The 62187-nt window shown below is 39.2% G+C and overlaps 1 protein-coding gene and 1 long non-coding RNA gene across 7 annotated transcripts in view; both read right to left on the reverse strand.

Moving 5' to 3' along the window:
• LOC138427819 (uncharacterized) overlaps window positions 1-2128 on the reverse strand; it is a 4054-nt gene extending 1926 nt beyond the window's left edge. The window contains exon 1 of the long non-coding RNA XR_011252188.1: window positions 1683-2128. This is a non-coding gene — a long non-coding RNA (uncharacterized lncRNA). The remainder of the gene's footprint in view (window positions 1-1682) is intronic.
• Window positions 2129-20810: 18682 nt separating this feature from the next.
• Window positions 20811-60690, reverse strand: UBE2D1 (ubiquitin conjugating enzyme E2 D1). Of its 6 annotated transcripts, XM_069567827.1 has the most exons (7): window positions 60400-60690; window positions 32890-32953; window positions 32764-32795; window positions 30619-30696; window positions 29100-29205; window positions 24450-24543; window positions 20811-23729 (listed from the first exon to the last, which is right to left on the reverse strand). In XM_069567827.1, exons 1-7 carry the CDS (start codon window positions 60421-60423, stop codon window positions 23684-23686), a joined length of 444 nt encoding a protein of 147 aa, XP_069423928.1. In that variant the 5' UTR covers window positions 60424-60690; the 3' UTR covers window positions 20811-23683. The 6 variants fall into 6 exon arrangements, with proteins under 6 accessions (XP_069423928.1, XP_069423933.1, XP_069423927.1 ...); XM_069567832.1 differs by lacking the exon at window positions 30619-30696 and having other exon boundaries at window positions 21735-23729; XM_069567826.1 differs by lacking the exon at window positions 32764-32795 and having other exon boundaries at window positions 21735-23729; window positions 32843-32953; window positions 60400-60684.
• Between the last annotated feature and the right edge of the window lie 1497 nt (window positions 60691-62187).

Below are 62187 nucleotides of genomic sequence, written 5' to 3' on the forward strand. Positions count from 1 at the left end.
CCTTCGAAAGCATCACTACGAACAAAGCTAGTGGAGGTGATGGAATTCCAGTTGAGCTGTTTTAAATCCCGAAAGATGATGCTGTGAAAGTGTTGCACTCAATATGTCAGCACATTTGGAAAACTCAGCAGTGGCCACAGGACTGGAAAAGGTCAGTTTTCATTTCAATTCCAAAGAAAGGCAATGCCAAAGAATGCTCAAACTATCGCACAATTGCTCTCATCTTACATGCTAGTAAAGTAATGCTCAAAATTCTCCAAGCCAGGTTTCAGCAATATGTGAACCGTGAACTTCCTGATGTTCAGGCTGGTTTTAGAAAAGGCAGAGGAACCAGAGATCAAATTGCCAACATCCGCTGGATCATGGAAAAAGCAAGAGAGTTCCAGAAAAACATCTATTTCTGCTTTCTTGACTATGCCAAAGCCTTTGACTGTGTGGATCACAATAAACTGTGGAAAATTCTGAAAGAGATGGGAATACCAGACCACCTGACCTGCCTCTTGAGAAACCTATATGCAGGTCAGGAAGCAACAGTTAGAACTGGACATGGAACAAAAGACTGCTTCCAAATAGGAAAAGGAGTACATCAAGGCTGTATATTGTTACCCTGCTTACTTAACTTATATGCAGAGTACATCATGAGAAACGCTGGACTGGAAGAAACACAAGCTGGAATCAAGATTGCCGGGAGAAATATCAATAACCTCAGATATGCAGATGACACTTTCTTATGGGAGAAAGTGAAGAGGAGCTAAAGAGCCTCTTGATGAAAGTGAAAGTGGAGAGTGAAAAAGTTGGCTTAAAGCTCAACATTCAGAAAATGAAGATCATGGCATCTTGTCCCATCACTTCATGGGAAATAGATGGGGAAACAGTGGAAACAGTGTCAGACTTTATTTTTGGGTGCTCCAAAATCACTGCAGATGGTGATTGCAGCCATGAAATTACAAGGCGCTTACTCCTTTAGAAAGTGCCAAACAGGACTGGCTCCATAATCTGTGGGGCACAATGCAAAATGGAAATGTGGGACCCCTTGTTAAAAAATATTGTTAAGATTCAAAATGGTGACCCCAGAGCATTTACACAAATGTGGGCATCTGGGGGGCATTTGCACAGATGACACCCCCACAGCAGCCACCCTGATATTGAGTTACAGGCCCTGAAAGTGCTTTATTCAGTTCAACTGTGTATCCACCCAGCGAGGGGTAGGTGGATATAAACTGCAAATGCTAAGGACTACCTACACATAATCTCTTTTTCTTCCTGGGGTAACAGATATTCTTTGAGACAACTGGGTCAGTGTCTAGACCTTACAAAACACAGAACGGTGGAGAGGTGGGGAGGGAGAGAGAGAGAGAAATTCTTTCAATTCTGTGTGCTGTGATGAGATTTGGCCTTCTCTCAGTTATAACATGGGAACCCCCTCCTCACTCAGTTACCCTCCCACAAAGACACTGAATGAATGGAGAATGACTTTCAAAAACTCACTGAAGAGAAGATACATGCGCTCCGACCCTTAGGCTAACCACACAAATCACAAGGATGTGGGTGGAGTGGGGGGTGGCTCAGCCTGCCTTTGCTGGAATTCCCAGCAGGTTGCTTCTTACGTGCTCCAGGAAGGAGACTGGAGGAACTGGGCTAGCCCTGGAGCCCAAGAACACACAGCCCTTCTGTACACTTACGGCTTGCATTCTCCAGCCGGACCAGGCAGTTGAGGAAGTCATCAAAGCCCAGTTGGAGTTCCTGGTCTGCATACCTGAGGATAATCAGCTGCAGAAGGTTCTTGCTGAGCTGGAAGCCTGTGGGAAGAGAGAGGAGGTATGGCCATCTGGCTGAGCCCTGCCAAGGGGCATCTTTGGGAGTGACAGTTCGCCCAAAGGTAGACTCATGAAGGGAGCCAGAGTTCACCTATTGTCCTTGGCTTGAAGGCAGTGTGACAGTGTGTTAAGGGAGTTAAATGGAAGTAGTATTAATCAGGCTTCAGAGACAAAGACAGAAGAGCAGGCCTCTGACCTTGCTTCTGACCTGCCTAGACACTGCCCTGACTATGTGCCCTGACTTACTGGAGAAGAACCACATTAAGTCAGTATTTCTCATGGGTATGTTAACCCAGAGGTATTGGGAGTCTCTAGAGACCAAGTTTCTCATAGTGGATGCTGCTGCCATCTGTGAGAAACCTCATGCTGGACTCATCAACATGCCCATGATGGAGTGCGAACCTGAGCCTGGACGCTTTGTTTCCCTTCTCTAGACTTTGTTCATTGGTCGAATGAGGGGTTTAGAGAAGGCAAAATTCCTCATAGATTCCACACATGATGCTTTCATTCTAACCAGCACTACCCTTTTTCATTTTAGCCTGCATGCTCACTTTCCTGGAAAAGTGAACATTTCTTGGAAATGTTCAAAATGTTGCTTAGAAGTGTGTGCAGAATCATCCTGCCTCCTCATTCCTGATTCCGGACTGAGAGGGGGTCAAGAAGAGGACAGGCATGGTTTGTGGAGCCTGCACAATGGTGACGGAGCTTGTGATGGCCAGAATCCTCTATGTGCTCTTAGGCAGCTGGAGGAGGGCAGGATGGGGATGGGGGAGGGAACGGTGTGAGTGTTCCTGTCCCCCTCCCCAAGTCAGGAGAAGAAAGATGTACCCACATCTTCCTTTGTCCCCAGCTCTGTCCTCCTGCCCTATAAACCAGGTCCCAGTGAAGGAGGAGATAGATGGGCTCCAGGTTAGACATTTACAACTAGCCTCCTGTTTGCATTTCCTGAGATAAGGGTTAGTTGGGCTCCAGTTGAGGCATTTACAATCATCCTCCTGTTTGCCCTTTGAATGGAGATAACAACAGAAAAAGGTTAAATAGCCGTTCTTTGTCTCTTATAAACATCTCAAGGAAATAATCATGGCAAGGACAAAGAGAGGCAAAATCTTTTACAAAGAGTAAAGTATTAAGGGATCTCCCTCCCTTTTGGGACAAGGGAGACACTACACATGCTTGGAGAGGACATGCTTGGAGAGGCTCCTTTTGGGTTAAAAGTCAAGGGATAATGCCAGACCATAATGAATCTTGCACCTTCCAGAAACTTTGGCTGAGGGGTGCATGTGCACCCCAGGGGAGGGCTCCAGGGTAGGTGAGGTGTGGGAAAAGAAACTAGATAATTGGCCTGAAGGAAGACAAAGACCTGGAAGAACTGACCTATACAAATGACTTAACTGCTTCTTTACGGAGTTCCTCCTCACTAAGGGGACACCCACACCCTTTCTCTCTGGGTGTGCATCTCTGCCTTGCTTCTGTCTCAGCTAAACAAACCGTTTCTCTATGTGCTCTCCCACTTGCTGTTGTGCTATGTCTCTAATAAGAAACTTTGTACCTGCATTTAAAGTTTCTGCCTCCTTGATATTGCATTTTTCATTGGGGAAAAAATCCAGGGAAAAACAGCCTCTAGCCCTTTCTCATTTGCTGGGTAGGATCACTGGTTTTCATCCAGGCTACCCAGGTTACCCAGGTTCAATTCTTAGGCAGAGAATTAAGATCTGATTTCATACCACTGCTCACTCCTGTCTCGCTGGGATCAGATGGTTACCAAACTGAGATTTAAGGTAAACTGCGGGTTTCACCCAATCTGCTGGCTGGAGACTTCTGACTTTTGCTGTCTGTCTCTCCTCCATGAGATCTTGGTTCCTCTCACTCTCCCTCTTTCCAAGACCCTCAAGGCTTAGTCCTAATCACCTCAGTGAAGGAGCCCAGGTGTTTTTCTCTTTTCTCTCTCCTTCTTTCTCTCACTTTGCCTAAACTACAACTCCCAGCATGCCCCATGCCCAAGGGCTGTATCTTCATCAACTTTGCGAGCAGTGCACTGGGAAATCACCTGCCACTGCTTGCCAATAAACTGCACCCTGCTACATGATACAGTTTGTTTCCTGGGGTAGAAAAATTATATCTCCCAGGCTCCTCTGCCTTCCAGCATCTTTTCCCCTGAGAGGCTCGCCTGCACATGCACTGTCCTTTACTTTTTCTCCTGCAATTTTCTTACCTACTCTACCCAGAAAGTAAGGTTTCTTTTTCACCTAACACTTACATCCCCTTCAATTTTATCTTAGACACTCACCATCAGGGTAATAGACTCGTGGTTCTTCTGCTGTATATTCTTCCATCTTGCTCTGTGACCAAAAATCCTCTATGGGAATATTCTCAGCCCTCAAATCCTGATCCCTGTGACATTTCCCACTGTGGCAAATTCCACTTCCTCCATGAGTTCCCCCCTTCACTCCAGGCCTTGGCAACGCATACACTGAAATGAATAGCCTATTGAGTTGGCCACTGTAGTACAGACCATGATGGTGCAACAGACCTCTCTCAAGGAGAGCTCTGGCAATGCACTGGAGAAGAAAAGCCCTTCTCCAGCCATGCTGGGCTGGGTTCTCTGCACAGGGTATCAAAGGGGGTCCAGAGATGTCTGGCTATTATTCGATAGGGAAGTAGAGGATGCCCAAAACTCCATCAGAGAAGGGAATTCAGGAGATGCTCTGAATCCCCTTCTGGTACCTCCCAAATGTATCTGGGACACTGGATTGCATTTCTAGGAGCACTCAGTTCTTGGTTGTAGGCTATTCAACATGGGAGGATGCCTTTCTAAGCTAGAAGAAAACCCCTGTAAGGGGTAAGAAAGGGGGAAAAAATTAAGTCTTACTGTGGCAGTGCCTGGTCTTTATTTCCCTGGTGGCTCAGACCATAAAGAATCCACCTGCAATGCGGAAGACCTGGATTTGATCCCTGAGTTGGGAAGATCTCCTGGAGAAGGTAATAGCTACCCACTCCATGGCCTGGAGAATTCCATGGACAGAGGAGCCTGACAGGCTACAGTCCATGGGGTCACAAAGAGACACAACTGAACGACTTTCACTTCACATGAAAAAAAAAAAAAAAAAGTGGGAGGAGGGGCCTGAAAGCGAGTCTCTGTCTTATTGCCACAGGATGGGAAAATGGACTGAGGTTCCCTTATGTCTAGGACTGTCTCTTATAATCAAAAGCCTGAGGATTCAGAAAAACACTCCTAACATTCTAAAGAATTCCCTTCTAATTTCTCTTCTCTCTTGGTGAGGAGGGGATGGGGGAGAGGAAAGAATCAAACTTCCCATACTCCTACAATTTCCCTTACTGTTCAGATTCTTCTGATGGGACTAAGACCTCACCTAGCCAGAGAAACAACCCCTCTGGGACAAGATTTTATCAGCCAATATGCCTTTGTTATCAGAGTCAATTGGAGCTCTCTCTGGTTTACATTTTAGCTAGAGACCATGACCACAGAAAGAAAAAAGACAGTGTGAACACAATATTCTTTAGACTCTGGAAAAAAAACGGCTAAGACAAAATTTCTTTTGAATTTGCAAAACTGTGGTTTTTTTTTTTTTTTTTGCACATGAGATTAAAAACAACTAGTTTATTATTATTTTTTTTTAATGCCTAGAGAAAACTTGAAGTTATCATGTCCATGAGATACACAGCCTACTTTCCTGAGACTTCAGCCTCAGGTTAATTATTAATAGTACAACTTCAAGCCAAGGGGAAAAAAAGGGAGGGGGGGGGGAGCGGGTGGCAAGAGACATTTTAAATATAAAGCAGAAACTATGAGATCTCTGTCTTCCTGGGTATATATGTGAGTCTCAGTATGTGTTTGTCTTTGGATAATATTGCTGAGGTTAATTTGTAAATGTTGCTGTTCAGTCACTCAGTCATGTTCGACTCTTTGCAAAGTCATGGAATACAGCATGCCAGGTTTCCCCATCCTTCACCATCTCCTGGACCTAGCTCAAACTCATGTCCATTGAGCTGGAGATGCCATCCAACCATCTCATTCTCTCTTGTCCTCTTCTCGTCCTGCCTTCAGTCTCTCTCAGCATCAAAGTCTTTTCTAATGAGCCAGCTCTTTGTATCAGGTGGCCAAAGTATTGGAACTTCAGCTTCAGCATCAGTCCTTCCAATGAATTTTCAGTACTGATTTCCTTTAGGATGGACTGGTTGGATCTCCTAACAATCCAAGGGACTCTCAAGAGTCTTCTCCAACACCACAGTACAAAAGTATCAATTCTTTGGTGTTCAGCCTTCTTTATGGTTCAACTCTCACATCCATACATGACCACTGGAAAAACCATAGCTTTGACTAGATGGACCTTTGTTGATAAAGTAATGTCGCTGCTTTTTAATATGCTGTCTAGGTTTGTCATAGCTTTTTTTCCAAGGAGTAAGTGTCTTCTAATTTTATGGCTGCAGTCTCCATCTACAGTGATTTTGGAGTCCAAGAAAATAAAGTCTGTCACTGTTTCCACTTTTTCCCCATTTATTTGCCATGAAGTGATGGTATGGGATGCCATGATCTTAGTTTATTGAGTGTTGAGTTTTAAGCCAGCTTTTTCACTCTCTTCTTTCACCTTCATCAAGAGGCTCTTTAGTTTCTCTTCACTTTCTGACATGAGGGTGGTGTCATCTCCATATCTAAGGTTATTGACATTACTCCCAGTAATCTTGATTCCAGCTTGTGCTTCAACCAGCCTAGTATTTCACATGATGCATTCTGCATATAAGTTAAGTAAGCAGGGTGACAATTATGCATCTTTGACATACTCTTTTCCCAATTTTGAACCAAAATTCATATCTTTGGATATTGCTAAAAGCCGATTTAAAGAGTAGAAGAAATTCAGCATGCTTATTAGTAAACAAGATAACCTACACTGTCTGCTCTGACGTTATTGTAAAACACTCTTATCAATACAAATGATAATTATAGTTTATTGCTTGACTGCGTGGCAAACATGTTAATATATTTTATCCCTAATCCTTTCATAAACCCTACAAATTGGGATTACTTGTGTTGTACAAGTATAAAAACTGGTATTCAGAGAGATATATGAGAAGGATTATCTTCCTTCTTGCATCTCGTTAAAACTTTCCACCTATGTATCCACAAATTGCAGCTTTGAAATTATATTTGATTCTATGTTAAGCATAACACAGGCAACTCAGTCATGAAGTTGCAGTAGTTTTTTTTTTTATTTTTTTGTTTTTGGTTTTTTGGCCACTCTTTGTGGCTTGCAGGATCTTAGTTCCCAGACAAGAGATGGAACCCGTGTCCCCTGCAGTGGAAGTGTGGAGTCCTAAACACTGGACCACCAGGGAATTCCCTGTTTTTTGGTTTTCGTTTCTTTCAATACTCCTTCACACTCTATTGTTTCTTTTCTAACCTCATAAAGATTCTTTCCTGACTTCAACTAATTAGTGGATTGTTATGAATAACATCTGGATTTCCTTTATTCACTCATTCAGTCATTCAAAAACAGGTTTGAATTTTTAAAAACTATACACCAACAAGTGTGTCAAATAGTACACACAAGATCTGATTTAATGGTGATTATATGTCAAAGCCTTTGACTGTGTGGATCACAATAAACTGTGGAAAATTCTGAAAGAGATGGGAATACCAGACCACCTGACCTGCCTCTTGAGAAACCTATATGCAGGTCAGGAAGCAACAGTTAGAACTGGACATGGAACAAAAGACTGCTTCCAAATAGGAAAAGGAGTATGTCAAGGCTGTATATTGTTACCCTGCTTACTTAACTTATATGCAGAGTACATCATGAGAAATGCTGGACTGGAAGAAACACAAGGTGGAATCAAGATTGCCGGGAGAAATATCAATAACCTCAGATATGCAGATGACACCACCCTTATGGCAGAAAGTGAAGAGGAACTCAAAAGCCTCTTGATGAAAGTGAAAGAGGAGAATGAAAAAGTTGGCTTAAAGCTCAACATTCAGAAAACGAAGATCATGGCATCTGGTCCCATCACTTCATGGCACATAGATGGGGAAACAGTGGAAACAGTGTCAGACTTTATTTTGGGGGGCTCCAAAATCACCACAGATGGTGATTGTAGCCATGAAATTAAAAGACACTTACTCCCTGGAAGGAAAGTTTTGACCAACCTAGATAGTATATTGAAAAGCAGAGACATTACTATGCCAACAAAGGTCTGTGTAGTCAAGGCTATGGTTTTTCCAGTGGTCATGTATGGATGTAAGAGTTGGACTGTGAGGAAAGCTGAGCACTGAAGAATTGATGCTTTTGAACTGTGGTGTTGGAGAAGATTCCTCAGAGTCCCTTGGACTGCAAGGAGATCCAACCAGTCCATTCTAAAGATCAGTCCTGGGTGTTCATTGGAAGGACTGATGCTGAAGCTGAAACTCCAATACTTTGGCCACCTCATGAGAAGAGTTGACACATTGGAAAAGGCCCTGATGCTTGGAGGGATTGGGAGCAGGAGAAGGGGACAACAGAGGATGAGATGGCTGGATGGCATCACCAACTCAGTGGACATGAGTTTGAGTGAACTCTGGGAGTTGGTGATGGACAGGAAGGCCTAGCATGCTGTGATTCATGGGGTTGCAAAGAGTCGGACAAAACTGAGTGACTGAACTGAACTGAACTGAATAGATAGCTCAGTATTGCAGGTGTGAGTAGATGGCTTTTACTTTACTCACTTTTTACCTTCTATAGATCTGTATTGTTTTTCATTTTTTCCAGAATACAGCAATAATATTTATCATTAAATATTTTAAAAAACTTTGTTTCTAGTAGAAGCCACTGCTATGCTAAATATTGCAATGAGTTCTAAAAATACAAAGGTGACTAAGGCATGACCTATCTGTTTAAATCTCCTGGGAGAGTAGGGAATGGCTACATAGAGTAGGTGACATTTGAATTATTTTTTTCAAGCAAGGAAGGGTAGAAGTGCTTTCCAGAAAAGGGAAACAGTATGTGCAAGTCACAGATGCACAAGGATATGGTGTCCTCAGAAAGATAAAATATATGTGAAAAGGAGTGGTCTGAGACAACCAAAGAGATTGGGTGGCATTAGTTTGTGAAAGGCTATGTGTGATATGTTAAGGAATTTGTTAGCAAAAGATGGACAAACAGCTTTTTAGGCAGCTTAAACTCATTTTTAGAAATATCTCTTCCAATGGCAACCCACACCAGTACTCTTGTCTGGAAAATCCCACGGACGGAAGAGCCTGGTAAGCTGCAGTCCATGGGGTTTGCTAAGAGTAGGATACAACTGAGCGACTTCACTTTCACTTTTCACTTTCATGCATTGGAGAAGGAAATGGCAACCTACTCCAGTGTTCTTGCCTGGAGAATCTGAGGGACAGGAGAGCCTCGTGGGCTGCCATCTATGGGGTCGCAAAGAGTCGGACACGACTGAAGTGACTTAGCAGCAGTAGCAGTAGCAGGCACATGGAAAGTGATGAAAATGAGACTGTAAAGAAGGGGATGAATTAGGAGGCTATTGCCATAACCTAGGAAAGGGGTTAAGATCCTGAGATAAGATTCTGCCATGGCTCACACTTCAAAGGCATTTCTAAGTAAAATCAGCAGGCTTTCATTAATACGCGGAAGCCAAGAATCATTCTGAGGATGCTAGTATGACAGACTAATCTAATTCCAGTTCTGTACTCTGCTAAGTAAGTAGCCCTAAACAAACACTTTTATTACATCATTTTGCTGGTTAAAAACTTACAATGATTTCTTGTGCATGTGTGCTAAGTAAGTCAGTCATGTCTGACTCTTTGTGACCCCACAGACTGTACCCCACCAGACTCCATTGTCTATGGGAGTTTCCAGGCAAGAATACTGGTGTGAGTTGCCATACCCTCCTCCAGGGGATCTTCCCAACCCAGGGATTGAGCCCAGGTCTCTTGTGTCTGTTTCCTGCATTGACAGGTCTGAGTTCTTTACCTGGGAAGCCCCATTGATTTCCTCAGTTCAGTTCAGTTCAGTCACTCAGTCATGTCTGACTCTGCAATCTCATGAATCGCAGCATGCCAGGCCTCCCTGTCCATCACCATCTCCCGGAGTTCACTCAAACTCACATCCATCGAGTCAGTGATGCCATCCAGCCATCTCATCCTCTGCCGTCCCCTTCTCCTTCTGCCCCCAATCCCTCCCAGCATCAGAGTCTTTTCCAATGAGTCAACTCTTCGCATGAGGTGGCCAAAGTTCTGGAGTTTCAGCTTTAGCATCATTCCTTCCAAGGAAATCCCAGGGCTGATCTCCTTCAGAATGGACTGGTTGGATCTCCTTGCAGTCCAAGGGACTCTCAAGAGTCTTCTCTAACACCACAGTTCAAAAGCATTAATTCTTCGGTGCCCAACCTTCTTCACAGTCCAATTCTCACATCCATACATGGCCACTGGAGAAACCATAGCCTTGACTAAATGGACTTTTGTTGGCAAACTAATATCTCTGCTTTTCAATATGCTATCTAGGTTACAGGCCATCAAGTCAAGGTTTCACTTTGAGGTAATCTGCCTTCTCCACCTAAGCTTTTCTCTCATTAATTGCACACAGATTTACCAAGGCCATTTTTACTTGTTTTTACTGTATTATCTCTGTTTGGTTTCTCTTATTTGAATGAATGTCTTCCCCACTAAAGTCAGTTCAGTCATTCAGTCTTGTCTGACTCTTTGCAACCACGTGAATCACAGCATGCCAGGGCTCCCTGCTGCTGCTGTTGCTAAGTCGCTTCAGTCATGTTCGACTCTGTGTGACCCCATAAACAGCAGCCCACCGGGCTCCCCAATCCCTGGGATTCTCCAGGCAAGAATACTGAAATGGGTTGCCATTTCCTTCTCCAATGCATGAAAGTGAAAAGTGAAAGTGAAGTCGCTCAGTCGTGTCCAACTCTTAGCGACCCCATGGACTGCAGCCCACCAGGCTCCTCCGTCCATTGGATTTTTCAGGCAAGAGTACTGGCCTCCCTGTCCATCACCAACTCCCGGAGTTCACTCAAACACATGTCCATTGAGTCGGTGATGCCATCCAGCCATCTCATCCTTTGTCATCCCCTTCTCCTTCTGCCTCCAATCCCTCCAAGCATCAGGGTCTTTTCCAATGAGTCAACTCTTCGCATGAGGTCGCCAAAGTATTGGAGTTTCAGCTTCAGCATCAGTCCTTCCAACGAACACCCAGGACTGATCTCCTTTAGAATGGACTGGTTGGATCTCCCTGCAGTCCAAGGAACTCTCAAGAGTCTTCTCCAACACCACAGTCCAAAAGCATCAATTCTTTGGTGCTCAGCTTTCTTCACAGTCCAACTCTCACAGCCATACATGACCACTGGAAAAACCATTGCCTTGACTAAACGGACCTTGGTTGGCAAAGTAATGTCTCTGCTTTTCAATATACTATCTAAGTTGGTCATAACTTTCCTTCCAAGGAGTAAGCGTCTTTTAATTTCATGGTGGCAGTCACCATCTGCAGTGATTTTGGAGCCCCCCAAAATAAAGTCTGACACTGTTTCCACTGGTTCCCCATCTATTTGTCATGAAGTAATGGGACCAGAAGCCATGATCTTAATTTTCTGAATATTGAGGTTTAAACCAACTTTTCCACTCTCCACTTTCACTTTCATCAAGAGGCTTTTTAGTTCCTCTTCACTTTCTGCCATAAACTGAAAGTGAAGTCACTCAGTCGTGTCCGACTCTTTGCGACCCTATGGACTGTAGCCTACCAGGCTCCTCCGTCCATGGAATTTTCAAGGCAAGAGTACTGGCGTGGGTTGCCATTTCCTTCTCCAGGGAATCTTCCCAACCCAGGGATTGAATCCAGGTCTCCCGCATTGCAGGCAGATACTTTACCATCTGAGCCACCTGGGAAGCCCTAAGGGTGATGTCATCTGCATATCTGAGGTTATTGATATTTCTCCCGGCAATCTTGATTCAAGCTTGTGCTTCTTCCAGTCCACTAAAATACACCATTTAAAATCCTAAGTATCATCTGAGACCCAATTCATTCATTTGTTTACTCAATAAATGTTTGAGCTCTTGTGTGCCAAATACTGTGCTAGGTCCCAAGGAATCAAAAATGAGAAACACTAAGGATCTCATGGTTAATGACACTGATAATACAGCATGGTGAGGGTACTGATAAAGATACACACTGGGGACAGAGTGATGTCAGCACTATAGCTGTATAAGTTGACCCATGTTTGTGCCCCACCCCTAAGAAAAATTTGGCATCTCTCCACAGACAAAAGTGCCTTTGTGGGAGCTATAAGTGTCTATGATGAGGGATCTGGGAGGAATCTTGCCCAAATGTGCACTGGGTAATAGACATACAAACCATGATCTTGGTCCTGGCTTTGGACCCTGTGGTGGCCCACGAACTGGCTCCAGCCCCTCATGTCCTCAGCTCAGGAACTTCTGTAAAACACTGTCTTAGACAATCACTTAAGGATGAAAGAGCCATTGTGGAACTTCAGGAACTCCAGGACAATATTGAAGCAAAAGAATTACAAGTTTGGACATATCGGAAAGGGTTAAAAAAAAAAAAAAAAAACACACACATGATTTTACCACATCAACCCTCCCCCAACACAACACAGCTTAGGGCCAAGAGCTATCTTCTGAGCCTGTGATACCTCCAACAAGGGAAAGTGAGAGTGTCTGAGTGACCACCTGGCCTCCCCAGCTGTGTGGAACATAGAAAGGAGCTCATTTCAGCCCATCCATGAACTGAATCACAAACTTCAGGACTGGGGAGTGGGAAGAGTCTGGGAGGACACCAGATAGAATTCTTGGAGAGTGTTGAAAGAACACGGTTCATACTGTGCTGTGGACTCCATCAAGAAACCATAAGCTGCTGGGGATGCATCACTCATGATCCCCATAACTGGTGCACAAGCACTCCAAGTTCTTGGCACACCCCAATATACACACATGCCCCCACCCTGTGTCCAGCTCCCCGTGTGCATTTCTGAAAACAATAGTGATGAAACTGAGTGGGGCCCCCGGGCACAGAGACCTCATTTTGATTCCTATTTCTTTAGGTAAGATTCCAGCCTTCATGACCTTCCCTGAATTCCGAAGGGCAGTTTCAAACACACCCATGTTAGTGCATGTAGATATCCCTCATTCTACTTAATGGTTACATAGCAGTATAGAATCCTCCTGCCAATGCAGGTGATGCAGGAGACAAAGGTTAGATAACTGGGTCAGGGAGATACCCTGGAGTAAGAAATAACAACCCACTCCAGGTTTCTTGCCTGGAAAATTCCATACACAGAGGAGCATAGCAGGTTACAATCCATGGGGTCACAAAGAGTCAGACACAACTGAGCATACACAGAAAACTAGCCAGAATCTGCAGACCAGAAAAAAAAAAAAACACCATAGCTTTAGTACCACCTTTGGGAAAACAAAAGGGAAATTATCAGCACTTGGCAAGGTAGTTGAAGGTTTGAAGATGGAATTTTAGGCACCATGAACAGATTGACCAAAGTGTGAGATTGAGAAGCATCACTCTACTGAAAGTGGAAGAGGTTGGTGGCTAATGGGAAATGCAGGAAATTTGGTGGGAGGCAGGGAGTGAAAACTGAGTCTGGAGATGCAAGCCACATCAGATCATGACAGTCCAGTTTTAAGGGCTTAGTACTTTAATTCTGCTGGTTGAAATTGGAAATGAATGTGTGAGCCATAGGATACATATAAATCTGATAAAAATGAGCTTCAAAGCAAAAGTGTAATTCACAGGCTAACCCATTAGTATCTCCATTCTCTCTTTCCCAGACTCCTCTCCAAAACCTCTGAGGCTGTGGGGAACTATTATTAAACTTCTTTTTTTTGGTTGCACTATGCAGCATGGAGGATAGTAGCTACTTCACTAGGGACTAAACCCTCAACCCGCAGTGAAAGCATAGAGTCTTACCATTAAACTCCCAGGGAAGTTTCTCAACATTTTTCAAAATGATAACCTACAAGATTAAATTTCAGTTATTAATAGATGGAATACTTTTGACTTTCTGAGGATGGTTAATCTGAGGATGGGGGAAAGATAGGAGGTTGTACCAGTAGTGCCTTTAAAGAGTGCAGAAATAGGGTGGTGGTCTCCAGATAGGTGGTCCTACTGAAAACCTGAATGAAATGAAATATATCAAAAGTAATATCTGAATTTGTGTAGTCATTCTTCTCCTGGAGTACAGGCTAGAGCTGAGAATTTGGCCTTAGCACAGGCAGCAGGCCACTGCTGGGGCAGAGAAGCTAACAGAGCTTTCTGTGGTGGCACAGTGCTAGAATGACAAAGCTAGAAAATTAAAGGACCTCAACATGCAACTTGTTTTCTCAGAATCTTGAGCTGTTAGTCCAGAGGCTAAAGAAATAAACTTTTGAAACCATAATATAAATTTTTGCAGTCTCATAGCATTGAGAAGACAAATACTTGCCAGAGGACAGGGGCCTCAACGAATGTTCAGTTCAGTCGCTCAGTTGTGTCCGACTCTTCACGACCCCATGAATCGCAGCACATCAGGCCTCCCTGTCCATCACGAACTCTCAGAGTTCACTCAAACTCAAATCCATTGAGTCGGTGATGCCATCCAGCCATCTCATCCTCTGTCATCCCCTTCTCCTTCTGCCCCCAATCCATGCCAGCATCAGAGTCTTTTCCAATAAGTCAACTCTTCGCATGACGTGACCAAAGTACTGGAGTTTCAGCTTTAGCATCAGTCTTTCAATGAACACCCAGGACTGATCTCCTTTAGAATGGACTGGTTGGATCTCCTTGCAGTCCAAGGGACTCTCAAGAGTCTTCTCCAACACCACAGTTCAAGAGCATCAATTCTTTGCTGCTTAGCTTTCTTCACAGTCCAACTCTTACATCCATACATGACCACTGGAAAAACCATAGCCTTGACTAGACAGCCCTTTGTGGGCAAAGTAATGTCTCTGTTTTTCAATATGCTATCTAGGTTGGTCATAACTTTCCTTCCAAACAGTAGGCATCTTTTAATTTCATGGCTACAGTCACCATCTGCAGTGATTTTGGAGCCCCCCAAAAATAAAATCTGACAGTTTCCACTGTTTCCCCATCTATTTCCCATGAAGTCATGGGACAAGATGCCATAATCTTAGTTTTCTGAATGTTGAGCTTTAAGCCAACTTTTTCACTCTCCTCTTTCACTTTCATCAAGAGGCTTTTGAGTTCCTCTTCACTTTCTGCCATAAGGGTGGTGTCATCTGCATATCTGAGGTTATTGATATTTCTCCCAGCAATCTTGATTCCACCTTGTGTTTCTTCCAGTCCAGCGTTTCTCATGATGTACTCTGCATATAAGTTAAATAAGCAGGGTGATAATATACAGCCTTGACATACTCCTTTTCCTATTTGGAAGCAGTCTTTTGTTCCATGTCCAGTTCTAACTGTTGCTTCCTGACCTGCATATAGTTTCTCAAGAGGCAGGTCAGGTGATCTGGTATTCCCATCTCTTTCAGAATTTTCCACAGTTTATTGTGATCCACACAGTCAAAGGCTTTGGCATAGGCAATAAAGCAGAAAAAGATGTTTTCCTGGAACTCTCTTGTTTTTCAATGATCCATCAGATGTTTGTAATTTGATCTCTGGTTCCTCTGCCTTTTCTAAAACCAGCTTGAACATCAGAAAGTTCGTGGTTCATGTATTGCTGAAGTCTGGCTTGGAGAATTTTGAGCATTACTTTACTAGCATGTGAGATGAGTGAAATTGTGCGGTAGTTTGAGAATTCTTTGGCATTGCCTTTCTTTGGAAGTGGAATGAAAACTGACCTTTTCCAGTCCTATGGCCACTGCTGAGTTTTCCAAATTTGCTGGCACATTGAGTGCAGCACTTTCACAGCATCATCTTTCAGGATTTGAAATAGCTCAACTGGAATTCCATCACCTCCACTAGCTTTGTTTGTAGTGATGCTTTCTAAGGCCCACTTGACTTCACATTCCAGCATGTCTGGCTCTAGGTGAGTGATCACACCATCATTATTATCTTGGTTGTGAAGCTCTTTTTTTGTACAGTTCTTCTGTGTATTCTTGCCACCTCTTCTTAATATCTTCTGCTTCTGTTAGATCCATACCATTTCTGTCCTTTATCAAGCCCATCTTTGCATGAAATGTTTCCTTGATATCTTTAATTTTCTTGAAGAGATCTCTAGTCTTTCCCATTCTATTGTTTATTTCTTTGCATTGATTGCTGAGGAAGGCTTTCTTATCTCTTCTTGCTATTCTTTGGAACTCTCCATTCAGATCGTTATATATTTCCTTTTCTCCTTTGCTTTTCGTTTCTCTTCTTTTCACAGCTATTTAAGGCCTCCCCAGACAGCCATTTTGCTTTTTTTGCATTTCTTTTCCATGGGGATGGTCTTGATCCCTGTCTCCTGTACAATGTCACAAACTTCTGTCCATAGTTCATCAGACAATCTATCTATCAGATCTAGTCCCTTAAATCTATTTCTCACTTCCACTGTATAATCATAAAGGATTTGATTTAGGACATACCTGAATGGCCTAGTGGTTTTCCCTACTTTCTTCAATTTATGTCCGAATTTGGCAATAAGGAGTTCATGATCTGAGCCAGTCAGCTCCTGGTCTTGTTTTTGCTGACTGTATAGAGCTTCTCCATCTTCGGCTGCAAAGAGTATAATCAATCTGATTTTGGTGTTGACCATCTGGTGATGTCCATGTGTAGAGTCTTCTCTTGTGTTGTTGGAAGAGTGTGTTTGCTATTACTGGTGTGTTCTCTTGACAAAACTCTATTTTTCTTTGCCCTGCTTCATTCCGTATTCCAAGGCCAAATTTGCCTGTTACTCCAGGTGTTTCTTGACTTCCTACTTTTGCATTCCAGTCCCCAAAGAATGTACTAGGAGTTAAAAGACTGATGTGGAGATCTAACACTAATGATCTACAGCCTCCCTTTTAACCTGGGGCACTTAATCTGGATGTGGCATAAGGCTGAGAATTCAGGCTTTATCTCTGAGAGCGGCTGTTCATAACAGAAAAGCTAGTAGTACTTTTGATGATTGTACTGAGCAGAAGTTAACAAAATGGTGGACTTGAAAGACTTCAAACGTATGGTTAGTCCTCCATCAAGATATTTGCCATATTGTGTAACTCTCTAAGAAGCAAGAGGCTAAACCTGTGAATCAAAAATACCATTGAAAAGCAGAATGAAATATCTTGTAATTTCTCTGGTCTGAGGAAATCAAGAGAATCCTAGAGGGTTGTGCACTATGCATAAGGGTAAACCAGTCATAAAACTGCAACCAGCTTCAACTAAGCACAGGCCCTGATTGCCTTAGAGTGATCATCTGCACATTATTTGTCTGGCAGAGGAGACGGTGAGCCCTCTCTTGTGGGAGAGAACAGTGTCTAGAGATTCTACAGTTTCTATACACAGTATATGGCTTTCAATAACAGCATGAAAGCACATTCACACAGGTGATTCATTTCTTTGAAGTTAACAAAGACTTAAAATAATGGTAATTAAGGACTTCAAAAATAGAAAGAAACATGGACAAAATAAACAATTTTGGAACAAAATAGAAAACTATGTTAAAAACTCAAATGATAGTTCTAGAACTGAGAAAGACAATCTGCAGTTAACTACAATATCTGAAATTGAGGGGATAGTTTTAAGAGCAGATTGATATGCAGGAGACAGGATTAGAGAACTGGAAAAGAAAAGATGAATACAAAATTTCCAAACAGAAACTCAAAGGAAAAAAAGAGAAAATATAGGGAAAAGGTTAGGAAACAGATCTAGTACATTTTATACTGGAGTCCTAAAGGGGAAAAATAGAATGAGACAGAGGCAATATTTGATGAAATAAGGGCCAAGATTTTCCAAAACTTATGAAAATGTATCAACCTATAGATAAAGAAGCTCTGTGAACCTCAAGCAGAATAAGATGAAGAAAATTATATGTTGTAACATCACAATAAAACACTTCAGTAAAAAAAATATATATATAACCTTAAAAGCAGAGAAACTAGATACTTTTTAAAGCAGCAACAATAAACCTAATAGCAGATTTCTCAACAGAATTGTGGGATCCAAAGACAATGGAATGATATCTTTAAAGTGCTGAAAGAAAATAGCAAGCTAAATCCTACTTCCAAAGAATATATACTATATAAATGATAGCAAAACAAAAAAAGAAAGAAAAAGAGTATTTGTCACCAGAAGACTTGCACTAAAAGCAATACTAAATGAAGTTCTTTAGTCAGAAGGCAAATGATCTCAGATAGAAACATGAAAATTCAAGATGCAATGAGGACCACTGGAAAAGTATATATGGAGATCAGTATACTGGCAATAACACACACAATAAGACTATCTTGTGGAATTTAACATATATGTAGAATCAACCTTCACAATGATAATGCAAAATGTGGGAAAGGAGTTAACAGGGCCCAAATAATTCTTACATTATGGGAAAATGGTATAAGTAATAATTTACATTAAACTGAGATATGACAAAGATGGATCTTTTAATTTAGGGTAATTACAAAAAAAAAAAAAAGGATGTCTAATAAGTTATTAGGGAAAACTGAGACTATTATAAAACCTAAAACGAAAGAGGACAAGAAAAGAAGAAAAAACAAAACATGATTTTAAACATATCAGGAACATGGGAATTCTCTGGCCATCCAGTGGCTGGGTGCTTTCACTGCTGTGGCCAGGGTTCAGTCCCTGGTGGGGAAGCTAAGATCCCACAAACTGAACAGCATGGCCAAAATATTAATTATTAATTTTAAAAAATCAGTAACATAATAGGTAGAAACCAAACTATATCAGTAATTCCATTAAATGCAAAGGACTAAATACTTCAATTAAAATACTAAAATTGTCATGTTGGATTAAAAATCAGAGAAAACCAAACTATAATTAGTACAGGAGATACACATTTTCTAAAAAGACACAGAAAGGCCCAAAATTAAACAACACAGAGATACAGTACAATACTAACCAAAAAGAAAGCTGTATTAATATTAGACTTTAAGCTAAAAGCATTATTAGAGATAAAGACATTTCTTAATGAGAAAGGGATCATTCTGCCAGTAAAATATCATGATTTCACCTGTGAGTGTAGTGTGTGTGTGTGTGTGTGTTTCCAACAACACGACTTCAAAATCTTTACAGCAAATATAAACTAAACTATAGACAATTTCACAGTCAAAGGGGAAACTTGGGACTTCCCTGGTTAAGATTCTGCCTTCAAACTCAGGAGATGTGGGTTCGATCCCTGGTAGATGAACTAAGATCCCACCTTGCACAGGACAACTAAGCCTTCACTCCACAACTAGAGAGAAGAAACCAAAACCTGATGCAGCCAAACAATTTTTTAAAAAGAGGGGGGAAACTTGTACACATCACCCATAATGGCTGTGAGAACAAATATCATAAGCACAATTAACAAACTTGAACTTTCAAGAAGAAAGAACAGTCTTGTCAATAAATTGTGCACCAAGTTGGCCCTCAGCTGGCATCTAGGAACATTGCTTTTGAAACTCTTCCTATACAATGTGAGGTTATCTGCTGTGCTGGCATCATTTCAGTGAACACCTGCTTACCTTCTGGGAGCCTACAATTTTGGTGGGCCACATATGCCTCCATGGTTTAGCCCCCAGTAAAGCCCCTGAACACTGTGCCCGTGTTCCTGCATCCACTGCTGGAGGAAGACTCCATTCTGTGTGGCCCCTTCAGAGGGAGCTTCATGGTTTCTTCTAGACTCTGATCTGTCTTTTCCCCTTACAGATGCAGCTGCATACCTCTTCTGTGTTGCTGAAACAAATCAAGAAATCTTAGCTGTGAGTATGAGCATATGCTTCATCTTGTGAATTCTTCTATTGGCACACTGAACATGTGGATGGTCATGGGACCAAGACGAGTGTATTGGAAGTGCTTACACAAATGGCATCACAACTGTTCCCCAAAATGTATATTGAGTTTACAATAAAATACTGTACACACAACTCATAGTGTTCTTTTGCACTAAAAAGACTTCAACAAAAGCAAGCAAAAGATATGAGGAAAGCATAGCTCAGAACTTGGGCACATGCCAGCATAATAAAAACCAACTTCCTCCTGGGGTGAGAAAGGCATGCCCCTCCCTCTGCAACCACAAAACCTAAGAGTGCTGAAAGTAAGTTTTTAAAGAAATGTATCCTATTATATGAAAATGCCTTCAACTGCTAGAACTTTTAGGTGACTATTCCCTCTTCCTATTAATACAAAACCACATTCTTACATATACAATGAGAGCAGAAATTTAAATGTAACATGATACAAGTAAGTGATAGAACACTATTTTAGGTTATCACCAAGACACTATTGCATCACAAAATATTTCTAGAACCAAAAATGTCAGCTGTCCACAAATTTTCTGCTAATTTCTACTGCAAAGTTATTACTATTAATGAAAAAACTTGTCAAACTGTATCAATATGCAGTTTAGGAGTTTGCAGATCTCAGTACAAAAAAAAATTTTAGAAATGACTAGTTATGGGCTTCCTTAGTGGCCCAGATGGTAAGGAACCTGCCTGCAATGCAGGAGAGCTGGGTTCAATCCCTAGGTCAGGAAGATCCCCTAGAGAAGGGAATGGCAATGCACTCCAGTATTCTTACCTAGAGAACCCATGGACAGAGGAGCCTGGTGGGCTACAGTCCATAAGGTCGCAGAGTCACACATGACTGAGAGACTAAGCAGCAGCAGCAGCAGCAGTTATCTATACATAGCAGTTTCTACTAGTGAAATCAGATGAATCTCTACCTGCTATCTTGTCTGTAAAACACAACCATCAGAGCAGTCAGAGAAGTACTATAAATGAGAACTGTCACAAATAATCGGCATCACATTTTAGGGCCATTAAACTGCAATTAAACTTCTGCTTTAAGAAAAATTTTTGGAAGTCATAGTTAACAGTTGATAGAGTGATGGAAATAAACTTTTAAAATCTGGATTTGTCATTTATTTTATTATATTAATAGTCACTTCAATAGCTTCACCAAGAATCTCTCTTAATCCAAGGGGAAAATAAATGTCCCTAACCTTTCCACATTAAAAATACAGAACTGTGACAGAGCAGGATTCTGTAAAACATCAATGAGTAAATCATGTACAAAGCAGGTCAATGTGATAAAACAATAAAGGAAATGAAAAACTACATATGGTCATGTTTTTATCATTTTTTAAAAAGTTACTGTTTTGAATACTAACTCAGCACAAGTTACCCTTGTGCTGTTTGTGTTTCTCACCTAACCCATTTTGATTCTTTTGAAATTGACAAAGTAACTTTAAAAATTCCCCTAAGAGAATTCATGGAGGAGTAGCAAAAACGAATAATCATATGTGGTTTACATAGGCATGTGTAAAGCTTGTTCAGGAATCATATGCTTTCGAGATAGCTGGGGAATAAGGGTTAGGTTATCCTGCATAGCCTGATAAATATACAATGAATCATGGATTTATTGTATATGGCAGTTGTCAGTGTCCAGAATCCAATTTCAATACGGTTTTTAACTGTCTCAAAGCACTGAGGACCTTAAAAGGTGGGATTCAAAAGACTACCTATTTTCCTCATTCCCAAGAGGTCCTTAAATTAATGGCTAATCTACGAAAGATGGTCCTTGTCTTCAGATTTAGTTAGGTACTGACGTACTCTTTTTTAGAATTAAACACATCAATAAACCCAAAATAGTGATCTGACTGATCATTATCCTGCTTCTGACTTTTAATTAATGATGAGAATTTGTGCTCACTCTTCAAGAGAGTGGCTGTACATTTCATATGTAAGCAAAGGCAAACAAGAGTTAGGCAAGCTTCAAAACTTTAATACAGAAAAACAGACACTTCCAAAAATAAATGTCACACACATAAAAGGTTTTTAAAAAGTGAAAGATATTCATGGAACAAAACCCTTTATTATCAAAATATACTAAACTTAAATCTAATGATGTTGAGTGTTCAAATTCTGGGCCAACGTAGCTTATTAATAACATAGTAAAGTAGTGTTTTTCATGATAAGGCTATTTTAAGACATCACTTAATATAGTTACTTTTTAAACCTATATTTTCTTAAACATCCATTTCACAATTCATTTATTTATTTTACATTCATTTGTAAAAAACACATTTTATAACACTGGGTTAGTTTGTGCTTTAATAATAATGAACGATGGTAAAATACTTCAGTGATTTAAAATCTTTGCTAATAACTATACCCATTACAGAATTTTTGGACACTTATACAGCTACTGCAATAATCAGAAGACCTACAACTCTTCTTAAAAATGACACTCAAGTTTGGTAAACATGCTAATAATTAGAGATGTATTTTTTTTCTAAGTTAGATCATCAGGATTTTCTAGTTTTTTGTTTTTTTTTTTTTAATCTGCAAAGATAATCTGCTCATTTAAGTCACTTTGACAAATTATAAAAAAGAGGAAAAGTGTCATTTTAGAATTTTCTTTATAATTTCTATGGTTAAAACATGGATGTCCTCTTTTAAACTGTGATAGCAGTAAAATTCTATTTTTGAAATTCTAGATTCTAAAATGTTAAGAAATACAATGCTAGTTACATCTAGAGGGGTATTTTAATGAATTAACCTAATTATTCTTTAGGTCTATAAAGATTTTTCTTCAATGTGGGTGACACTGCCACATTCATCCACATTCATCTCACTACTCTAGAAAATAATTCATTTTATATGTGATCCAAGATAAATCCCAACATATTCTAAATTCTCTTCTGTAACAAAGGACTAATCTATATCATCCTTTAGATTGACAATTTAGTAGACAGATACAAATCTAAAGCAAAATTTATATAATTAACGGTGCTTAAGTTGGACACAACCGAGAGACTAAGCACGCACTCAATGCCTAGTACAACACACTTCATCCTTACAATTTGGAATTAATTTTCATGCAAAATTTTATATAGAGCACTGATCCTTACTGGTAGTTAAGGCAGATTTTCATCTTTCAAAGTAACCAAGACAAATAGTAGAAAAAGCATTTTATTTAAATGGAAAAAGCTACATTAAGATCTGTAAAAGGTGTCAATATAATATTGCCTATACAGAAAAAATTCAGATGTGAATAGCAACAAATAAAATTATACATCTTTCTACTTAGCAGTGCAATTAATTCACATTGTAATAAAGTTAAGTCAAGTATAACAAAATCAAAACGTTTCTCCATAATCAGTATACTGAGAATTACAGTGTAAAGATGATTTCAGGTTTAAGAAACCTGCAATCAATCTACAGAATACCCCAAGACAAGGGGGACAGTTAATTCATTTCATTATCAGCTGTTGGGTTTTTTCAATACTGTTCACAGGAAAAAAGTAACAAGTTGACATACATGTAAATAGAATATATTTAGTCTATACAATAAAAAAATACAAATTATAAAGTGAGCTAACAAAGAATGAAATCTGAATACAGATTTATAAAACTGACAACATCTTAGATAACACATACAGTATTTTTCATGTAAAAACATCTAGTTTCAGCAAAAAATAATTTGGTTGCTTTTCGGATGCATTGTAGATCTTGTAAGCTGAAGATGCAGATGTCCAAGTATCTTAAAAACCATAATAAATGTCTTTCTCAATGCATACAAAATGATAAATGCTCTCATCACAGTCTCAAGAATATTTTTGGAAGTTTGTTTTGTCTTGCTTCAGAAATACATTTAAAATGGGTAAAAATAAGGATTTCATGGTACAGTGAAACAGTAAACAGTGCTCAATTTACTGCTAATTGTTGAAAAAAACCTAGATTTTACAGTACTCTGGTATATATGAAATTTTTTTTGATTTTACATTGCATATTTCTGAGTCCATTCTCTTGCGTGTCTGTTGTATCTGTAGATATACAAAAGGGATACAGTAAAAACATACAAATTAAATGTTTTAGAAGATCTGTCTATGCAAAACTGTCTAACTTTTTTCATTTAATCACAATAATCATACACATACCAATTATTGGGTCAATGTGACTTTGGTTCATACATAAATAAAACAGAAAACATAGGGATTTCTTAAACTCATAGATCTCTTTACAACCTATATGAAAATGTACCTAAGTTATAAATAACAAAATAAAGAAGTCAATTTCTAATACAAATCTATAAAAGCCAACCCTGAATGGTCATTATCTGTAAAAAACAAATGAATCAATGGTACCAGCAAGGTGTAGGTCAGTTTAGGGATAGTTAGGGATAACTTCTCTTCGGGGGAGAAAGTAAAGAATATGACATTCAGTACTTTCCAATTACCAACTTCTTAAATTTTAGATTTACTACTTAGAATTATATATAGCTTGACAGTTACTATCAAAAAACATGCATATTATGCAAAGGCAAAATAAATACTATTAAATAGTAAAGGATGAAACAATAAGTGGGAAGGGGTGAGATTTTTTGTAAGAAGAGTAACAGTTTAAAAAGAAAGATTTACTCCTTTGGAAAGATAAACTTAACAAAAATAATAAGCGCAACTAAATGTACTTAAATACACTGATAATACTTATGTTTTGGCAGACTACATAGAAATGCATAGAAACCAATATAAGCAAACACTTACTTTTCTTTGTCTGATTTATAGATTTGAGCAATATCTGGTACTAAGGGATCATCTGGATTAGGGTCACAAAGCAGAGAACATATGGACAATAAAACTAGATTTAAAAGAGAACACCATATTAGGTAGTGAGTTTTCTACTTTATACAAAAGTACATATGTAAAAACAATTTTAATGAATAGACAATAAACTTATAAAGAAAAAAAGCAAAAGGAACACATTAAATTACATTTGAGATTAAAACACACAGACTCCAAATACACAGTTGGAAAATATTAGAATAGCATCCTAACCTCAGATGTTTCTTAGAGATACTTTTTTACTTTAACAAGAAAACTGTCCACTTTTTATTCTATTTTAATGCAAAAAAATCTGTGTTCTAATCAATTCAAGGTAAAGTAATCAAATTATAGTTAATAGTCCAAACTATTTTGGGAGACTGAGCTCATGCACTTTTTATTTGGGCTTAGAGCTGAAGAGGGAAGATTTGTAAATTACTTTCAATGAAATTTTTTATTACATGTACAGTATTTGTATAAAATGCATTTGAAAACAATATGCACAGCTATCATTACATAACTTGCATATTTTACAACGTAAATTAAAATTGAAAAACTATAGTAGTTGTTTCTTGCCATGTTGAATCCAAATGTCAATGCAAATATCTATACTTTAAAAAGCAAAACAAACAAACAAGAAAACTAAGTATCTGAAAAAGAAGAGAACAAGGACTCTGGTTCCTCATTGTCTGCTTCCATGCCACCACTTCCAAGGGGATACATGGAGTCTTTGGAACAATCTTCCATCTTCACCTTCCTCTACTATGTTCATTTTTCCTACCGTTACACATCCAAAAGTGAATTTATAAGGCAGATGTGATCCTTAAATGACCTGGAAAGGGGGCGATAAGGGCTAAGAAAAACTAACATTTCATTCCTCTATTATCTTCCATCTACCCAATGAAATTTTAAGTCGGTATATTAAATGAACAGGGTAAATTATCTGGGCTCATGTCTCCAGAAAGTTTCTAAACTTAATTCATGATAAAAAGTGAAATAAAACATTTAAAATATTAAACAGTGAAAAATGAACACACATAAGGAAAATACAAGCTATTTTATAAACTAAGCAAGAGGGAGGTTCCTCATCTCCCCGCTCCTGCTACCAAGAGACCTGTACCCTGATTTCACTATTATGCACACAAAACAAATGTTTTGAGGGAAAAGGTAACAATAGTTAACGTTCATTTGAGGCCACAGTACTGGAAAAGGTCAGTTTTCATTCCGATCCCAAAGAAAGGCAATGCCAAAGAATGCTCAAACTACCACACAATTGCACTCATCTCACACACTAGTAAGGTAAAGCTCAAAATTCTCCAAGCCAGGCTTCAGCAATACATGAACCATGAACTTTCAGATGTTCAAGCTGGATTTTGAAAAGGCAGAGGAACCAGAGATCAAATTGAGAACATCTGATGAATCATCAAAAAAGCAAGAGAGTTCCAGAAAAACATTTATTTCTGCTTTATTAACTATGCCAAAGCCTTTGACTGTGTGGATCACAACAAACTGTGGAAAATTCTGAAAGAGATGGTAATACCAGACCACCTGACCTGCCTCTTGAGAAACCTATATGCAGGTCAGGAAGCAACAGTTAGACCTGGACATGGAACAACAGACTGGTTCCAAACAGGAAAAGGAGTACGTCAAGGCTGTATATTGTTACCCTGCTTATTTAACTTATATGCAGAGTACATCATGAGAAATGCTGGGCTGGATGAAATACAAGCTGGAATCAAGATTCCTGGAAGAAATATCAATAACCTCAGATATGGAGACGACACCACCCTTATGGCAGAAAGTGAAGAAGAACTAAAGAGCCTCTTGAGGAAAGTGAAAAAGTTGGCTTAAAACTCAACATTCAGAAAATGAAGATCATGGCATCTGGTCCCATCACTTCATGGCAAACAGATGGGGAAACAGTGGAAACAGTGGCTGACTTTATTTTGGGGGCTCTAAAATCACTGCAGATGGTGACTGCAGCCATGAAATTAAAAGACGCTTACTCCTTGGAAGGAAAGTTATGACCAACCTAGACAGCATATTAAAAAGCAGAGATATTACTTTACCAACAAAGGTCTGTCTAGTCAAGGTTATGGTTTTGCTAAGTCACTTCAGTCGTGTCCGACTCTGTGCAGCCCCATAGATGGCAGCCCACCAGGCTCCCCCATCCCTGGGATTCTCCAGGCAAGAACACAGGAGTGGGTTGCCATTTCCTTCTCCAATGCATGAAAGTGAAAAGTGAAAGTGAAGTCGCTCAGTTGTGTCCGACTCTTAGTGATCCCATGGACTGCAGCCCACCAGGCTCCTCCGTCCATGGGATTTTCCAGTATGGATGTGGCAGTTGGACTATAAAGAAAGCTGAGCGCAGAATTGATGCTTTTGAATTGTAGTGTTGGAGAAGACTCTTGAGAGTCCCATGGACTGCAAGGAGATCCAACCAGTCCATCCTAAAGGGGATCAGTCCTGAGTGTTCACTGGAAGGACTGGCGCTGAAGCTGAAACTCCAATACTTTGGCCACCTGATGCAAAGAGCTGACTCACTGGAAAAGACACTGATGCTGGGAAAGATTGAAGGCAAGAGGAGAAGGGGACAACAGAGGAAGAGATGGTTGGATGGCATCGCCGACTCAAAGGGCATGAGTTTGGGTAAACTCCGGGAGTTGGTGATGGACAGGGAGGCCTGGAGCGCTGCAGTCCATGGGGTTGCAAAGAGTCGGACATGACTGAGCGACTGAACTGAACTGAACTGAGTGCTTTGCTATGTGCTAGTTGTATAGTGACCATATGTGGCAATACTATTATAATTTCTTATTTGATATATGAGGAAACTAAGGTTATGTGAAACTGTTCTTAAAGGACCACTTCTAAGCTAACTAATGAGAATTGACTGTACAGCACAAGGGATTCTACTCAATGCTCTGTGGTGACCTAAATGAGAAGGCAATCCATAAAAGAGGGGATACATATATATGTAAAGCTGATTTACTTTGCTGTACAGCAGAAACTAACACAATATTGTAAAGCAAATATACTCCAACAATTTTTTTTTAAGTTTCTAGAAGTTGACAAAATGAATTGTTTTTTATAAAAAGCTACCAATATCAGAAGTATTTAACACCTGGCAGTCTGCATTTTCTCTTGTAATTATTTAGTTGCATAATTCAGTCAGTTCAGTCATTCAGTTGTGTCCAATCCTTTGCCGCTCCATGAACTGCAGCATACCAGGCTTCCCTCTCCTTTACCAACTCCTGGCGCTTGCTCAAACTCACGTCCATTGAGTTGGTGATGCCATCCAACCATCTCATCCTCTGTGGTCCCCTTCTCCTCCTGCATAAGCTAACTGAATTTCATTTTGTGATACCATTGCAGCAAACTTTATTAATTTGAATAACCTTATGACAGTTATCTTTCCTATATCTAGTATGTAACAGTTATGTAAAAGATTTTTTTAAAAACACTAGCATCTACACAAACATTTTATAGGGACATTTTAGGTCAGAAAAATTGCTATTCATAAATAACTAACTGATCTGAAGCACTGTTACTTATCTAATACTTGAAATAATCATGGCTGTGGATACTGCTTCCTATAGAGCTTATCAATTTTTACACAAGTTATATAATCAGGTAGCATTTACTTTAAAAAAATTTTTAATGATCATCAATTCTTCCTCTAAATTCTTCAAGAGAAACAGTATCCTTAAATTTTACAAACAGGGAAAACTACCAAGTTACTTTGAGGGGCAGATGTTTCTATATCAAAATAGTAACTCAGGCTCTCTTCTGTTAGAAACAAGACAAAATTAAGAGAGTGGCAAAGCAAACAGCATTAATGAATTAAACAAACAGTTTCAGATGCCCTATATACACATCTCATAATTTAGCAAAGAATAATGCTATATAACTGTGAAAGTTGAGAATCTGCATGGAGTATATATCAGTCCTTACAATGATTCTATTAATTGCCTGAAGTTTTGACTAACATGCTATATGTATTGCATTATTCTAAAGTGTAAATATTTCTTTTTTTTTTTTGGCCATACCATGAGGCTTGTTCCCAGATCAGAGATTGAACCTGGGGCCCTTGGCAGTGAAAGTCTAGAGTCCTACCCATTGGACCGCAAGCAAATTCCTGTCTTTTAAAATCATTTACTTTATCTGCCTAGTTTGCCATTACTTCTTAGATGAAGTAAAAGAGAGGTAAAGCTTTATTATGTTAATAAATAATTCCATTTAATGAACAGGACAACTGGTCCTAAAATCTTATTTTCACTTCTATGTGTGTATCTCTTTCTGTGTCCCTGTCTGTTTTTAAAGATAAAGCCCAAACTAAAGGAATGAACTGTCAACAGGTTTATCCCCAAATTTCTAGTTCTACCATTTTAAATTTCTCTCATTTCATCATTTAGATCAGCCCATCAACCCCCCAAGCATGAATAATATAAAAGCTATGAAAGGAAAGCAAAAGCAAAGCAGAAGAAAACACAATTGATTGGTGTTTTGTTTCAAACTTTAGTCTCTAAGACCTTTTCGCTGTATTTTTTCTGTCTCACTGTTATTAACTGTTTTAAATCTGATAAATGAAATTACCTTTTGACACAGTCAGAGCTGGTGACCACTGTGACCTCAGGATATCAAGACAAATACTTCCATTACTGTTTATGTTTGGATGGTAAATTTTTGTTGTGAAAGCAATCTAAACATAAAACAAAACAAAATTGTTGATAATCCATGAACTATGAAAGCAAACAGAACCAATTTGCTCTAGGGTAAAATGTCCTCAATTTCATATGACCTTAGAGGAGAAATGTATTCAACACAAACTGGATGAACATCTACTTTATCCGAATGTAGCTTTAGCTACTGATAATGTGAAAGCAAGTAAATTCAGTTTCCTGCTCTTCCTAATGCCAAGCAATTGAGAAGTATTTTAGAAATTGTAATAAATAAGTCTGTAATAGCTGGTATGACTAGTTGAGTAGTACCGAGATAATTAACCATGGCTTTCATTACCCCTCAAACCGATCCTTCCCTTAATTTAATGATCAATTGACACCTGGGTCTAGAAATAGAATGCTGACCCTATTTTGGAGGAAAGTTAAGGGGCCTCAGCTTATTACCTGTCCTAAGAAATCTACCAAGAATTCTTTCACAAAAATTGTTATATCATTTCATATATAACATTAATCAGATGTTTTTAAAAATCTAAAGTAATTATCTCGTGAGTGACAGAATTTGTTAACGATTCGCTCCCTAACTGACACCGCATCATTTGTTGGTTTCCTCTTTAGAGCTAAGCTAAATTTAATAAGAATGTGTTTTAATCTTTCCTATTTTTGTGCTTAGTTGCTCAGTTGTGTCCAACTCTTTGTGACCCGATGAACTGCAGTTCTCCAGGCTCCTCTGTCTCTGGGGATTCTCTAGGCAAAAATACTTGAGTGGGTTGCCATGCCCTCCTCTAGGGGATCTTCCCAACCCAGGGATCAAACCCAGGTCTCCAACAGTGCAGGTGGATTTTTTACCACAGAGCCACCAGGGAAGCCCAAGAATACTGGAGTGGGTAGTCCATCCCTTTTCCAGGGGAACTTCCCAGCCCAGGAATCAAACCGCGGTCTCTTGTATTGCAGGCAGATTCTTTACTAGCTTAGCTAGCTACCAGGGAAGCCCTTAATCTTTCCTATACTAAATATAATAAAAGGACTGTATCTTATTTATTATATTTTGTATTCCCCAGTGCAACAGAATATGGTAGGTGCTCAATAAATACTGGTTGAATACTTAAAAATTGATAAAGAAGGATCAGCCTTGGAAAGAAAATCCCCTGAATGGAAAAGTCTAATTCTTGACCATAAAAACTTCCAAACTACACATATGTAACGAGGAAGGTAAGACAGGTTCGGGAAGCTAATTTCTAACCTAACAGATACTGCTTTTTGTTTACAGACATAGTAAAATATTTGATGAGGAAACATATTTTAGATTCTGTGGCTTTATATAAAAGTTTGGACACACCAACCCACCCACAGTCTTTTGACATCACGAAAATATCTCTGGATAGAGAGTAAATTCCCTGACATAGGGGTGACATCAATGATAAAAATAAAAATACCTTTGGTGGTTTAAAAGGATAGTCTGTCGGAAAATGTACAGTGAGAAAGAAGACTCCACCTTGATATGCGCTATCAGGCTGAAATTACAAAATAATTACATCAGTGTCTGACTGCTGTATTCATTAGTAATCCAAGATGATTCCCTCCAAATATAACGGTTTGAAAAAGAAAATGCCATCCTTTTGTCTTAAGTTCAAATCATTTACCTTGAAAACAGGTTTCTCTTTGTAGGCATGAAGGAGGATTTTCCAGCAATCATGCCAAAATCATAGTTTAAAACAAAACAAAAATAGGACAGACACAGAGTGGTATGACTTGCCCAAATAAACCTGTTTGTGAGTATAGGTTGTTAAAGATAAGTATACACACAAGACTCTGTGAGAAAAGAATGATGATTTGCAGCAGTAATCAGTATCAAAGAAAAGGACTGAGGCTAGTATATTTCTTCTTAATTATAAAAACGAAGTTTCCGTGCTCCTTCCCTTAAAGGGGCAAGAATCAAATCTTCACTTAGTAACAGTTTACAAAATAATGTGGGAAATGGGAAAAAGCCACAAATGAAACCAGAGAAATTCAGTTTTATAGAATTATCAAATTAGGAATCAACTTTACAAGAGGAATTTAAATTTGGCCATATGCCTTTATAGCAATTAGGAAATACTTGTTACAAGGAAGAAGAAAAAAAAGGATGATTTTAAAACAGGGGAAAGGGAAAAAAAGGAGCAAAAATACTTTTAAATCTTATTTTAATTCATTTATTTTAATTAAATGTATAATGTTATACTCTGTCAATACGTTGGTAAGAACAGAAGGCTATCAATACTTCCTACTTAAGTTTCTACATAGATATTAGAGGACCATATTGAATAATTATTCTTACTATATACACTGTTTAATTCTAGTTTAGCAAAAATTATAAGGAATGTAGAAAATATAAGTTAATTACAATCAACAGATATGATCTTCTTAGATACTCATACAGTGGCATATTTACATTACTAAAATAAATGGGGGTATGAGTAACATAAATTGCTACATGTGATTCACCTGAGAAATATTTGTGGAGGCCTATAATTCATAAAGGTGAGAGGTGATATTTTGAAAGTTCTTGGTAAGCAATGAAAAAAGATTCCTATCAAAGTAGTTAAATAAATATGTTGCACTTCACCCTTTAAAAAACGAATTTAATGTAACAATTTAGTGATGTAAAACATTTGCCCAGGACTCCTGCTCTGAAAATTCAGTAACTGGTGTATCTTTTAAAAGTCAAGCATGAGGCAAGTATGATTAAAAACTCTATGGCTTCCTGGATAAAGCTCTTTCAAAGGAGGGAGGACAGAATGATGCTCATGGAAACATGTTACTGCTTTTGCTGCTAAGTCGCTTTAGTCATGTCCGACTCTGTGCGACCCCATGGATGGCAGCCCACCAGGCTCCCCTGTCCCTGGGATTCTCAAGGCCAGACATGTTACTAACACACTCTTATCCAGAAGCAGACCTGAGGTGTCAGTGCCCATTCTCACGCAATCAGATTTTTGCCCACAAAAAGAAAAGTCACAATTGCTTCTCAGGTGTAGAAAGAAATAATCTTAACAAAGGCAATAAGTATAAGAAGAAGCCAGTTACAGAACAGCAGGTGATTTTGAATTCAGGACAATGCAACAAAAGAGGCAAGCTCATGAGATGGCAACAGAGCCACTGCAAAATTGTATCTGATCTCTCACACAGTGATGAAACACTGCAGTGAAACTTACTGCTCGTTACTTGTAGGAATTCCATTATTGGGTTAATTAGACTTATATCTAACCTACTAAAACGTTGAGAGTAATTATGCTTAGTTCCAAACAACTTTCTGTATTTAAAGAAATATAAAGCAAACACGAAGCCTGGTTGCAAATTGTGTGTGTTCCATTACTACGGATAATGATCAGGGATTTGGCAAAGCGCTGTAAATGTGTTCCGATCAAGTATTTGCCACCAGGGCTCTAGAAAATCATCATAAATCCTTTACTTGTATTTTGCTTTCTGAGTGAGTCAGAGTACAAGAAAATTCAACCCTAGCCACAAACATCTGATCAAAGATGAAATGGTAAGAATGAAGGATGGCTGAAGGGATTAATTTCATACATATGAATCATACTTACAGGCCCCATAATAGTTGCTTGCCAGTGGAACACTGAAACAAACAAAGGGAGTTTTGGAGTCATTAATAAGAGTTCAAACCTGTACAATTAATGGTAGCAAAATCCTCGCAAGAGAGTAAAGCTTACAGTCATCTCCCACAGGTCCAGCCGAACAGTGGGCAGGTGGGTCACGCTGTAGATCACTTAACTCCTGAAGCAAAGCAAAAATACTTCAGATTAATTCTTTTCCAGTGAAACAAGTGCAATAATCCATGAAAACACAAACAATTCATTTAAATATAATTTTAGGCAGTTCTATTTAAAATATGGACACATAAAATGTACTATGTCATTGATGGATAGAAGAATATAGAATAAGACATTAAATTCCTTCATGAGACTGCTCCAAATTTTAAAAAATTAAATGAATTAAAATATTGTTTTTTCTTTAGGATCCCTAATACAAAATATTTTTGAGTATCTTTTGTATGCAGTGTAACTGAGGATTTTTTTTCCCTCATAGATCCCTTATAGATTAAAAAAAAAAAAAACAAACACAGATCCTACTTCAACCAGTTTATAATCTAATTTGGGAGAGTGAAGGCTCACGAACAGATGGATATTTAAGGAACAACATGAAGGTTAAATGGAAAGAAAGGAGAGTAGCGGGGCCATATCTTAAAGCCTAGCACACTGATTCATATGCTCTTTTCTGCTTTCAAGGAAGCAAAAGATCATGGAAAAGGCACAGCTGTAGTTGGTCAGTCCTAGGTTGGCATTCCAGTCCTACCATAACTAACGCTATGACTGTGGGGAAGTAATTTACCTTCAGTTGGGAAGGAAATGACCACCACCAACTATGAAAGGCGTAATTTCAATATAAAAGACTGTAAATTAGGACTGAAGAACCTAATTTAGTTAGGCAATCAGTTAGGGAATGTCTTTGAGGAAGTGACATTTCAGCTTAAATCTAAAAGGATGAGTAGAAGTTAGTTTTGGGAGAACTGATACTGTCAGGTACGGCAGCATAAGATGAGGTTGAAAGAACAGGCAGAGGCTAGGCAGAAAACTGAGAACAATATACACCATATTAAGGATTTGGGGGCTTTGTACCAAGTACATTGGGAGGGGTTTTAAGAAGTAGCATAATCTGATTTAAAAGATGGCTCTGACTATTTACTGAATGGATCAGAGATGGGAAAAAGGGGAAGCTACAAAATTAATTGCTACAGGCAATAATAGAGGCTTGGACTAGAGAAGAGGGAGATAAAAGAGGATGGATTTGGGATATTGTGAAAAAACTGCTTATGACAGGATTGATGTTGAATTACGCATATAGAGGAAAGAGAAAAGCCACAAATATATATGATGAAAACAAGCAGCAGCTAATATTTACTCAATGTTTTATCATCTTAATAATCCTGTCAGGTAGGTGTTATTATGCTTCCCATTTTATAAACAAAGAATAAAAGTGGCATGGTTCATTATGTGCTCACAGAACTAGTATAGTGTAGAACTGGGATTCAGACCCTGGCAGCAGGCCTTCTACAGGTGTAGATACCATTTACTGAGAAGTGGGAATATACTAGATGATGTTGACCTGGAAAGTAGATACACCAAACCTGTGATCCCTGTGATATCAAAGAAAAATGTATTCAGCATACAAGGCTAGACCTTAAAAGAGAATGATACTATAAATTAGAAAATCATTGTATATACTCTGTATTTGAAAACTGTGGGGATGATATGAATAATTTCATGGGAACGCATGTAAACAAATATTGCATTCATCAAATCTAAGATGCTGTCAATGGCAAATCACATCCTTATGTATCAATAATTGAGCACAAATGTTGCTGATTAATTTTAAGACACCATCAATTACAAGGCACATCCAGATTTTAGAAATGTTAAAATGAAAAAGATGGGCATCTTAGCATCATTGCAATGAGTTTAGTGCTCTAACAGAGACAAACAAGAAAGAGGATGTGGTAGGGAAAAGCTTTCCTAAGAATTTGATACATGAGCTAAGTAACCAAGCTAAGTGCAAACTGAGGTCTCCTTCCAAGTTTTCTAGTCCCTTCCAGAGTAACTTGGTACTTTCCTTTTTGTTTTTGTTGTTTCTTCCCCACAGCTTGTGCTGTGCTTCTCTTCCTAACAAGAATTAACTAACAGAGTTAGCAGCTTCTTTGGTCCCAGTATAGTTCAACGATAAAGTAGAAGATTTCAGTGATAGTGTTAAAAAAGCAAGGCTTTGAAGTTTAAGTCCAAGTACCATCAGTTATTTGCCACATGATCTTGGGCAAACTCTTTTTCCCTCTACAAGTGGCTTGAGGAATCAGTTCCCCAACCAGGGATTAAACTTGGGGCCCCAAAAGTAGAAGCACAGAGTCCTTACCACTGAACTGCCAGGGAATTCCCCATAGCCTCATTTTAGAATGACTGTTTTATTTAACCATTTTCTAATTTGGGCTTTTAGGAAATTGCTTTTAAAAACATTCATCACGTTAAGTTTTCTAAACATTAGTGTAAATGAATAAATGGAACTTCTTGGCCCTTATTTTAACTAGAAAACTAGTTTAAAAATGACAATGTCTTATGAAACTGAAACAGAATCAAACACATAGCTGGCGGAGGGGTGGCATGGGAGGTTGGGGTTAGCAGATGTAAGCTTTTAAATATAGAATGGATAAACAACAAGGCCCTACTGTATACCATAGAGAACTATATTCAATATTGCTATGATAAACCATAATGGAAAAGAAAATATACATAAGAATGTGTGTGAGTGTGTATGTATATATACATGTATAACTGAATCACTTTGCTATATAGCAGTAATTAACAACATTGTAAATCAACCATACTTTAATTTAAAAATAATTTTAAAAAGAAAAAAAGTCTCTAATTGAGATTTTAAAAACTGTTAATGATTTGCATGTATATATTTTACAGAGTGATGCATATGTGAGTAAATCATACATAAATACATACAAAATTAATTTTACTAACAAAAAACCCCGAATCACATTTTACTTGAAATAGCCTTGAAGAGCATTCAAATTTCAAATGTCAGACTGTTCTTTCAAATCCCTTCAAAATAGTATAGAAAAATACTCATTATCATGTTCTTAAATTTTTGTGCCCTGATTCTACCTCCTGTTGGAAGTTAGAGCTAAGAATGAGAAAGATAAAATCTAACAAGAGAACTCCTGCAAAGGCCAGGTTCTTAAGTTGTCTATTTAAAGCTGACATTTTAGGAAAGCTCACTTATTATAGAAAAGAGGCAGCTGATGGTACATCAAACATTCTTAACAGTCACATCAATCATTCAGTTCGTTCAGTCGCTCAGTTGTGTCCGACTCTTTTCAACCCCATGAATCACAGCACGCCAGGCCTCCCTGTCCATCACCATCTCCCGGAGTTCACTCAGACTCACGTCCATCGAGTCAGGGATGCCATCCAGACATCTCATCCTCTGTCATCCCCTTCTCCTCCTGTCCCCAATCCCTCCCAGCATCAGAGTCTTTTCCAATCAGTCAACTCTTCGCATGAGGTGGCCAAAGTACTGGAGTTTCAGCTTTAGCATCATTCCTTCCAAAGAAATCCCAGGGCTGATCTCTTTCAGAATGGACTGGTTGGATCTCCTTGCAGTCCAAGGGACTCTCAAGAGTCTTCTCCAACACCACAGTTCAAAAGCATCAATTCTTTGGCACTCAGCTTTCTTCACAGTCCAACTCTCACATCCATACATGACCACTGGAAAAACCATAGCCTTGACTAGACGGACCTTTTTTGGCAAACTAATATCTCTGCTTTTCAACATGCTATCTAGGGTGGTCACAACTTTCCTTCCAAGAAGCAAGCATCTTTTAATTTCACGGCTGCAGTCACAATTTTGGAGTGATTTTGGAGCCCCAAAAAATAAAGTCTGACACTGTTTTCACTGTTTCCCCATCTATTTCCCATGAAGTGATGGGACCAGATGCCATGATCTTCGTTTTCTGAATGTTGAATTTTAAGCCAACTTTTTCACTCTCTACATTCACATCAATCATTAGTTACTACTAAAAATGACACAAGTGCTTTGGTGAGAAGACTTACACATCCTAGAATTTTTAGGAGGGTCTTGAGAGTCCCTTAGACCACAAGGAGATCCAACCAGTCCATCCTAAAGGAGATTAGTCCTGGATGTTCATTGGAAGGACTGATATTGAAGCTGAAACTCCAATACTTTGGCCACCTGATGTGAAGAGCTGACTCATTTGAAAAGAGCCTGATGCTGGGAAAGATTGAGGAGAGGAGGAACAGAAGGGGATGACAGAGTATGAGATGGTTGGATGGCATCACTGACTCAATGGACATAAGTTTGGGTAGGCTCCAGGAGTTGTTGATGGACAGGGAGGTCTGGCGTGCTGCAGTTTATGGGGTTGCAAAGAGTCAGACATGACTGAGTGACTGAACTGAACTGAAATTTCCAATGTTCTATCCCTTTATCAAAATATATATCTGGTGGCTAACAAACACATGAAAAGATGCTCAACATCACTCATTATCAGAGAAATGCAAATCAAAACCACAATGAGGTACCACTTCATGCCAGTCAGAATGGCTGCTCTCTATAGCCATTCTGACTGTAGATACAAGCAATAAATGCTGGAGAGGATGTGGAGAAAAGGGAACTCTCTTACACTGCTGGTGGGAATGCAAACTAGTACAGCCACTATGGAGAACAATGTGGAGATTCCTTAAAAAACTGGAAATACAACTGCCTTATGACCCAGCAATCCCACTACTGGGCATACACACAGAGGAAACCAGAATTGAAAGAGACGCGTGTACCCCAGTGTTCATCGCAGCACTGTTTATAATAGCCAGGACATGGAAGCAACCTAGATGTCCATCAGATGAATGGATACAAAAGCTGTGGTACATATATACAATGGAGTATTACTCAGTCATTAAAAAGAATACATTTGAATCAGTTCTAATGAGGTGGATGAAACTGGAGCCTATTATACAGAGTGAAGTAAGCCAGAAAGAAAAACACCAATACAGTATACTAATGCATATATATGGAATTTTAAAAGATGGTAACAATAATCCTGTATGCGAGATAGCAAAAGAAACACAGATGTATCGAACAGTCTTTTGGACTCTATGGGAGAGGGAGAGGGTGGGATAATTTGGGAGAATGGCATTGAAACATGTATAATATCATATATGAAATGAATCGCCAGTCCAGGTTCAATGCAGGATACAGGATGCTTGGGGCTGGTGCACTGGGATGACCCAGAGGGATGGTACTGGGAGGGAGGTGGGAGTGGGGTTCAGGATGGGGAACACATGTACACCTGTGGCAGATTCATGTTGATGTATGGTAAAACCAATACAATATTGTAAAGTAACTAACCTCCAATTAAAATAAATAAATTTATATTTAAAAAATATGTATCTGGAAATATGCCTTATTACATTGTTTGGAAATATGTGACTGAAACTATGGTATATACGCACAGACAGAGTGACCAACAAAAAACACAATATATACCCTCCCCTGCCTGGAAAAAGACAGACCTCAAATTTGAAAAAGGAAAAATTCTGAGATATCCTAAGGAGGTGAAAATATAAAACAAAATACTATAACCAGACATATCAAAACTGTACCTTTTTGCTCTAAGTCTATTCAAAGGCCAGTGTACTTTTAAACACAAAAAATCAAAGACTACTTATACTTCTCCCTTTTGATTTAATTTACTCAAAGTTTTCCAGAAACTGCCCTGTTATCTGATTTATGCTTTCTCTACCATTACTGGAATTCTTATGTATCTACTTCAAGCATCATAGCCACATATGGAGTATTAAAAATAATTTAATGATTCTTATTTTAAAAAGAAATGCCAGGGTCAGTAATCTCTTCCTTTGCTCTTCTCTCCATTCTTTAAGAATTAATGCTGAACTACTGTCTTGTGAATTATACAAGTTGCTCAAGTCCATAAGATCCTCATAAGAGCCAATGTATTCCATGCTGATCAAAAGCAAAAGATCTCAAAGACAAAGCATTTAGAATCATTCATTGTAATTACTGTGTGTGTATACAAAAGCAAAACAAAGCAAAATAGTGGTTTGTAGGGAAAAATAAGATAAAGCAATGCATAAACTGTAGGATACCCATAAGGTTATTACCCAAATCAAACCACTATCACCCTATTAGAATACCTCCATTATGACTTTGGCAGGAAAGCATGTTACTTGCTGTTGGAGGGAGTATAAGTTGAGATAGTACTTTCTGGAGGGAAATTTAGCAATAATTATCAAAGTGCAAAATGCATAGTTTGATCCAGGAGCTTCACCTCATAGTAATAATCATCCAAACAGACAAAGATACACATATAAAGATGTTTAGTCAGGCATTTTGCATAATTATGAAAAACAGAGATAACCTAAAGGCCCATCACAAAAGGAATGGTTCCTTGGAATGATACAGCCATGTTATCAGATACTACAGCTGTTAAAAAGAATGAGAGAGGGATTTCCCTGGGGGTCCAGTGGTGAAGAATATGCCTTGCCATTCAGGGAACATGAGTTTAATACCTGGTTGGAGAACTAAGATCCCATGTGTGGAGCAACTAAGCCCACATGCCTCAAGGAAAGATCTCAAATGACTTGAGTGTCACAACTAAGACCTGATGCACCCAAATGAATAAATGGGTTTTTTTCTTTTCAAAAAAAAAAAAAAAAAGAATGAAAGGACTTCCCTGGTGGTCCAGTGGTTAAGGCTCTGTGCTTTCACTGCAAAGAGTATAGGTTCAAATCCTGCCCAGGGAGCTAAGATCCCACATACCATAAGGCTAAAAAAAAAAAAGAAAAAAAAAGAATGACATATGCATGACGTATGCTGACATCAAACAATGTTGTGTGAAAATAATACAGTTTTTGAGTGAAAAATATATGTGGCAGAAGTATGCCCAAGAGATCCCATAATACTATATATGCATAGAAAATAAACTAAAAGAATACACACCAAGCTCTTAATAGTAGTTATCTCTAGGGGTGGGTTGTCACCTTTTTTTTTTAAATTGTTCTAAATTTTTACAATAATTTTTCAACTTTTTTTAATTTTAAAGATAACTGCTTTATAATGTTGTGTTGGTTTTTGCCATACAACATGAATCAGTCATAATTTTATATATATATATATATATAAATTTACATATATATCACCTCCCTCTTGAGCCTCCCCTCCCACTCTCCCTAATTTTTCAACTTTTTAGAGGAAAAAAAATGCTGTTTTACTCAGCTTCTTATGCATTTTAAGAGAGATTAAATGACACTTTTCTCCTCCACTACATATAAGCATCTTCTTTTTTTAAAGGTCATTTTAACTTATTTATTTTTGGTTGCCCTGGGTCTTCAGTGCTGTGTACCAGCTTTCTCTAATTGTGGTGAGGCAGGGCTACTCTTTGTTGAGATGCATGGGCTTCTCATTGCACTGGTTTTTCCTGTCATGGAGCACAGGTTCTAGGCACACAGGGTTCAGTAGTTGCAACATGTGGGCTCAGTAGTTGTGGTGCATGGGTTTAGATGTCCTCTTCCTGGATCAGGGACCAAACCTGTGTCCCCTGCATTGTCAAGCAGATTCTTATTCACTGCACCACAAGGGAAGTTCTTCTGTTTTGTGTTTTTTAATTAAAAACTTTTACAAGACAAGGAAAGGCTGAGGAACTGTCACAGATTGAAGTACACACACACACACACACACACACACACACACACACACACACACACACACACAGGGGGTACAACAACTAAATCTGGGATCCCAGATTGGATCCTTGGACAGGAAGGGATCCCAGACTGGACCCTAGGGCAGGAAAACAACAGTGAAAAACTGAATGGTAAAATCTAAATTAGGTCAGTAGCTTAGTTTACAATATTGTATCAATGTTCCTTTCCTTATTTTGATAACTGTAAAGAGTCAGACACGACTGAGCGACTGAACTGAACTGAACTGTACTATAATTAAAGTGAAAGTCGCTTAGTGGTGTCCAACTCTTTGCGACCCCATGGACTATACAGTCCATGGAATTCTCCAGGCCAGAATACTGGAGTGGGTAGCCTTTCCCTTCTCCAGGGGATCTTCCCAACCCAGGGATCAAACTGGGGCCTCCTGCATTGCAAGCAGATTCTTTACCAAATGAGCTATAACTATGGTTATGTAAATTGTAAATAATAAGGGAAATTAAGTGAAGGATTTATGAGAACTTTCTGTACTCATTTGGCAAATTCTATAAGACTAAATTATTTCAGAATAAAAAATAATGAAAAATATTTTTTACATATTTTAAAACTTAATTCACAATTTTCCTTCCCAAGCTTCCTTCTTTTTGTGTCCCCTTTATTTATTAATGGAATTATTAGTCTCCTAGTCACCAGGCTCATTCTGACCCCCCTTTTTCTTGTTCACCTCGTCAGACAACCAAAATAATATATTCTACCCCAGTACCTATTTGTTGTTGTTGTGTAGTCACTAAGTTGTGGCTGACTATTTTGTGACCCCCATGGACTATAGCCTGCAAGCCTTCTCTGTCCGTGGGACTTCCCAGGCAAGAATTCTGAAGTAGGTTGCCATTTCCTTCTCCAGGGGATCTTTCTGACCCAAGGATTGAACCCTGCTTGGCAGACAGATTCTTTACCACTGAGTCACCTAGGAAGCCCCCAGTAACTATTACCTCAGAAACCTATTACAGTTCAACTGTAATTGCTTCCTAATACTCTACAAATTACTTGCGTAACAGTCTTCTAAAAGCACAGTTTGATTTATTTCATTTTTCTGTTTAGAAAATGTCAGTGGCTCCTTATTACTTATTAAAGACCAAATTCAACCAATGAAGGTCTTTTCATTTTCTAGTCCTAACACTACTTTTTCAATAGGGCTCCCGTTCACAAACATGTCCAATAATTCTCCAAAGAATGCCCTTGGGTTTTCTAAAACACGTTCGGGAGATCTGTGAAGTCAAAAGTAATTTCATAATAAGACTAAAATATTTGTATTTTTCACTCTCAATTATCTCATGGGTATACAGTAGAATTTTCCAGGTTAAAGATAAGTAATACTGTGACAGACTGAATGCATGAGATGTGAGAATTCAACTATCATTTATAAGCCTGACTGTAATGAGATCTGAACATGTATAAAACAGTGGCACTTTATTTTTGTTGTTGCTGTTTTGGAATATATAGTTGTTTTAATAAAAATGTTATTTATGTTAATACAGAATCCTCAGTTAAGTCCAGTTGCTCAGTCATGTCCGACTCTTCATGACCCCATGAACTGCAGCACGCCAGGCCTCCCTGTCCATCACCAACTCCTGAAGTTTACCCAAACTCATGTCCACTGAGTCGGCGATGCCATCCAACCATCTCATCTTCTGTTGTCCCCTTCTCCTCCTGCCCTCAATCTTTCCCAGCATCAGAGTCTTTTCAAATGAGTCAGCTCTTCGCATCAGGTGGCCAAAGTACTGAAGTTTCAGCTTCAACATCAGTCCTTCCAGTGAACACTCAGGACTGATTTCCTTAGGATGGACTGGTTGGATCTCCTTGCCGTCCAAGGGACTCTCAAGAGTCCTCCAACACCACAGTTCAAAATCATCAATTCTTCGGCACTAAGCTTTCTTTATGGTCTAATTCTCACATCCATACATGACCACTGGAAAAACCATAGCCTTGACTACACAGACCTTTGTTGGCAAAGTAATGTCTCTGCTTTTGAATATGCTGTCTAGGTTGGTCATAACTTTGCTTTCCAAGGAGTAAGCATCTTTTAATTTCATGGCTGCAATCACCATCTGCAGTGATTTTTGAGCCAAAAAAAAAAATAAAGTCTGACACTGTTTCCCCATCTGTTTGCCATGAAGTGATGGGACCGGATGCCATGATCTTCGTTTTCTGAATGTTGAGCTTTAAGCCAACTTTTCACTCTCCTGTTTCACTTTCCTCAAGAGGCTCTTTAGTTCTTCTTCACTTTCTGCCATAAGGGTGGTGTCATCTGCATATCTGAGGTTATTGATATTTCTCCCGGCAATCTTGCTTCCAGCCTGTGCTTCCTCCAGCCCAGTGTTTCTCATGATGTACTCTGCATATAAGTTAAGTAAGCAGGGTAACAATATACAGCCTTGATGCACTCCTTTTCCTATTTGGAACCAGTCTGTTGTTCCATGTCCAGTTCTAACTGGATGACTTTATTGTTATTTTAAAATTGCTAAATATTTTTTTCTATTTCTGTTTTAATTTCTCACATGGTAAACAGTAATAGATACAGCTTATACAAACAAAAGCTCATTGAGGCACTCAATGCTTTTAATATAAGGGGGTCCTGAGACCAAAAATTTGAGAATCATGTAGTCAGGTCTGGCCTGAGTACCTGGATGTTTGCTGAACATGGCTAAGTTTTCTGGCCTTCAAAATTTTCCCTCTCCTAAAACAACCTTCCGTCCATCTCCCTATGCCCAAATTTGACCCCTTCTTCTTAACAGTAACAGTGCTGTCTTCTCAATGGGCACTTTAAAAACAAGAAATTTAGAATCAGATCTGGCCTTACTACTGACCCTTACTAGCTATGTGACCTTGGGCAACTCCCTTAACCCCTTGCTCAAAGGCCTCATATGAGGACATCACTGGAAGAACTACGCTGCTGCTGCTGCTAAGTCACTTCAGTCGTATCTGACTCTGTGCAACTCTATAGACGGCAGCCCACCAGGCTCCACCATCCCTGGGAGTCTCCAGGCAGGAACACTGGAGTGGGTTGCCATTTCCTTCTCCAATGCATGAAAGTGAAAAGTGAAAGTAAAGTCGCTCAGTCATGTCCAACTCTTTGCAACCCCATGGACTACAGCCTCCCAGGCTCCTCCGTCCATGGGATTTTCCAGGCAAGAGTACTGGAGTGGTTTGCCATATTGAGAATTAAATGAAAACATGTAAGTGAAGTACCTTAATGCCTAGCATGTATAATAGAACCTCAAGAAATACTAATTTTCTCCTTCCCTCTTCTCTTCTACCAGAATCTTATTTTAAAACTAGGAATTTTTTTGCATTTATTCATGATCTCCTCCACTATACATAGCACAATGCCTTTCACATAATGTGCTTGATATTGTTTGAGTTAATACAGTTGAAGAAACAGTGTGATCAGAGCATAGATCTCTCAAATTTCTACTTTTTTTTTTCAAAATGCAAATAATTAGATTTGACAACAGAGCCAGAATCAATACTCCCTTATGTAGATTGCATATAATAATAAAAAAAAAAATCTTAAAGACAGGTGTCAGAGAACAGTGCAGGTCACTTAAAAAGGCAGGGGCAGTCTTTTAAATAACATATAACAACATCTAGAAGTGCATCTCTAAACAATATTCATCATTAAGGTATCAAAAACATATGCCGCCATGACAACTATTTTCAATTTATAGAATGTATAAGATTCTAGCAAAGTGTCTAAAGGCACACAAACTTTTTGTTAGAAATTTTTTGTTGTGGTTCTTCTCATTTGGAAAACCTCAAAAGTTTAAATATTCCATCCTTATTATTTATTTAAGATGCTGCTGACCTACTTTCCGAACATAGCTTTGGGCTGCCTTTCCAAGATGAGTTAGGGTTTTGTGCTGAGCTGACTTAGTCTCAAAGTTAAGCTGTCTACCAGTCACCAGCGATACTTGGTGGTGGAGATACCCACAGACAGAGCTGCAGTCTGTGGCACTGACAGAGGTTTTGTTTTGTTTTTTTTTTTTCTTACGTGTACCAAGTTCAATTTAACCAGCTGAACTAAGCCTAGCAGGAATGAAACACTTCCATATCCTTCCTAATAGGAGTCATGATTCTGATTTTACATTCTTGTCCCAACTCCACTCCCAATGTTTTCAAGATTTTTTTTAATGGTATAAGATTATGATGTTAATTAAAAAAAATCCTCACAAGTCACTGGTCAGGCACATTTGCTGATGATTAAAACCAGGGCATGAAATTTGAGGAGAACTTATTTGTGAAGAAAAGTAACTTCATTAGATATAGCTTAAAAGATATATGAAAGAGGTCCTCTGGAACCTTACATGTCTCCAGGAAAATACATATGAGACTAGCTACAGGCCTCAAGGGTCACCTCCTCAATGTGTGAATTAAAGTTTAGATCACTCAAGGGAGTCCTGGAAAGTTTCTTCAGGACAGAAAGTGTGATCTAGAAAGGAACTGGTATAAAATAACTTGGCTGACACAAACTTCTTTCTAGATAAAAAATAAACTCAAATGTGAAACATTAAAAAAGTTATAAGAGCTAGGAAATTCTGAACAGCCACACGAATCACCTCCGAGTTTTGTTTTCTTTTCTCATTCCACTTCTTTAAAATTGTGGCACATCACAATATTTGAACACAAATAATGTTCATTTGTTAAAAATGTGGATTGCTGGCACACAGAAAAAAGGTAATGGTTTTTCTTTTTTAATTTGCCAGTTACTAAACACAGCACTCAGGGTTGCTGCATTTTGTCCCATAGGCCATGTGCACCAACTCTAAGTGGCACCATTCACATAGATTTCAGTTTGAATGGTGTTCCCCAGGGCTCTACAAAACTTCACTACAGAAAGCTGCATGTTTAAAAAATGGAAAGCATATCTTTTAAACCCAACTTAGGATATGATCTATTTTGAATAAACAAATAACACTTTTGATGTAGAAGCAAAAGGGATGGTGTTTGACATCTGAGTGGTACTACTAGCACTTACTTTAACTTCAACAATGTACTGAAAATGGAAAGAAAATAGCAAGCTTGGAATTCAAAAAATTAAAAGTGAAGACAGTGACGTTCTAGTGGAGGGAAAAGTTTTTTTTTTTTTGATAAGCGCTGCCAGGTCAACTGGGGGAAAAAAATGTAGGAGAAAAAAAACCAAAACAAAACAAAACAAAACTTGATCTCCTCCACTTCAAACTTATCAAAAAAAGTCAACCAATTCTACATAGATTATAGATTTAAATATGGAAGGTAAAGTAGTAGTGCTTTACAAAGAAAACATAAAATGTATTCATGACCTTGGGGGAGACAGACATTTCTTAAATAAGACACATAGAGCATTAACTATAAGAGAAAAAGAGAAAAACGTGAACTTGATTAAAATAAAGAACATCTATCTGTTCAGAGAAAAGACACATTAAAAGTGTGAAAAGGTAAACCATGAAATAAAAGATATCTGTAATACATATATCTGAAAAAAGGCTTGAATCTAGAACATGTTAAAAAATATACATATTCCTACAGATCAATTTTTCAAAGACAGACAAATAAGCACGTTGCAAAAGAGAGTACCAACTGGCCGACATGCACCAGCTTCACTTGTCATCGAGGAAATGCAAATTAAAGCCAAAATGCTATGTCACTATAACCCTCAAAGGATGGTGAAACTATAAGAAAAGTACAAGTGATGGTAAAGATGTGAAGCAACTGGAACTCTCACATGCCACTAGCAAAAAAGTCTGACAGTGACCATTAACGGTGAACACAGGCATACACCAATGATCCAGAATTCTACTGCTAGTTACACAGAGAGAAATCATATAATGTAAAAGATGGTATAAAAGATCAAATAATGAGACTATATATATAGCTGTAAGTCTATATATGAAAAGAACTCGTTATAGTTAACACATTGTATATACATATATTTTGTGTGTATATCTTTCAATTTCATTTCTGGTGGCTTTTTAAATTGAAAACTGATACATAGTTTCAACTTTTGTCTTCTTTGAGACAAAGAAAGCTTAAAACAAACTAATGTTACATTTAAACAGAGACTATGCAATAAATATCAAAGGGGTGAATGCATACCCCAAAATAGTCCATGTCAATGAAGCAGTTTTCTATTCCAATCTGACACTCAAATTAAAATAATAATAATAATAATTAGGGTATTTAAATTTCAAAAAAAAATACAAGATACAGTAATGAAAAGCAGATTACAAGATACTGTTCCTGTACTATGACTAGCACTATAAAAGCACTATGAATCCACAAAAAACATGTACTTAATCAATTTATATAGCTTTACATGGCTAAGCACCTCTACTTTAGTTCAGATTTGTACATCCAACCAGACACAAAGAAAAGTACTGAGAGGCCTGAAACTGAATTTTAAATTGGCACAGATGGCATGTTTATAACATCCCTACAATATGCTGACTGTTCTCCATAAAACCAACCTAGACACAGTCCCTGCCTCGAGGGGACTTAAAATCTAAAAGTAGATGAGGCAGCCTAATTCAAAGAGAGTAAACAAATAAAAGGAAACAAAGAAGGGAATGTAAGAGAAGAGAAGCCTCATTAATCTCTCAGCTCCCAGGAGGCTAAGAGCCCAATCTGAACAGGGGAGAAGGAAAGCTGACGAGTCAGAGTTTCCTTATTTACCATCATCCTTAATATGACAGGATGCAGTAAATATTCTCCAACAAATTGTGCTGACCAGACTGAAAATGCTTTGTTGTTCTCTAGTCTCAACATTCAGAAGGTCTCAATCTCCATAATAGATAAAATATATATCCCAATGGGTATGCATAAAAGACATTAGCAGCCCATGCACAGGAACTGATTTACAGTCCAAAATCTAAATTACTGAATCCAAAGCATATGAAACTGTTATTTAAAAAATCCTGGCTCAACAGGCAATTAATTAAGGTGACAACCATCTTTATCTCAAAACTCTTAAAACAAAACAGCAATTCTTACTGGATTGCATTTTTTATGTTGTCTCTAAAAGGATATATGAGCTATATTTGGTTTGTCTGTAAATAAACAATTCATGGGCTTACAGTTCAGACTCTGATCTCCTTATCCAGCTGACTAGAGCTATTTCAATAAGGAGATGTCAAACAATTCTCAGAAATGTCTCTGAATACAGAACCTCTCTAAGCCTTTGAATTTAAAAGAAAAGAAAAAAAAAGTATTTTAGACCATGAAGATTCCTTCTGGAAGACTTCAAAATGCTGATGACATCCAACTAATTAAGTTAGAGGAACGAAATTCACTTCAATAAAAAGGTCCTGGCTGCTTCACTGTCTTTTTGGATGAGGTATCTCTGGCAAAGACTGTCTATTAAAAATGATATCGCAGCCAAATCCCACACAAAAAGATGATGAAGAAAGAAATGACACTATTGACTTTGCTGCATCAAAGTAATATTTACTGAGTCTGAACTATAAAGAGCACAATTTAGAATAAATGTTGGAGGTCACTTAGGGACATTATCTAGCCAGTGTCTCAGATCTGTAACCACTTTCCCCCAGTGCTCTCTACAGTACCACAGTATGATGGCTTTCAATTTCCCAAAATGTTATTTTGCCTCTAGTTTAAAACATGACTTCCATTTAAAGAAAAGACTTAATGATCTCCTGTTATACATAATATTTCCCTGGTAGCTCAGCTGGTAAAGAATCTGCCTGCAATGAGGAGACCTCAGTTCAATTCCTGGGTCAGGAAGATCCACTGGAGTAGGGATAGGTTACCCACTCCAGTATTCTTGGGCTTCCCTGGTGGCTCAGCTAGTAAAGAATCCGCCTGCAATGTGGGAGACCTGGGTTGGGAAGATTCCCTGAAGGGAACAGCTACCCACTCCAGTATTCTGGCCTGAAGAATTCCACAGACAGCGGAGCCTTGCAGGCTCCAGTCCACGGGGCCGCAAGAGTGGGACATGACTGAGCAAATTTCACTTCATACATAATATTTCCTCAGGAAAATCTCCTGGAGAAGGGAATGGCAACCCACTCCAGCATTCTCAACTGGGAAATCCAATGGACAGAGGAACCTGGCAGGCTACAGTCCATGGGGTCCCAAGAATCAGACACAACTTAGTGACTAAACCACCACCATACATATTTCCACCATAGGACTTACATATATAAAAATATATCTTGACATATTCAAGGTATCCAGTAAAAACTGTGAGTCCACCTTATGAAGATTATGGTAAAAATGCACTTATTCCAGTAACTTGAACTCTAAACCTTGGGATCACCATGTTTCCTTCCTTCCTGCATGCCCCATCCCCCTCTACACTAACCAGTACCAGGTTGTTCAGATTCCCCTTTAGTCCAAATCCTCCCAATGAAAGGGTCCCAGGAGGAGACCCGTCATGTAGAAAAACTGAGTTCCAAAGGGCAGAAGAGTCTGAGAAAAGTCAGAGAGACATTTCAGAAAAACAAGCCAAAGGTCTGAACCAGGGAGACACTATTAAAGAATCTGGGATCAGACTGGGCAGTAGACCAAAGAGTCAGTAGAGACTCTAAGGCCCAGAGCCTGAGATGTGACTAGAAGGGCCAAGCACAGGGAGGTGTGGTGGGTCAGACCAACTCAAAAAGGCCGGGTGGTACAATCAGCCTACAACTTTTCACATATATCCCTCTTTCCAAATGTCCTCTGCCATCAGGCTAGCTCAGACCCTCCTGGACCTCACATGAACAAGTGCAACAATGTCTTAACTAACCTATTTCTCTATTAACACTCTGTGGTCAAAGTATCTTAAAGTACCTTGTCAAACCTTTTCAATGTTTTTCATTAGCCTTAATAGAAGATTTATAAATCCTTAAAATGACTTTGAGGATCTGTCCCCTCTCTAGCCCCACATGTGCAACCACTTTCCCCCAACCATTCTCTGTATCAGTCATAATGACTTTCACTTCCCCAAAATGTTGTCTTGTCTCTAGTTTCAAACATGATTTCCTTTTAGACAGAAGACTCTTAATCACGCCCCCCACCACACACACATGCAATCACTTTGTCGCATCTTAAATACCATTTCCTTAAGGGGGCTTTCCCTGAATCCTCCAAAGAGTCCCTGCTATATTTGCATGGCACTCTATACATCCCTTTTTGTGACAAATCTATAAACGGTAAAGAATCTTGTATTCTATGAGGGCAAGAATGTATATCTAGCAATAGGATTAAGAATGTTATTTCCTTACTTAAAAACCTTCAATGGTATCCCCCAACTTCTGCATTAAGAACACATTTGCCAGCATGGTGGCTCAGACAGTAAAGAATCCACCTGCAATGCAGGAGACCTGGGTTCGATCCCTGTGTCAGGAAGATCCCCTGGAGAAGGGAATGGCATCCATTCCAGTATTCTTGCCTGGAGAATCCCATGGGCAGAGGAGCCTAGTGGGCTACAGCCCATGGGATTGCAGAGTCAGACACAACTGAGCGACTAACACTTGTCAATACAGGTATTCAAGGCCGTCCACAGTATGAAGTGTTAAGTTTGTACTATTTTCTGACCCCACAAAACAGGATTATCTGTTCCTTTCCAAATAGTGCTTGCATTTCTGTAACTTCCTCTACGAACCTGGTTTCCATGTCTTTGCTACCCAACACCATCATCCCATTCTCTTTTTTTTTAATATTTACTTATTTTTATATTTACTTATTTATCTAGCTCTTCTCAGTCTTAGTTGCGGCATGTGGGATCTAGTTCCCTGACCAGGGAATGAACCTGGGCCCCATGCATTGGGAACATGGATTCTTAGCCACTGGACCACCAGGGAAATCCCATTCTACTCTTTTTTGGTCTGCAGTTTCTGAATTTTCTATAATAAACATGGATTTCTTTTATAATAGAAAAAAAAATGCTACCCAATCTTCCAAACCTATATCTAATTCCATCTTCTCCATAGACTTTTTCCTGATTTCCCCCAAATAAATTTGGCCTCTCCCACCTTTGACTCCCTTCATGCTCAAGTATGGTGTATTTTCCTTAGTATCCGAGTTGTTGTGATACATCTCATATCTTTATTAGTGTAAAAGTTCTCAGATAATGCTGCTTATACCGTGCTTTCCCATACATCTTCTTATCATATTTTGCATATGCCTTATATACATAAGTGAAAGTGAAGTCGCTCAGTCGTGTCCGACTCTTTGCGACCCGTGGACTGTAGCCCACCAAGCTCCTCCGTCCATGGGATTCTCCAGGCAAGAATACTGGAATAGGTTGCCATTTCCTTCTCCAATACATAAGGTGCTCCATAAATGCATTAATTTGAATCTAAAAAATCTACTATATGTAAAGCAGTTGTCTAAGGCAGTTGTCTAAATATATGGATAATCTTTTTTATTTTTTTTTGGTTGTACTGGGTCTTTGTTGCTGTTCACAGGCTTTCTCCAGTTGCGGTGAGCAGGGACTACTCTCTACTTGCAGTGCATGATGGGCTCCTCATTGCAGTGGCTTCTCTTCCTGTGGATCACACGCTGTACGTACAGGGGCTTCAGTGGTTGCAGCTTGTGGGCTCAGTAGCTGTGGCACACAGGCTTAGCTGCTCTGTGGCATGTGAAATCTTTCCAGACCAGGGATTGAATCCATGTCCCTTGCATTAGTAGGAGGATTCTTATCCACTGTACCACCAGGGAAGTCCTAAAATTATCTTTAAAGTACAAAAGATACCTGTGAAACAGATGGGTGCTAAATGGAATGAGAAAATCACATTATGTTACCAGTATAAAAAGAGAAATAAATCTTATTTACATCTCAAATAAATGCTCTTTAATCAAAAGGTAATATATCTTTAGAGACTCATTAATTTTATATTATACACAAAGCTAAACATTCAGAAAACTAAGATCATGGCATCTGGTCTCATCACTTCATGGGAAATAGATGGGGAAACAGTGGAAACAGTGCCAGACTTTATTTTGGGGGGCTCCAAAATCACTGCAGATGGTGACTGCAGCCATGAAATTAAGACACTTACTCCTTGGAAGGAAAGTTATGACCAACCTAGATAGCATATTCAAAAGCAGAGACATTAGTTTGCCAACAAAGGTCCGTCTAGTCAAGTCTATGGTTTTTGTGTGGTCATGTATGGATGTGAGGGTTGGACAGTGAAGAAAGCTGAGCGCCGAAGAATTGATACTTTTGAACTGTGGTGTTTGAGAAAACTCTTGAGAGTCCCTTGGACTGCAAGGAGATCCAACCAGTCCATCCTAAAGGAGATCAGTCCTGGGTGTTCATTGGAGGGACTGATGCTGAAGCTGAAACTCCAATACTTTGGCCACCTCATGTGAAGAGTTGACTCACTGGAAAAGACCCTGATGCTGGGAGGGATTGGGGGCAGGAGGAGAAGGGGACGACAAAGGATGAGATGGCTGGAAGGCATTACCGACTCGATGGACCTGAGTGTGAGTGAACTCCAAGAGTTGGTGATGGACAGGGAGGCCTGGTGTGCTGTGATTCATGGGGTTTCAAAGTCGGACACGACTGAGCAACTGAACTGAACTGAAGATACCCACATTTATTCCAATTCTGACAATTTAAAATAGAATTTTAATTCAAGTTTCATGTAGCAGCAAAACAGTACCACTGCTCCATATTTATTTTTATGACCATTTTTGCTGTTTACAGGACAAAAGGAAAACAGCACATGACATTAGTTAAATGTGCTGAAAATTATAAGTCAGAAAAGGCCACAGTAGTTACCTAGTTCAACCCATTAAATTTCTAGATAAAGAAAATAAGGACTATGAGTTTCTTGGCCAAGGTCACAAAGCCAAAGCCAGGACAAAGGCTCAGACCATCTGACTTCCACTTCAGCACTCTTCCTACTGCAAAACAATACTCATCTCAAGGTTGTAATAACTAGAGCACATTATTTTCATTTGACACTGAAGCCAACAATGCTCCAGTATTGAATTAAGGCCATTTGCACATCTTCAGTCATGCTTAAGAGAAATCTAAGTGTGACAAATGAAGGAATGAAAAGAAATTCTTATTATCTTTTCCCAGGAGGCTTCTCCCTTATAAACAGATAGAAATGAACACTACTTCACAAGCTTTGAGAGCATCTGTGTTCAGACACTCTGAAAAGCAAGAAAAACATGATAGGAAATTACATACATAATAGAATTTTGACACATGATGGAACATGCAACACAGAGCATTTTAAATGCTTCATTATCAAAAGTTATCATTTATTTCATAGTAACAAAGAAAGATATGCTTCAGGGAAAAAGAAAAAAAGGCAGCAGCCTATTTCTCAAAGCCTACTTAAAACACAAACCTATCTACCAATATTTACATTTTTAGTTTCATCCCTAATAACTGGCACATAGTAGGCATTAATAAGCATTTTCATAATAAGGTAAGTAATCTCTCTTAGTATCACCCAGTACTATTCTTGAATACAGCAGCTGTATGCATTGACAGTTTGTATCAAACAGAAATGTTCCAAGACTAGAACATTTTATGTGTCGTGTACATGTATGTCTGTATGTGTGCCTGTATGTATGTATATAGGTTCATTTGCTTTCTCTATATATATATGTACACATATAGGTATATGTATGAACATATGGTAGGCTTCCCAGGTGGTTCAGTGGTAAAGAATCAGCTTGCCAATGCAGGAGACAGGAGATATAGGTTCAATCCCTGGGTCAAAAAGATCCCCTGGAGAAGGAAATAACAGCAATCCATGCCACTATTCTCACCTGCGTAATGCCATGGACAGAGGAGTCTGACGGGCTAAAGTCCAAGGGGTCACAAAGACTGAGCAACTGAGCATGCATGCATGCATAAATATTTGGCATGTATTTCTGACAACAGTGATCTTACCTAAAGATCTTATGCTATGGGACAGTGATTTTGAAACTTTCATTACAGCAACTACTAATTTAAAAAAAAAAGTATTATACACCACAAGCTAGTACACATAACACACATACACAGGAACACATATAAATAACTAAAACTAAGGTCTCATGAAACACCATTACTATATCCAAAGCACTAATATTATCTATCCTATTTTTAAAACTGCTGTTTGTGATCCACTAAACTGATTTTGTCATCCCTGTTCTGAAAGCTCATAAAAGTGCAAGAAAACACTAAAACATCAGCAAGGTGCATGCAATCCTTAGACCATAGCCTAGAAGCCAGCCAGACACTGGCAAAATGAAGACTAGAAATCCCTGGTAGCTCAGACAGTAAAGAGCCCATCTGCAATGCAGGAGACAGGGGTTCAATCCCTGGGTCATCAGGAAGATTCCCTGGAGAAGGAAATAGCAACACCCCACTCCAGTATTCTTGCCTGGAGAATCCCATGGACAGAGGAGCCTAGTGGGCTATAGTCCATAGGGTCACAGAGTCAGACACAACTGAGCAACTAAACAAAAGATGCCAACCAGAGATGGGCAAAATTAAGACTAGAAATCACTAAACACTATTCATTCCAAAATCTACGTTGAATGCCAGAAGGATGCTATTACTGTGTAAGTAAAAAATAAAGACCATATTCTTGACCATAAAACAGGTCAAAAATTTTAAAGGCATCAAATTATAACACATATTATGATCACAATGGAATTAAGTTAGAAATCAGTAACAGAAAGCTCTGTAACATCCCAATTATTTGGAAAATAAATCGTGTTTTTTAAATAACTCAAGGACCAAAAAGGAAATCAAAAGGTAAATTAGAAAGTATTTTTAACTAAATGAAAATACAACATATTAAAACTTGGGGGAAGCAAAAAAACACCCTCAAGAGTTTTACGGGTGTAGAGAAGAACAACAGGCCCAGGTCACCACCTCAGCTGGGTTCCCTCTCAGTTCAGTTCAGTTGCTCAGTCGTGTCTGACTCTTTGTGACCCCATGGACTACAGCACGCCAGGCTTCCCTGTCCATCACCAGCTCCCGGAGCTTACTCAAACTCATGTCCATTGAGTCAGTGATGCCCTAGAGCAATCCAAACTGCTCACAGAAGGAGGGTGGCAACCTGGAGGGAAAACCATTGGGTTAATTTTACTGCTAATAAAGGAGAAGGAATCAACCCCCACCTCGCCCCAGATAGAAAGGCTTTCCTAAATCTGAAAAGAAAGTAGGAATCTAATAAGCTGTCAGTGAAGGAGAAGAACTATGCAAACAGGATAATATGAATACAGAAGAGTGGGGACAACATCCAGGAAAAGGCAAGACAGGAAGCTCCAGAGCATGGTGGTGATCCGACCCAGTGGTAGATGAAGTGTGTCATGGTGGTTTCCTCCCCATACCGAGGACAGCTCCTGGAACACAGGAGCCTATCTATCACTACTGTCTAATGTAAGTAACTGAACCTTCAGATTCTGCCCAGAACCAAGATAAATTTGGGGGAAAAAACCCTCAGCTTCTCAGAGGCCATATAGACCAACAAAAATAGAAACTGTCTTGCCTTCAATTGTTCTGAGGTGCCCTGAGGGTCCCTCAATACCCAAACCTACAAATCTGGATCATATTAAATATTCCAGTTTTTGGTTTTTTTTAAGATTTATTTATTTTGGCTGTGGTGAGTCTTTGTTGCTGTGAGTGGACTTTCTCCAGTGGCAGTGAGTAGGGGCTACTCTTCATTGTGGTGCATGGGCTTCTCATTATGGTGGTTTCTTCTGTTGCGGGCACTGGCTCTAGGTGCATGGGCTTCAGTAGTTGTGGCAAATGGGCTTAGTTGCTCCAAGGCATGTGGGATCTTCCTGGACTAGACAGATTCTTAATCACTGGGCCACCAGGGAAACCCTGTTTCAGTATTGTTTAAGCCAGCATACAGGGTTAACAGAAGACAGGATAAGTGTTTAAATACTTATTTTTAATTAAACATATTCTCAATTTATCCAGTGTTTAAAAAGGGGGAGGAGGAGCCAATTCATTATAGACAACCATTAGCTCAGTTTGATGGAAAGTATTACTAACTGATCATTCTGATTAGTGGGGTTCATTAAATATGTTTTCTACATGTATTTCGGGGAACTAAAATGAATAAGGATGCTACTTTGCTTTGCTGGAGGCAATCACACATCCGGCTAGGTTTAGTTTTTATATGGGCCTGGCTTCCTAAAATAGGCATAAACTGCCATATTTAGATCTATGCTATTTATTTCCACAGAGAAGGAACCTCAGAACTTTTAAAGTAGGATAGGTTATCTAATCTTTTTACACCTTTGTTGTGATAAAAGAAGAAAAATACATGATCCTGGAGGCAAAAGAAAGACTGAACTTAATTACAAAGATTTAAAAGCAGAAAAATTCATAGTGTCCTTTTAGAAAAAGAACATTTTCTTCCTTTCATCTCAAGGCAAAGCATTTATCTACCAACAAGCACAAATACTGTGTTCCTTCTTTTTAAAACCTTTTTAGTCATATCCTTTTTAGTGGAAAAAACCTGGAGTCTTAATCTTATAATCTGAAAATCTTTCTAACATATCTGAACTGTTGACTACTTTTAAAAGTCATTATAGGAACTAATAGCTAGATTAATTCATAAACCATTTTCTCAAAAAAAAAAACACTTCACAATGAAATTTTCTTTTGACAGAACATTTATGAATTACAACCATTTTTTCCTAAATCCTTTCAGAGGGGAAAAATTTAAAGTGATAGAACAAAGATAAACAAAGTTTTATTATTCTTTTACCATGTTAACTGATCTAGTGCACATCACTTTAAAGTAGAAATTTACAATGCATAGTCAACACACTGAATGATGTGTCTATGAAGATGATTAAATATGCCAAGGTATTAATTACAATACCACTTTACATTTGTATAGAATGTTTCAGTTTGCAAAACATGCCCATAAATTCATTTGACTCTATGTCCTTCAATTTAAGTACAACAGATAGAAGATGTGAGTCCATCTGGATATACCGAAATAGTTAAGAGCAGGGATTCTGGAGCCAACTGCCTGGTTTGGACTCCTAGCGCTGCCACTTACAATTACAGAATGTGATTTTGAGTACATTACTCAAAATCTTTGGGCCTTAGTTTCATCATCTGTAAAACAGGGATAATAATCATTTCTACCTCGTGGGTCCACTAATGATTAAATCAACTAATATATGTCAAGCACTTAATCCAGTGTTTAGCAAAGAGTAACCATTATATGTCATACATGCCAATTTTACTTATCAGCAGCATAATTGTATGGATAGGGAAACAAGCTAGTAAGTCACAGAGCCAGGAATAGAAACCACAGCTTCTTCTCCCATTTGATGTTTCATCCACAAAAGGCTGGGGTTTTGTTGTTGTTGGGGTTTTGTTGTTGTTGCAATTTTGAAGTATCAGAAGGTTTTCCAGACTGACAAAAAGTAGTGTAATGTGAAATTGTACAAATCAAAAAATTCAACAGCTCAAAACACTTATAAAGTTGTATTTTAATCTATATTATATATATACATTTTAAGTTAAACTGAAATTAAATTAAAAATATAAATATTCCATTTTGTCGACAGACGTATACACTGAGGAACAGTCATCTGTGTTGCTATATTTGCAAAGCAAAACTCAAATCTAGAAGGAAAATACTAAGATGATAACTGTGTTAGAATTTCCTTTTTTTTTTTTTCTGGTTTTCAAGACATTTAGGACTATGATATTTGAAATTTAAAAAATGATTTCCAAAATATGTTTACAGAAATCGGTATTCATAGAGAGAGTGAAGTCACTCAGTTGCGTCCAACTCTTTGTGACCCCATGGAATGTACCCTGCCAGGCTCCTCTGTCCATGGGTTTTCCAGGCAAGAGTACTGGAGTGGGTGGCCATTTCCTTCTCCAGGGGATCTTCCCAACCCAGGGACCGAACTCTGGTCTCTCGCATTGCAAGCAGCCGTTTTACCATCTGAGCCACCAGGGAAGCCCCACTGATAGAAGAAATACTTCAAAAAAAAAAAAGAAAAGAAAAGAAAAAAAAAGAAGAAACACTTCAGAATTAATTCTAGAAAATAATAAATGTCCACCTGAAAAACTATACTCTTTTTTCAGACATGTTTGAGGGTATCTTTCCTTAGACTTTGTTTGAGTTTTTCCCTTTAGTGATTTAAGTGACTGTGACATCTTCCACTGTATCTAAAAATAGGGAAAGAGTGTGTGAATTTATAAGCTGACATGCAAAACTGGCACTGGATGTCTAAATTAGAGTATTAAATAACTTAGCATACTCTTAGCATATAAATATATTTTAAGCACTCATATCTGCATGCTTTGTATATTCATACAAATAAACATTGAATTCAACCATCTTTCATCTTTTCCTATGAAGTGAAAAACTGTGAAGTCATGACCTTTTTAAAACACGCCAAATCACTTCTTAAGAGATTAACTTGGACAAAGCACTCCACTCTAAACCTCAAGCTCCTTCTCTGAACAACAGTGAGCAGACTAGAATGTCAGTCAGTGGTTCACGACCTTTCTTCCACAGCAGCCCATCTGAGGGACTCACCAGCATCTCTCCATTTACAGCAATGGTTCATTCAGTTCAGTGGCTCAATCGTGTCCAACTCTTTGCAACCCCATGGACTACAGCAGTGGGGATGGTCTGAAATGTACCATGGTTGATTCTGATGTACTACCCTAGAAGCTGTTCCCCTGCCTTTCACTCTTGAAAGTACTTTAAGGTTCTGCACAGTTCCAAAGCCTGCCACTGTAGGCCCAGGAAAATCGCAACCCAATGACCTTATCTGACAGTGTTACTTTAATACATTTTAAAAGAGAGGCCAAAAGTTAATAACATGGATTCTTTTGTTGAAGCACAGAAGATTCAAAAAGAATTTATATACTGATGATATCAAAGAGGGCTCTGTAACTTAACTGTTCATATGGCAAACAGCATACCTCCCCTGGAATTCACTTCTCATCAAGAAGGTAGTAAAGAAAGAGAAAATGTGGGGAATCAAACAAAATACTTCCTAAAGTTGAGAGTGGTCTGAACAAGTGATCAATGGAAAAGAGATCTGTACAAATCACTTTTTTTTGGTAACAGAGAAGGGGAGCCAAAGATTGACACACAGAGATGGGATGCTATGTCATATCCAATTTTTTTTTTTAACCAGACAACTCTGTTATAAACTAATAACTAATAATGACTAAAAATATGATTTGGGTATATGCCATATTATAAATACAAGCCAAAGACATTGGCTCAGCAAGGAGACTGATAAATTGCCCAGGACACTTAACAGTGTCCATTTTCTTTGAATGTTCACTTACTGTTGACAAATTTTACACTATTTGAAGCTACTATACATGTAGTCTTGCAAAAAACTCTTACAACTAGGGAAGAAGGAAATGGAATTTTAAGACTTCCTTGGAAAATGTGTGTTTACCTCAAATGTGAGCCAACATTACATCATCATTTAAAAGTACACAAGGCATGGCAAAGATGCTGAGTGGGGTTTCAAAATTAGAATCATGTATATGAAAAAAAGTGTGTAACTGCATTATCTTCAAATCAGAAAACATAGTAATCAACACATGCTGATTTTAGCTATGTGCTTTACCGTGAGAGTAACCTTAACAGGCACAAAAAATAACCGTATTTCTCAGATCTCAGATCATTTGACCCCTCCCCATCACCACCACCACCTATTGGCTGGGTCAGAAAGTTGCTGTCCTCTGTACCAGAAGATGACATCAATGGTAACTGAGAATACAATGTATACTTCCCTATCACTGCCTTATTGATTCGTGCCAGAAAAAGTTGATAAAAAATTTTTTCGGTAGTATTTCTTCTGAAATCCTTTAGAAAACATGCTGTCCATCTCTGGCTTAACTTGCTGAACGCATTTCTCATTAAAAAACAAATTCTCAATGTTCTCCACATGAACCATAACAGTAAAGCCTAAAGCTTGTGAAAGGGGACAGACTAAATAACCCAACAAGAAACAAAAGTGAACAGAAAGAAAACGCCCCAATCTCAGGTCTGTAACATGTTCACACTAGAGACGGTAGCAAAAAGCATTCATGAGAAAACAATTCCTTACACTGAGTTGGGACGGAAACATATTTGTTTAATGTATATAAACATGTCTTCCTCATTCTATACCCATGTGTCAAAGCATGGAACTATCTAATTTGTGACAGTTTCTGTTGTGTCTCAAACTTTACATATAAGTTTATCATGGCGAGAAAAAAAAAAAAAATTGCTTGGCTTGACTCACCATGAATCACAGCCAGGAGGTCATCTTGTTGTGTATCAGCAACTATGTTTTCACTACAGCTATGTGACCTCAAGTGGCAGCAGCAGAGGCACCAAAATAGAAGGGGCAGGAGGCTTCTCCTGGTTTCTCAGTCCCAAATGGGCTTTTCCAGCCCATTCGGGCATCTGAGCAAGAGCCAACCGCAGAGGAGAGAAAGAACAAACCCAACAGCTCCGCGGAGGAAGGTTGCAGGCCCACCACACCTTCCATGCCCTCCCGGGAGCAGGGGAAGGCAAAATCATAAAAGAGGACAGGTTTCAGAAGCAGCATGAAGAAAGCAGCATGACAAGGGCCAAAGCTAGCCGGGTGTAAGGCAAAATCCAGTGACCCAGCGGCACATAGGTCTGGAGGTCTGGAGACAGAAGCAGCTCTCCTGCCAGGGATCCCCAGGCGCAGCTCCGGCGTGAGAGCACATCGGGCCCCCTGCCTCCAAGCACCTCCAGCACCCGGGACCTGTCGCTGCTCCCACCTCACCTGTCGGGTGCCCGCTGGCCCGCCGGCGTCTCTGGCCCCCGGTCCCAGCCCTAGCCCATCTTCCCTGCACGCTCCCTCCCGGCGCGTCTCTCGGGACCACCACTGGGGTCAGCGTGGGCGGCGAGCCGAAGCCCGCCCCGCTGCCCCAGGCCCGGCCCCGGCACTCACTTTCTGAATCCGCTTCAGCGCCATCGGTCAGGGAGGGCGGCTGGGACACTGGCCGGCGGGGGACGGCTGCAGGGCTCGGGGGCGTGGGGTAGTGCGGGCTCGGATCGCCGGCTGTTCGGCTGGCTCAGCCGGGTGGGTTCCCGGGTCGCTGCTGTCTGGCTAGCTCTGGGCGCGGGTGCCTGCTCTGAGTGAGCCCGAGCGCTAGTGTGCGAGTGTGCGGGCGGGGACGCCGGCGACACTCTTTTGTTTCCGCTTTTGCTTCTGGGAAGGAATCTGCGGCCGCCCGGCCCCGCCCCCTCCCGCCAAGCGTACTGGGAAATGCAGTTCCTGCATCCTACTCGGCCGCTGCCCGGTTCGGAGACCTTCACCCACTGCCAGGTCTGGGTTAGTCTCTGCAGATGGATTTCGATCAAGTAACTGAAACTGGAGTTCCCAACCTGTAAAATGAGAATAACAAATTAGCTCGAAAAACATGTACCGGATTCTAATGTGTGCTACATCTTGTAATTTTTTTTTTCATCTTCCCTTTTTCTGTTACCAAATCCTCTTATCAAGAGTTAGAGTGCCCTAGAGTTCCAATCTCAGACCTCTCGCCATTAATATCTTCCTAGACGACAGACCTAGTGTCCTCCCGTAAACTGGAAGGCCACCCAACATAGCCGGAGAAGCGTGGGGTTTGTGGACTGACCCCTCTCTTGGGATGGAATCCAAGCTCTGATCCCTATCCACTGTATGACCTTGTAGCACTTAAATTCTCTAAGCCTCAGTTTCTGAGTGTCCAAAGAAAAATAATCTCCATATATTATTGTAAGAATTAACTGATATTAATATGATGTGCCAAACACACTACCTAATATGTTGAAAATGCTCTATAAAAATTATTTCCTTGTTTTTATGTATATGATAATGATTTTAAGATCTCTCTTTCCAGCCAAACTCTCACCGCAGTTTCAGCATTTCATGTCCAAAAACTTCCTGGACATGTCCAGCCTTCTTCCCTGTGGCCAGGAATCAGATTGTGTTACAAGGCGAGGGTTGGAAGAAAGCTTTCCTGGAAACCCTAAACAATAGCCACCATACCATTCTAAATGCTTACAAAGAGCAAGGAACAAAAATCCACTCAGGTAACTTAAAAGAAAATGTTCAGGGAAATAAGATAGTGAAAGAATGATAGAAATATTAATAGAATCTGAAATTTAATTTAGAAGCCTCTCATTCTACCTTCTCACCACCCTCTACATCGAAAATAAACATAAAAACTAAAACCAGTCTGGAGTCTGACTACTCTCTTATTTTCCTTTTCCTGAGACCTTGGTTCTCTCTGCATGCTGGCCCACCCTCATTTTTCCAGCTCCCCCTTAACTTCTCTTGTACAGGGTATGAGCTCCCACCATCCTTACTCCACTTTCTGACACTCTTCAAGCTACTGTTTCTGCTGCTAAATGGCCAAGCCTTTTGGTACTCCCTATTTATCTCCCTAAAGGGAAGAATCCCATTGACACAATTCATCTTTTTACTTCAGGCTATACATTTTCAGTTAGTGAGCAAAGAATAGATTGACTACTCTTGGATTAGTTTGCCAACCATGGTCCAATCAGCTGTGGGAAATTTGAAGTACTTTGGGGCAAATAGGTTTCTGAAACACACCAGCAAGGTCGTATGATCCTGCAGAGAGGTGTACTGGGGCTAGCTTGATGCGCCATCTTTGGGCTCCTGAAAGTGGGACCGTACAAAACATTGCTCTTCCTTTTCATAGGGCAAGTGTGAGAGTGTCCTTGTAAATAGGGG

Source organism: Ovis canadensis, chromosome 22, assembly GCF_042477335.2.
Source record: "Ovis canadensis isolate MfBH-ARS-UI-01 breed Bighorn chromosome 22, ARS-UI_OviCan_v2, whole genome shotgun sequence".
NCBI classification, from domain to species: domain Eukaryota; kingdom Metazoa; phylum Chordata; class Mammalia; order Artiodactyla; family Bovidae; genus Ovis; species Ovis canadensis.

Excerpts from the sequence above, each read along its gene's own strand:
- UBE2D1 (XM_069567826.1), bottom strand. The coding sequence starts at position 60,423 with ATGGCGCTGAAGCGGATTCAGAAA. Across the intron at positions 32,954-60,399 it reads CGCTGAAGCGGATTCAGAAA|GAGTTAAGTGATCTACAGCG; the intron begins GTGAGTGCCGGG and ends GCTTTGCTTCAG. Across the intron at positions 24,544-29,099 it reads AGCTCTGACTGTGTCAAAAG|TTTTATTGTCCATATGTTCT; the intron begins GTAATTTCATTT and ends TTTTAAATCTAG.